This window comes from Akebia trifoliata, chromosome 4, assembly GCF_017979445.1.
Source record: "Akebia trifoliata isolate Shusen 1 chromosome 4, ASM1797944v1, whole genome shotgun sequence".
In the NCBI taxonomy this organism is placed as follows: Eukaryota; Viridiplantae; Streptophyta; class Magnoliopsida; order Ranunculales; family Lardizabalaceae; genus Akebia; species Akebia trifoliata.
In genome coordinates, this window is record NC_141378.1 from 27150245 (window position 1) to 27222333 (window position 72089).

General features: G+C 33.7%; 5 protein-coding genes and 3 long non-coding RNA genes across 9 annotated transcripts; 7 read left to right on the plus strand and 1 right to left on the minus strand.

Annotated features, from left to right (window-relative positions):
* Positions 1-734: 734 nt before the first annotated feature.
* LOC147404631 ((-)-alpha-terpineol synthase-like) lies at positions 735-4176 on the plus strand. Its single transcript, XM_086437872.1, has 3 exons — positions 735-949; positions 2327-2465; positions 3814-4176. Exons 1-3 carry the CDS (start codon positions 786-788, stop codon positions 4174-4176), a joined length of 666 nt encoding a protein of 221 aa, XP_086293998.1. The 5' UTR covers positions 735-785.
* Positions 4177-7981: 3805 nt separating this feature from the next.
* Positions 7982-14983, plus strand: LOC147404632 (uncharacterized). Of its 2 annotated transcripts, XR_015177233.1 has the most exons (4): positions 7982-8275; positions 8531-8620; positions 10957-11016; positions 14866-14983. It is a non-coding gene; the product is annotated as an uncharacterized LOC147404632 (long non-coding RNA). The 2 variants fall into 2 exon arrangements; XR_015177232.1 differs by lacking the exons at positions 10957-11016; positions 14866-14983 and adding an exon at positions 9960-9981.
* LOC147404633 (F-box protein CPR1-like) lies at positions 11346-13686 on the minus strand. Its single transcript, XM_086437525.1, has 3 exons — positions 13664-13686; positions 11603-12167; positions 11346-11558 (listed from the first exon to the last, which is right to left on the minus strand). Exons 1-3 carry the CDS (start codon positions 13684-13686, stop codon positions 11346-11348), a joined length of 801 nt encoding a protein of 266 aa, XP_086293651.1.
* Positions 14984-15972: 989 nt separating the features above from the next.
* LOC147404634 (uncharacterized) lies at positions 15973-18678 on the plus strand. Its single transcript, XM_086437873.1, has 3 exons — positions 15973-16135; positions 16642-16701; positions 16817-18678. The coding sequence occupies exons 1-3, from the start codon at positions 15973-15975 to the stop codon at positions 18676-18678; spliced, it is 2085 nt and encodes a 694-aa protein (XP_086293999.1).
* A 12528-nt stretch (positions 18679-31206) lies between these two features.
* LOC147404635 (uncharacterized) lies at positions 31207-32514 on the plus strand. Its single transcript, XR_015177842.1, has 3 exons — positions 31207-31287; positions 31377-31743; positions 31822-32514. It is a non-coding gene; the product is annotated as an uncharacterized LOC147404635 (long non-coding RNA).
* On the plus strand, positions 32515-36552 carry LOC147404636 (uncharacterized). The gene is made up of 6 exons (XR_015177841.1): positions 32515-32779; positions 32881-33141; positions 33438-33510; positions 34646-34684; positions 36209-36321; positions 36454-36552. It is a non-coding gene; the product is annotated as an uncharacterized LOC147404636 (long non-coding RNA).
* Positions 36553-36558: 6 nt separating this feature from the next.
* LOC147404637 (polyribonucleotide nucleotidyltransferase 2, mitochondrial-like) lies at positions 36559-37997 on the plus strand. Its single transcript, XM_086440662.1, has 2 exons — positions 36559-37221; positions 37437-37997. Exons 1-2 carry the CDS (start codon positions 36730-36732, stop codon positions 37539-37541), a joined length of 597 nt encoding a protein of 198 aa, XP_086296788.1. The 5' UTR covers positions 36559-36729; the 3' UTR covers positions 37542-37997.
* A 12055-nt stretch (positions 37998-50052) lies between these two features.
* On the plus strand, positions 50053-57377 carry LOC147404638 (terpene synthase 10-like). The gene is made up of 7 exons (XM_086440663.1): positions 50053-50279; positions 50358-50619; positions 51514-51889; positions 53434-53652; positions 54823-54961; positions 56316-56564; positions 57033-57377. Exons 1-7 carry the CDS (start codon positions 50064-50066, stop codon positions 57333-57335), a joined length of 1764 nt encoding a protein of 587 aa, XP_086296789.1. The 5' UTR covers positions 50053-50063; the 3' UTR covers positions 57336-57377.
* Positions 57378-72089: the final 14712 nt, after the last annotated feature.

Genomic DNA, 72089 nt, shown 5'->3' on the forward strand with positions numbered 1-72089 from the left:
AGAATCGTAGACCGTCTATTTTTTGTAAACCATTTTTGATGTGGTTAGAAGTTTCAGAATGGACTGATTTTTGGTGAGGATGATCTCCTCACTAGAGAGATCATCCTCACAAGAAATCAATCCATTCTAAAACTTCTAACCCATGTAGGACAAAACATAGCGTAAATAGTAGTGTGCCGAACATATATATTTATATAGATATATATGTACGTATGGGTCAGGATCCGTGTACACATATATCTACTCATATATCTACAACATACTTTGTCCTATGTGGGCTAAAAATTTTGGATTGAGGTGATTTTTGGTGAGGATGATCTTTATGACGAGGAGATCATCCTCATCAAATATCAGTTCAATCTGAAACTTTTAACCTCGTCAAGAGTGGTTTACAAAAAATGGGCAGTCCATGATTCTTCAACTCATAAATTTAGAAGTTTTAGAATTAGCTGATCTAATAGATTTAGGTTCAGTTAAAGGAATTATGTTCTTCTATTATGTAAAGCATCTTGATAGCTAGGCGCCAATTTTATTAATGAATACGTATTCATGGTTTAAAGTTCCATACAATTTGGAAATGTTTCATTTGAGACATTCTAGTTTTAGACATGACTAGAAAGAAACATTAAATGTTTCAGATTGTATTGGAATATTTTGATGATTAAGATTCTCCCTATTTTTCTTCTGCTTAAAATAATGAGATCTTTTGTTCTTCTTCTTTGGAGTTTAGGTGGTGGAGGAACTTGGGCCTTGGAGAGAGATTGAGCTTTGCTAGGGATAGGTTAATGGAGAGTTTCTTCTGGTCTGTCGGTGCAATGTTTGAGCCCCAGTATGGATACAACCGACAAGAAATTACAAAACTCTTTGCTTTTATAACAATAATTGATGATGTTTATGATGTCTATGGATTTTTGGATGAACTTCAACAATTTACTGATGCAGTTGAGAGGTGGGAATTTAAAACCTAGAACTTGACTGACTTTTTTTTTTTACTGATGTAGAAATAGGTAGTACAGTCCATGGATTGGTTCAGATCCGAAATTCCATATGTTTCGGTTTAATAACTTCAGGTCTGGATCGATGTTTTGGATTCCAATAAGAATCCTATCCGATGAGGTTTTGATCCAATATATTACAGGATTGGATCTGGATCAACCATTTCTCGATCCAATTAGGACCTAATCGGATAATATGTTAGAAAGTATATAAATTATATTGTATATTTATTTTAGATGTACGAGATTTATTTAGATTTGTATATGAAATTAGGTTTGACCCGTTGCAATTGTTAATGGATCAGATCTGATCTTAATATTGAGTTCTGATAAAATCCGATCAGATAAGGGCCGGGTCTGATCCAATACTTACCGAACAAATCCCGGATCCGATTGATACAAGCATTCCCTCTTTTGCCTATTTTGACTTAATGAACAAGAAATTGGTTCACTTGGAAGGAAACCGTATCCTCCTAATTTCAAGAGGAATTTTATCAGTTAATAATCTGGTAATTTCATTAAGACATCTATTTAAATACAAACATTTCACATCCAAGGAGAGGGTACAAACCCATATCCCATTACTATACATCTCAAGTTAACTTACTTAAGTTACTCCTAGGTATTTGGCACACAACACATGACACATGTATCACCGATTCATCCTTAATGGATCGGTACCAAATCAACCTGATCTGATCCATTGACAACCCTACAAATAGGATCTCTCAACCTTCACATGCCCAAAATTTCCTTCATTTCCTTCATTTTTATAAGCAAATTTTTTTTTTTGTTTTGTTGGGTCATAGACGTTTCCTCAGTCGCAGATATCACTTGAGCCGCGTGTATTGAATGACATCCCTAATTTACAAAACTACCCTTGTGAGGCATGACGAGAGTACAAGACACACAATGGAGAGTATGTGAGCACTCTTAACTGAAAATTTTGTAAGCAAACAATTACCGTTCTCTGCCACGACAATCCTCTCCCATGATTCGTGCCTTGTGCGCCCATGATTTGAGGTCTCAATTTAGTTATGGAATGATATATATAGTCAAATGAGGAAAGGACTCGTTAAGCGAGTCAACTCATGTGGGAGTTGTGGGTTAACACAACTCACCTTCTGAGCGGGTACCTCACATATGCCAAATAGGCGGCGTACATGAGAAGAGCTTCAGAGAAAATCACGACTTATTATATAAAATAGATTTTGAAATTTATCTAAAAATTTAAGAATTAGGTTTGAATAAAATTAACTTACCTGACCCACTTTTCTAAATTTAATAATAGTGAATTGAAATAGTTGGAATTTGACGATTTTTTTTTGCAGATGGGACATTAATGCAGTGGAAGAGCTTCCAGATTACATGAAACTATGTTTTGTAGCTATCTATAACACTGGGAATGAAATGGCTTATGAAGTTCTTAAAGATCAATCTTGCAACATCGTACCATACATAAGGAAAACGGTATTACATATTTCTCCTGTTAATTTCATTGCTGCATGTTATTTTGTTCTATCCATTTTCTTTTGTTAACTTTTATTTTTGTTTTCTGTAATTAATATTGGGGCCAAGGTATATATCATCATCATTGTCATATGTATGATGATGATGATGATCAAATATGTACACAGCTATTTACATTCATATGGTTTAAACTTACTCCCTATTTGAACCCACGCTTGTGAGGTCCAATATGAATATATTTCGGCCAAATGAGTCCAGTCTAAAATTTTACACAAAGTTGACTAAAGTAATATTTGAATCACTATGTTGGACTATAAAAATGAATGCTATGATGTACACCAAATCAGATATGTAGAAGTTGGAGATTGGGATATTGATTGTGATTAGGATTAGAATAGATTTATATTACTTTGTTTGTCTGTTCGCTCAATTCGAATTCAGGTGTTTGCCATCCTAGAAAGAGCCCAATTCGAAGGGGTAGGTAGAGGTAATTCTTTTCTTGATTCACTTTGGTTCCCTAGATCGGTTTGCTAGCTTGATTCGTTCCCGCACATAAAGGGGTATATATATAATGAGTGCTGATAGTATAATGCCCTTTGGGCCATACCCATGATGGCCTATTCTCTCTCCTACCATAGTGAGAAAAAGAGACCTTCTGACCTGATCATCTTGTGACCTTCGAAAGCATGGTCGGATGAATGGGGTTTTGATGATAAAATTATATGAACTTATAAAATAGTTTTTTTTTTTTTTTTTAATTTATTTTTAAATTTGGATGCTTGATAGCCATCCATTTTCAACACCTTGGATCAAACTCGAAAAACAGTTTTTTGTGATATATATATTTTCATGAAATCTAGAAGACAATTTTTGGATTGTCAATGTGATAATTAATGTGGGCCCAACGACTCATTTTAAGATTTTAAAATGACAGTTAGCCGTAATCAAAATTTGTAAAATTAGGCTCACGAAATTGTAATTTACCCTATTTATAAAGTTATCGAGAAAATGACAAAATACCTTTATGAATGAAGTATTGGAATCTCTGATGATGCCTCCACTCCCCAACTTTTCATGAGGTTAATAAAGTCAAAATGGATTACAATTTTGTGAGCATGGTCTTCAAGTTACAAACATCCACTCGAAGGATGGATCATATACTATGATATTTATACTAGCCCCGACATGTAAAATAAGTAAGAACAAGAATTATAAACTAAATCATGTTAATTTATACAATGTATTCCTCTCATTCTCCGATATTGATATTATATTTATATTTTATTTTATAAAATCAAAGAAACCTGATTTAATAGTGGCTTTTTTTTGTTGTAATTTATCATTTTAGTGGGCAGGTTTATGCAAAGCATACATGCAAGAGGCAAAATGGTACTACAGTGGATATAGACCAACGCTTGAGGAGTATCTGAACAATGCATTGATTTCAATAGCAATGCCCGTCCTTCTAGCTCCAGCTTATTTTTCGGTTGGGCAAAAGATAACAAAGGAGGCTATGGATTTCTTAGAGAACTTTAGAGGTCTTATATATTCATCATCCATAAATTTTCGATTAGCTGATGACATGGGAACTTCAACGGTATGTGTTCTATTTTACATTAATGGCTTTTCCCGACCTAAGTTTTTAGCAAACATCCAATGTACGGCTACGATGGATGGGAAGAAAAACATAGGTTACTCAGCTGTGGAGTAATACATTCTAATCTTAGCAGTACGTTGGAAGTTGTGCCTCAAAGTGTTTTTTTGAGACTATAATTTCACGTATATTAAGACATGACTCATCGCTATGCTACTATAACAAGGGATATGCTAACAAAAGAGAGTTCAATGGGTCATTAGCAACCATCACATACAATTAATTATATTTTATTTTCATGAATGTCCTTAAAAGATAATCATATTATTTTTTAGTGCAAAAAAGTAAGGATTTTATCGATATCATGTAATGTCATTTTTATGATAATATTTTTAAGATTTTATTATATTTTATATAAAAATTCCATTGTTTATACTTCAACAACCATAGGCCGAGCTCGCAAGAGGTGATGTTCCAAAATCGATCCAGTGCTATATGCACGATGCTAGCATTCTGAGGAAGTTGCTCGTGAACACATACAACACATAATAGGTGAAACATGAAAAAGATGAACAATGATGGTGTTGCTTCTTCTTCCCCTTTCATCAGCCATTTATAAATGCTGTAGTCAATACTGTGAGGACGTCACAATGCATGTACCAGTATGGAGATGGTCATGGTGTTCCAGATCGAGAAACCAAGGATCGAGTCAGGTTGTTGTTGATTGAACCCATTCCACTTACGGAGGGATGAACCATTTAGGCCAATGAGTCATGTTTAATGTTATAATCTATTTATAAATCATGTTTAGATGTTTATGGACGGATATAGTAGACTTAATTTTGTTTCTTGTAATTGATCAATTAAAGTCTTATTTTAGTGTGTGATGATTTACTTATCCTGCATTTGATTTAACCGTTGACTCAAAGCATAGCAAAATCGAGTTGAGTTGACTCAACTTGACATGTTTTAAAACATAAAGGTAATGAAAAGCTTGTAATAGAGGGGTGTTTTTGGAATGGCAGTTATGGACAAGGTCAGATGGCCACTCTAGAAAGAGAAAAAAACCAAAAAAAAACTAGTGCCATAGAATGATATGATCCTCCTTAATTATCATGTAGCCCTCTGTAGAATGGTTTTTAAACTCGGTATTGCGTCTCGTCTCGTTCAGCTCCGATATTGAGTCATCTCGGAGGAGTTTTCCGATACGTTTGAGACGTCTCGTGAGATAACTCAAAAAATTGAACATGAGACGTAAAATTCGATCAAAAAATAACTGTGAGTTGGTCTCGTTCAGCTCTGATACCGAGTTAACTCGGGTGATACATCTCGGTCTCGGACAAGTTTAAAAACCATGCTCTGTAGCGTTGTACAGGATCCGTTTAGTTCTCAACCGGCGTAAGAGTTTTATAGAGAGATTTTCTTCAACAGATCTCGCCATATGATAGGTCCTTGTCAAATGCAAGATGGCTGTGAAACTACTCGTGGGACTACTAACTCAACCTTTGGGGATTGTGCCAATGTTTCATTAAAAGTATCATTTGAGTTGGATTAATAATGTCTCAATGTATTTAATGGGATTATGAAATATCATTATTTGAGGGTAAGTTAGTTAAGTAATGTTTGTTTTGAGACCTCCTTTTTGTTAAGTATTTCAAAATATCACATAAAATTTATGAATTTGATTGAGAGAAGAGCTCAGATCTCTTTAAATTTCTTGTCTTATTATGCAAGAAATGCTTATACGATGAATGTAGCCTCGAGCTGATGTTGAGCTAATGCACAACTAGATTGCCCTAGAGCCTCACTTTTCTCAAACTGGATTAAGATTCAAGCCTTAATCATTGTATTCATTTTTTTCTTATTTATTTATTCTGAAATCTGGTTAATTTAGCTCTTGAAACTCTGCAGGGCTGAGGAGTTATTTGGCCAACATTGCAGTTCATGTGGGCCCCATGACCCTTAATAAGATTTGAAATCTTACTATGATAGTAACGGTAGCCTCACTCATCTATTACCTACTATTAAAGAGGATTGCTTTTGGTACGACTTTTTAATTGTGACAATAATACCCTTCATTTTTTATTTGTCTAATCTATCAATATCCAGAGGAATGAGGGAACTATTTAGGTCCATGGGCCTAACTCATCCTCCAAGCCATGGTCAACAGAAAAGGAAACCGAATCAGACTGAGTCAAATGGCTTAACCAGCCCAAACAGACAACGAACGGCCCAAGACCCATAGGCAGAAATTCACCTATAAATCAATATCTATCTATTTAGGTCCATGGGCCTAACTCATCCTCCAAGTCATGGTCAACAGAAAAGGAAACCGAAGCAGACTTAGTCAAATGGCTTAACCAGCCCAAACAGACAACGAGCGGCCCAAGACCCATAGGCAGAAATTCACCTATAAATCAATGTCATAAGGTAAGTGCCTTCTCGTTTTAAGCCTCACGGATTGGGCTCCCACAGGCGATGTGGGAATATTGTTCTAACAAGAACAAACATACAGTTAAGGTGAAAGGAAAAAAATACAGATTTCTTAGGTATTGTCATAATACCCTTTATTTTATTTTATTATGACAATAATATCCTTTATTTTATAATCTTCTACACTAATAACCTTTACTCATTTAAATTCCTTCTCATCTGTTTCTTCATCGAAACGTTTCGATTACTCTGTTTCTTGTTGAAGAGAGATTTCAAAGACGCCTCTTTTAAGAGCTTACTTCTTTTTTCCCGGGAAATCGCACACTGATCGATAGATATCCAAATGAAAGAGATATTCTATTATCACACCAACTTTCACTTTCAACACACAAACCCTTTGGTATATAGACGGTTTGTTATAAGTAAAAGTTAGTGCGCTAATAGAAGCTCTCAATTAAATGATAAGGATCACCAATCATACATTTCAAACTTAACGGACAGGATGGTCATGGCGTAATAAATTTTCCACGTGGCATTTTCACTAAGTGGGATTACCTTTATTCAGTAACTCTGGTTTTCATGAAAACATTATCCCTTAACGTGATTCCAATGAAAAACATGGACTTTTTCATAATTTCAACTGAACCAGCTTCTTCTTCTCTTACAAACAAAACAAGAAAAAAATAATAATAATTAAACAGGATGGCTGGGAGAAGTAGCGATGGTGTTCAAACTGCTACTCCAAGTGAAGAAAGCTCAATCTCCTCCATTGAAATCTCTGATCTCTTACCTTTCGAACTCATCAAATCTGATACGATCCCTCCATCTCCAAATCGGTCTGAATCTACAATCGATTGGTTGCCAGACTTCGCAAGCTTCTCATGGATCGTGTACGGAGCTTCGTCTCTTCTCGTGATCTCTCACTTTCCTTCTCCTCTCTCTCAGGAAGAAACTCTAATTGGTCCCATTTTCCGCTAATCCATACAACTTTCGGTTTCGATTACAACCGTTTTTTTTTCCAAACGTTTTGCATCTTTTCGACTGCAACCGTTTGGAGAGCACGTTGTTTCGAATCTATATACTCAAACAACCGTATCTCCTCATCAACAAACAACAATCAAATCTTCTCTCTTACCCAATCTCCTCATCAACAATCAACAAGTATTCGATCTCTAGGGCTCGAGTCTATTACGATTACTTCATAACGCTTCTACTTATTGGAGAAATCAGGTAAGATTTAAAATCTCAATCTTTCAGTTCTTCAATTTAGTTTCTGTTTGAACCTAATTTCTAGGGTTTGGATTTGGATTTCTGTGATCTCTATGTTTCTCTTTGTCATAGTAGTTTTTTTTCTTGATTGGATACTAATCTGGATTTCACTCAAATGGGACCTAAATTGCAAAATGTTTCTGCAAGTGTAAAAACTTCTTGAAAAATTTTTGGAATTTTCTGTTTTGGATTTTTTTTTATGTGATTAGGTAGAGAAAAATGTTGATATGTTGGTTTGTGGATTTTTGTTCTTCAGATGTTACATAGAGAGTTGAAGTAGAACAATGTTGAGATGTTAGTTTTTGAATTCTGGTTCTTCTGATGATACATACAGAGTTAAAATCACAGATTTTAGGATCTCTATAGATTTTATTTGGGGGTTTTTCTGATTTATTTTGTTTTCCTTATTTTAAAAAATTCATCTTCTCACCCAATCTACTCATCTTCTCTCTTTCTCACCCAATATTCTCATCAACATCAATCAACATCGACCTCCCATCCCACCAATTTTTTGGTAAGAGATTTAAACACAAGTTCTAATTTTTTTATTTTTTGTTTTTCTTTTCTTTTAGTTTCTCTTTTATTGATCTCTTTACAATATATGCATTTTGAATATTTAATTCTTTCATACTTAAGTATATGTATGCCAACCATTTGATAAAATGTCTGACATATGTTTCTTTTCATTAATATTTTTCCTTTATAATTTTTGTTTCTGATTTGCATATGTTGAGAACTCAAAATTCTTTCCCTATTTTTTTTTTTTCAGATCTCCTCACCCAATCTTCTCATCTTCTCTCTCATCCAATATTCTCATCAACATCAATCAACTTCGACCTCCCATCCCACCAATTTTTTGGTAAGAGATTTAAACACAAGTTCTAATTTTTTTATTTTTTGTTTTTCCTTTCTTTTAGTTTCTCTTTTATTGATCTCTTTACAATATATGCATTTTGAATATTAATTCTTTCATACTTAAGTATTAAGTATATATATGCATGCCAACCGTTTGATAAAATGTCTGACATATGTTTCTTTTCATTAATATTTTTCCTTTATATTTTTTTTTTTTCTAATTTGCATATGTTGAGAACTCAAAATTGTTTCCCTATTTTTTTTTTTTTACATAGGATTTCTAGCATATGTGATAAGGTTTTTCTTATGTATCCTAATTTATTATTTGCCGGTCATTTTTTTAGTTTAATAACTAAATATTCGAAAAATGTCTGAGATATGTTTTTTTCAATAATTTTTTCTTTTTATAATTTATGATTTCTGATTTGCATATGTCGACCCACATCATTACTTGAGAATGAGTTTAATTCCTAAATCAGTTTTTTTGTAAAGTTATACACCCATAAACTTCTAACTCCATAAATTGCAAGTAGAAATAACATAGAAACATAAATACACACTCAAAAAATTGAAACAAATAAATAAATTCTATTGAACTTGAACCAAAACACGCCTTAGGATGTTCCCTTAACATATTTTTTTTTCCATCGTTTGGATGTCACACTAACTTTTGCAAGTATGGGACTCTACCAAACTGCCTTGCTGATTCTCTTAATTTATTCAATCTTTCAATCAAACACTTTTTACCTATATATATATTATATTTGTTGCTCACTTCTCTTTACTCATTATATATATATCTTCTTCGACCTGCAGAGAATGCATACAACAAAAAGTAGAACCAATTACCAATTAATAGTTCAATTCCAATTACCAACTACTGACAAAAGTGATGATGCTGCCCAAAAAATGAACCTGATTAATTAATTTACAGCAATAGAGTTGTGAAAATTGCAACTCATACTTCCATATTCCATATTAAAAATTAAAAATTAAAAATTCATTTATTTATTGGAATTAAATAGTACAATAGATCGAATGGTGACGACATTCCCATCGTCTATGAATTCTTACGTGGCGATCAATAAGGGTGTCATTGATGATTATAAAAATAGATATATGTGAAAACATTTACGTTCATGTGAAACTTAATTTTGAGTTTCACTAATACAACTTTTTATTCATGGAACTCACGTGGTTCTGATTTCATCAATTCTGTTGTCTTCATCTGCTTTACAGTTTTAATCTCAACCACGTATCTCTATCTCTCTCTCTCTCTCACGTGGTTCCGATTTCCGATTCTTTAGTTTACTTTCCATTTTGTATGGTTTATTTTCTCTCAGATTATATTTGGGCGTAGAGATCGAAAATAGCATTTGGTTTTATATCAGATCATTTGCTGGGCAAATAATTTTCCTGGAAAATGATTTCCCATTAATCAAACACACCCTTACACCTCCACTCTATTTTATATTGTCATGTTGTTGCCACGCACAACATGTTGCCAACACAACACCACCTAATTCTTTTTTTTTTTAATACGTATGTTGCTGCCAGCAACACAAATCTCAAAATAATTTTTTTTTTCATCGTTTGGATGTCAAACTCAAAAACTTGAAACAAATAAACAAACTCTATTGAACTTCAACCAAAACACGCCTTAGGATGTTCCCCTATATGATTATATCTATATTTATAGGGCTGGTAAAAACAAGCTTGCCATATCTATTCAAACCTTAAGCAATGATCACTCTCGATCTTTTATGGAGTCATTTTTACGGTCATTGATGATAATTCTCCACCTTTGATATCATTTACATTGTACCCATGTTTGGATACAGCTTTCAACTTTATTTCAAGTTATTTTTCTTCTTCTTATTCTTCTTGGATGAGGCTAACATTTTTTTTTCCGCATTGGATACTAAAGAAACACATGGCTTGTTTGAACCCTATGTGTGTGGCAAGTGATCTTTTTAGTGTCTTGAGATTTTTTGAAACTTTTCTCTAGAGCCATCTCCATGGTTTTATTTCCATACTTTTCATGAAAATATTCTAAATCTATTACAACCAACCAACCATAAATGGATGAATCCATCACTTTAAGAATTTCCAAAATTTTTTTACTTTTTTGTTTTGTTTGAGGGAATTAAATCGTTTTGTTGAATTATGATTTGGATTTGTGGATAGTGAGGTTTGAGAATGATTCCATCAATTCTTTTGTCTTCATCTGCTTTACGGTTTTCATATCAACCATGTATTTCTCTCTCTCTCTCTCTCACGTGGTTCCGATTTCTGATTCTTTAGTTTAATTTCCATTTTGTATGGTTTATTTTGTCTCAGATTATATTTGGGCGTAGAGATCAAAAATAACATTTTGTTTCACGAATAATTTCATCTATGGTAATGATTTCTATTTGCATTTAATTATTATTTATTTATTTATTTATTTATTTCTTGTTCGTGTCTTTGATTGTACTTTTTGAAATTTAAGCATTTTAGATTGTCAAGAGACAACTTTTTGTTTTGATTTGAAGATGACCTCCCCCCCCTCCCTCAGATTTAGAGATATTTATGTTTTATGAGGAAATTTTGTGATCCAATCTATATATGTTTGTGAATATTTTTGTTCTCCAGATTTGGAGTTTTTTTTATATTAGATTTATGTACTTTTGTTCATGTCTTTGGATGAAATTTAGTGATCCAATCTATAGATGTTTGCTACTTTTTGGTTAATTCTCAACATTGATTTTATATTTGTCCCCACAAGTTTGTTCTCGCCCCACATAAGTACCCGATTTGAGTGAAACAAGACTCTCCACATATGTCTCTCCTTCAAACCAATTTGGAATACCATCAATCTTCATATTCCTAGCCCTTCCACATTGTGGATCATACAAAACAAGAACTTTATTATCCCTTTCCAGAATAATTTCACCCTTTTTGGAAAAGAAACAAGACTCTCCACATATGTCTCTCCTTCAAATCAATCTGGAATACCATCAATCTTCAGATTCCTAGCCCTTCCACGTTGTGGATCATACAAAATAAGACCTTTATTATCCTTTTCCAGAATAATTTCACCCTTTTTGGAAAAGCATAATGGTTTCAAGTACTCAAAAGACTTAATAACTGTTAGTTGTGCAATGGTGAATAATCTTGCCCAAGATTCCTTCACACCATAGTCCTTCATCACCCATACATCAACACAGATCTTATAGAAATTACTAAGAATGCACAGGCATCCTCTCAATACCTCGACATTCATGTGAAACTCATCAGTCAAATTGTTGGGCTGTGACACCACTCGATACTCTTCATCCCCAATATCAAAAGCAACAATTAATTTGTATAAATTTGAATCAGGATGACGATTTGCAACCCAATGAAGAGACCCATTCACAAGTATCCCTGATACTCTTTTATAACAAGTGTAATAAGGAATATCTTGGATCTTTCTCCATGAATTTGTTCCAAATGTATAGATTTGGACTTCAGAATCATCAACTTCATAATCAAAGTAGACAATTCTTACCACCTTATAATCATCAATACTGGGTTCGTAACCAAAATCATATATAATGCTAGAGCAGCCACACAAACTCTATTTTTGTGAAAAATTGATTGATAGGTGCCAAAGGTCAACAAATTCCTCTTATCAAAGAAAGGTAAATATTGCAAGATATTGGTTCTCCCTCTTGTGTGTGTGTGTGTGGGTGTTTGTCTGGGTGTGTGTTTAATCTAATTATTATTTTTATCAAACTTGCTTCCTTCTTGAAGTTCGTTTTTGGGCTGTATTTCTTAAGAAACTTGCTTCCCTCTTATTTAAAAACAAAACCCCTCATATTATTCAATTAATATAATTCATTAGTTCATCTCCTTTTCTGCTGCAACTTCTCAATTAAACCAAAAAACATTATTCAATAGGTGAGAGCATACTAAATGTGCCCTTAAGGCCTACGAGTTGTTTTGGGATCTTATTTGATTCAAGCTTTCCTATTACTAGGAAAATCTGTGTTCCCTCAAAAGCTAATTATTGTTTCCAAATTTGAAAAACATGGTATTGTTACATAAATCTGGGATGCCCTCCTTTGCACAACTTTCTCAATTCTCAACTTACCAAGTATGGTTTCCTATCAACCTAGAATTCAATGAGATGCAATAAATTGATTTGAAATACAAATAGTTATAACTTTTTCACATTATTTCCTTTTTAATTTGTGGTACTTATATTAATTTTTACTTGGTTTCAAAAATAATTTTTGATACTCTATTTGCTTCCCAATAAACTTATTTTCAGGTTTATTGTGTCCATAAGAACTGATTTTGATATAGGTAGTTGGGTACCAACATTAGACAACGTAAATGCCCTCTAATAAGTAGGCTTTGGTTAGAAAACACATTTTCTTCATAGACATATTCAATCCCTCTATTTTACAGCTCTATATTCTTATTGTTTAATATGAAATTTGAAAAAATATTTTTTAATGTAATAATTAAATAGTTTTTTTTTTATTGGATAGTAATATGGATTTCACTAAAATGGGACCTAAATTGCAAAATTTCTCTGAAAGTGTAAAAACTTCTTGGGTAATTTTAGGAATTTTTTATTTTGGATTTTTTTTTTGGATGTGATTAGGTAGAGAAAAATGTTGAGATGTTGGTTTGTGGATTCTTTTCTTTTGATGTTACATAAAGAGTTGAAGTAGAAAATTGTTGAGATGTTGGTTTTTGATTCTGTTTCTTTTGATGATACATAAAGAGTTAAAATCACAGATTCTGGGATCTCTATGGATTTTATTTGGGGGTTCTTCTGATTTGTTTTGTTTTCCTTTCTGATCTTTCCATGGGAATGAAAAAATAAATTAACTAGATAGAAGTTTTTCTTCTTTTTCTTTTTTAATTTTAAATTAAATAAAACATGGGATTTAAAAAAAAACATGCTTTGAAACCTATCACAACATTTAGTTTTATGAACATACAAAATTAGAGAGCCGATTCATTGATTTTTTTAAAAATAATTTGTTTTCATCAATTAGGGTCTGCAAACCTTATCAATCGTGGGGATTCCATTATGCGAAATCCGAGAATCCAACCGATGACACCCCATACCTTGATAGTCAATTAAAGAAACTAAGATCAAGAAATTTTTCATGTTACATTCTTCAAATGTAATTTTTGCATGTTAACTCAAACTTCTGATAGATTTGAATAACATTTTTTGGTAGGACATAAAAATTAAGATCCATCTTAGGTGGTATATAATTCTTACCAAATTATGTCGTTACTATCTCATAACATCATTTTCAAATGTAGGACATGGCCATCTTCAAGACAACAGCTCGTAAAAGAGTAGCGCACTCTCGATATCGATATTTGGAACCTATGTCTAGCACAAATCAACCTATTTCTATTAAAGAATCTTATCTAAGCAATATGTCCAATTCAATGATTCAAATCTCCAAACCAATCAGAACAAGGAAAAAGATGAAGAAAAGTATTCTAACTATGATGTGTCATTGGTCCACCACCCGAACGTGTTGCAGACAACTTTAAGTTGTTAGAGTCACATAGCGTCGCAAATCTCCAAACCAGTCAGAATCAGAATAAGAAAAAAGATGAAGAAAAGTATTCTAACTATGATGTTGTCGTTGGTGCACCACTCGAACATTTTGCAGACAACTTTAAGTTGTTAGAGTCACATAACGTCATGTAAAGAATATGCAATAGTATTATAACAAAAATTTGTAATGTAATTGTTATTATGTATATGTATGAAAGATGAAATAGAAATTGTAGTGAATACTAACAGAAATATCCATAATACTTTTAATGACAATCTACAATCTATTTCATTAAGCCACTAAAATGATGCCTATTGTTTACTCATTTGGTTCTTGTCTACATCAATCTTCGTCTATAATTCGTATTCTATTTTTATGTTCATGCTAAAAATTTATTTGTTTTTATATAATTGTATCATTTTCTATCCCAATATAGTCTTTGTTGTATGTGTTCTGCTCAATGTTCCATTTCAATTATCACATTCTTATCTAATCATTTATATTTCTCTATATTTCTCTATATTTCTAATAATTCTAGATTCTCTTTATTTTAATTGTTCTTGTTGTTTATATAATTGGGCTATTTAAAAATAAAAAAAATAAAATAAATATATTATATATTATATATATTAAAAATAAATATAATAAAATATTAAAATAATAATATATTAATTTCATTTTCTTGCAGGAACTCTTTATCTTTGTCATCTACAATACGATCATAATGGCTGAAAGTTCTCATCATGCAAGCATATTTAATTCCAAGGAGAATCATGGGAATGTTACAAACAATGAAAAAAAAGGTTATTATTTATTTTTCTTTATTTATTAATTTAAAATTAAAATTAAAATGGTAAATGATAAATGATATATGATTGTGGTGGAAATTAGTTCCGTTCAATCAAAATAGTTAATTGCATGTTCAAACTTAATTACAAATCATTAATTCTTGTTGAATTAATGGGGATAATAATGAAATCATCTTATTGATACATATTACATTTGTATGTCAACATTTACCATTTATTTATTATTTATGTTATATGTTATTATATGTTGTAACACAATTATATTAATTATTTCTTAGTCATTGATTTTACGTTTGTTAATAAATAATATTGCAAAATTTCAACTGAGCAACATAAGCAATAAATTTTTATTAGATTCTTCTGCTGTTAATCAATAATTTTTATTAGATTCTTTTGCTATTAATCATACTTCAATTACATTAATTCTAAACTATATACTCTTAATTCGCATATATAAAAAGAGTTACGACGTATTCAAGCTCGTCAGCGAAATGCTAGGATGGACGATCATAGCAGAGCTGAACTACTGAAGAAAAGGATGATGAATTATTATAGCACCAGTGAAAGAATTCAGAATATTGATCACAATAACGACGATATATTAAATATTAATAGACAAAGCATCATCTTGTCCAACTCTTCTCTGATGACACCCTTCCAAGGTGTAGTCTCATACTATTCTAAGTATAATAATATCCATGTTCCCAATAAATCTTAAAGCTTGACAAATGATAAACAAAAGATAAATTAATCAGTTTTTCTCGATGTATATAGGTGGTACAACAAAAAATAAAAATATTGTTACACATTCTTCAGAAGGTGGTACCAAACACATGAAAAAGAGAATGATACCGGAGTTTAAAGAGGTGCATGTAGTTAAGACAAGTGGATATTGTAAATATTGTTGTGCTATAAAGTTGAAATTTGAACCTCCATCATTTTGTTGTTGCAATGGCGAAGTTGTATTGAATATCAATCCCATACCTATGGAATTGTTCGACTTGTTTACTTCTCAAACAGACGAATCTAAGGAATTTCAAGAATTTGTCCGTGCTTATAATAGTGCTTTCGCTTTCACATCAATGGGTGCTAAGGTAGACAAAGAACTGGCCAACAAGAAGGGTGGTGTATATACTTTCAAAGTTCAGGGTCAGGTTTATCATTATGTACCCAGTTTGATACCAACTGATGGACATGCTAAGTTTCTTCAATTATATTTCTATGATACTGAAAATGAGGTTATGAATAGAACGTACCATCTTCCAATTTTGAAAGCTCAAATCATATAAAAATTAATATCAATCCTTGATATGGATCCGTATTCTATGTTCTTAAGGAGTTTAAGGAGTCTATCATCGTTAGAAGATCATACAATCATAATCAAAAGAGATTGTGGTTTAGATCAACGTGTTTACAATACTCCATCTGTTTTACAAGTTGTTGCGGTATGGGTTGAGGGAAATAATTTGGAGGGAAGATATGAAAGGGACATAATGGTGCATGGTCATGGAGGAAGTTCATATAAAGTACAACCATATTATGGTTGCTACGACCCATTACAATATCCTTTACTGTTTCCTCTTGGCGAAAATGGTGGCACCAAAGAATAAGCAAGTCTAAGGGAAATAAGAATAATGCATGTTCTGAGTCCTCAGTATCACATATTACACAACCAATATCTGAAGATTTTGATGAACTCTTACGTAAAGAACAAGGTACCTATTTAAAAATTTTCATTTATAAATTTTTAATTTTAACATAAATATAAATTTTTTTATTTTTTTTTGCAAAATTTGTATCTAAATAAATTAATACAAGTCTCTGTTATAGATACTGTCAAAGAAGCTGTCAGATGCGTCTCTTGTAGAGAATACTATTGCTACCTATTTCAAATAAGAGATCATCTTAGAACAGTATTATTATACAGTGGACGTCTATTTCAACAATTTGTGGTTGATATGTATATCAAGATCGAAACAACAAGACTTGATTTCTACTACAAATATCAAGATAAAATTCGTTCTGAATTATATCAAGGTATAGTGGATAGTGTGAATCTTGGTGAAGTTAGGGGTGATAAAGTGGGAAAAAAAGTTGTGTTCCCGGCTTCTTTTGTTGGTGGTCCTCGTGATATGCGTCAGCGATATTTAAATGCAATGGCCTTGGTACATCGTTTTGGCAAGCCTGACATTTTTCTCACAATCACATGTAATCCAGAATGGGAAGATATAACTTCAAGATTAAGACCTTTGGAAAAACCTTTTAACAGACCAGATCTGACAACTCGTGTATTTAGATCAAAGATCGAAGACTTGAAGAAAATATTATTCAAGGATCAGATATTTGGACAAGTTGCTGCTCATGTTCATGTTATTGAATTTCAAAAAAGAGGTCTACCGCATGCTCATTTCTTGATTATTTTAGAAAATATAGATAAGGTATTGACTCCAGCAGATTATGATGAAATTGTTACGGCAGAAATACCAAATCAAGATATGGACCCCGTACTTTATGCGAGAGTCGTAAAGCATATGATGCATGGTCCATGCGGCAATTTGAGAAAGAGTTCCCCTTGCATGATAGAAGGAAAATGTAAATTTCATTATCCAAGATCATTCTCTGAAAGAACAACTAAAGCAAAGGATTCTTATCCGATTTATCGAAGAAGAAATAATGGATGTCAAGTAGAAGTTCGGAGAGCGTATCTCGATAATAGATGGGTTGTGCCTTACAATCCATACCTTCTGAAAAGGTACAATTGTCACATAAACGTTGAAGTTTGCTCAAGCATATCTGCTGTTAAGTACTTATATAAGTACATTTACAAGGGGCATGATCGTATAGCCGTACATATAGATTCAGATGGTTCTAAGGCAAGGGTTGATGAAATTCGAAATTATCAAGATGCTCGTTGGGTTTCTCCACCAGAAGCAATGTGGAGAATATATGAGTTCCATTTAAATGAAGTTTACCTGTCCATTACAGTTCTGCAATTACACCTACCAAATCAGAATTTTGTCACATATTGGAAAAATAAAGACTTGACACGGTTACTTTGCGAAGACCTTCCAGCACGAACAATGTTAACAGAATTCTTCAATATGAATGTCAGTGATCAAGATGCTCGAAAATATCTTTACAGAGAATTTCCTGAATATTACGTCTGGAATAAAACCTCAAAAAGTTGGACTATGAGAAAATCAAAACGTGCGATTGGTCGAGTTAGTGCAGCAAATCCATCTGAAGGAGAAAGGTATTATTTGAGAATGCTTTTAAACCATGTGCGGGGTCCGATATCATATGATTATTTGTTAACTGTCGATGGAATTCATTATAATACTTTTCGAGAAGCTGCTCAAATACATGGTATTTTGGAGAATGATAATGGTCCTTTTCGTTGTTTGGAAGAAGCAGTATTATATCAGATGCCATTTGCACTTCGAAGACTATTTGCTACAATATTAGCGTATTGTGAACCAAATAACGTCAAGTTGTTATGGGAAACCTTTTTTCAATCTATGTCTGAAGATTATTGTAAGTCTGCTACTCTACCAGCTGAATATCTAAGTCGAGAAGTATTGAAGGATATAAATAATTTTCTTGAAAGTATGGGAAAAAAAGTTAAAGATTATGATTTGTCAATACTCAACTTGCCAAGTAATGATGGAATCAGTCGATTAAAAGATATATAAGATGAAATGGCAGTATTCACACCACCAGATGATCTTCTTGCATGTGACCTTCTTAATTCAGAACAATTGGACGCTTTTACTACTATCATTGATAGAATTAATCGTAACAAAATCGGTGTCTTCTTTGTTGATGGACCGGGTGGAACCGGGAAAACTTTCTTATATCGTTCATTACTTGCTCATTTGAGATCAACTAATAGCATTGCTCTAGCTATAGCAACATCGGGTGTAGCTGCAGGAATTATGCTTGGGGGTCGAACAGCACATTCAAGATTTAAAATACCTTTGATTGTTAATCATTCGAGTATGTGTGGCATTCCCAAACAAAGCAGTCTCGCTGAATTATTAAGAGTGACAAAATTAATTATTTGGGATGAAGCTCCTATGTCGAAGAAACTAGCAATTGAAGCTCTCGATCGTACTTTACAAGATATTATGGATTCACAGTTACCTTTTGGAGGTAAGGTACTTGTTTTTAGTGGGGATTTCAGGCAAGTTCTTCCTGTTGTACGTCGAGCTACAAGAACACAAGCGATAGATTCCAGTTTAGTAAAATCATACTTATGGCCAAATATGGAAAAAATTCAATTGAAGAAAAATATGCGTGTTAAAAGTGATGTAGATTTTTTGTAATTTACTATTACGTATTGGCGACGGCATTGAGGAAACAATTTATGAAGATGTTATAAAAATTCCAAATGACATGTTGATTAAATATGAAGATGAGAAATCAAAGCATCAACTTATTGATATAGTTTTTCCTTCCATATATGAAAAGGGTCATTGTTCAAAATATATAACAGAACGGGCATTGTTGGCTACGAAGAATAAGTATGTTGATGATCTGAACAGTTTGGTCATTAAAAGTTTTTTCGGCAATGAAGTTATTTACTATAGTTTTGATAGTGCTGTAGATGAGACTAATAACAAATATCAGTTAGAGATTTTGAATGGGCAGACACCTAATGGACTCCCGCCGCACAAATTAGTCTTGAAACTCAATTGTCCAATTATGTTATTGAGAAATTTAGATCCATCAAACGGACTTTACAATGGGACACGCCTGATTTGTCGTGGTTTCGAGAAAAATGTTATACATGCAGAGATTGTTGTTGGACAGTACATCGGAAGAGAAGTCTTTCTACCTAGAATTCCATTATATCCAGCGGAGAATGAGGAATATCCTTTTACATTCAAGCGAAAACAATTTCCAATCTGATTGGCATTTGTTATGACTGTAAACAAATCACAAGGGCAAACTATACCACATATTGGTATATATTTGCCAGAGCCAGTCTTCTCACATGGACAACTATATGTGGCAATGTCAAGGGGTGTCTCCAGATCAACAACAAGATTTCTTATAAAGCCGTTATTTGCCAATGATGATGAAGTGGGATATATAAAAAACATTGTATATGCTGAGATATATAAGTAAGTTCTACATTTTTTTTAATTGATTACAACCAACGTTATTAATTTATTAAAAAAAATCACATCAAAATATTATATAGAATGTTAAGAAGCATGCTCATGGCAAACTACTATTACAAGAAATATTTTTTTAAATGTTATCTTAAATTTTTAAAAATGATGCTTGTTTTATTTAATTATTAATTATAATTATATTCGTTATTTGCAGGTGATGATGTGTCTAATAATAACAAATCAACTGAGCCAAAGTATCACATGATTACTTCTTTGAGCCAAAATGCAGAAAAATAATAACAAATCAACTGAGCCAAAATATCAAATGATTACTTCTTTGAGCCAAAATGCAACAAATTGGAATTTAAAGTGTCGTCTTGCACAAGTAGGAGATCCACAACATTATAATAACAAAATAAATCTGGATCAGTGTAACACCCCGAATTTTTAATTCGTATCTCGAGGAAAAAAATAAATAGTGGAATTGTAAGAAAATCTTGAAAGTGGGACTTAGGGTAAAACTGTAGGACCTTGTTCTGATCATTTTTAATGGAATCTAACCTCACCATTAGATTCAAAATGATCGGAAAACATAGTTTAGCGTGTAAGCACGCTCAAATGCGAGTCCGAATATAAAAGTTGCAAAATCCTCGATTGCCGGATCGGACCAGGCTAAAATAGTGACTTTTTGTGAGAGAAAGAATTAGTAAGATTCGATTATACCATTGGGTTCGTAACAAAAAAATTATTGAATATGAATTATTTATTTGTCATTTTTGGAGATCAGGGAGTCGAATTATCGTCAAAAACGAAAACGACATCAAGTTTAGGGGTCACCTCAGGCCAAAAATGTAAATTTTTGATAGAGATATACTTTTTAGAAATTGACTACACCATTAGATCCGGAACGAAAAATTAGGCGAAATAGAGTATTCATTCTTAGTTTTTTCGAGTCCGAATGACAAAGTTATCGTCGATCAAAACAATAGGCGAAATACAAAATTCGTCCCAAATTTCATATAAATAATATTTTAATTTTTTTTTTATAAACTCATCTTCCCCAATGCGTCCATACGGCCGAAAGATATAAAAACGAATTTTTTTTTTCTCTTTTTTCTTCCACCTCAGATCTCTCACAAATGACTCGCCGTCGACGATCGACGCAGAAGGGAGAAATGTCCGCAGCTACGTTCTCTACAAAACCCACCCAACCTTTCTTCGTTTCACTTTCTATTTCACCCGATATCGTCAAAAATCAGCCGTATTTGGATACGGAAATTTCGAAACTTTGACCTCGAATTTCGTCCGTTTCGGGGTCAAATTGTCTTCCGATGCAGAATGGAGAAACGTCCGCAGCCTCATTCTCTACATAACCCAATCAAATTCCTTCCGTTTTCTCGTCTTTTTCAACCCGTATCGTCAAAAATCAGCCGTACGTATATACGTGGATTTCCAAAACTTCAACCTCGAATTTCATCGATTTCGGGGTCAAACCGTCTTTCGCCGTAGAAGGGAGAAGAGACGAGCACATCGAGATCTTTGAAACCACCGGGCCGGTTTCGAAAATCAACTGCTTCGAAGTTCGATCCATCTCGATTTCCGCGTCGATCGCCTCGATTTTCGAGCACACGCTTTGATCTTTTCGCCTAGACATTGTAAGGAACTCTCAATTTCTATTAGTAATCGTAGATTGTGAAAATTGCATTTACGATTTTATTAAAAATTTGTGGTGAGTTTCCAAAAATATAGAATTCTTATGTTATTTAAAAATTCACGCCAGAAATTGCATGTTTGATATGTTTAATTGTATTTTTAACAAATTATATGTGGGTAGGATATTTTATCGGGTTATTTCTGCCAGTTGGGTCCTGTACACCGCTCGGACCCTGTTTTAATATAAGTTTTGTATTTTTTTCGAGATTTTTGATAGAAATGAATTTCATAGTTAGAAAAACGATTTACTATTCAATTAACTCATGTTGAGTTGATGAATATCAGAAAATAGATGTTTTATTGAAGAGATTGAAAATTGTAAAAATCGGAAAAAGGGAAAAAGGGTATGAAACGGTAAAATGTCAGAGTCACACCCGAGGGGTGATGTCTGCATTTTACGTTGTTGTGTTGTGTGTAGGTTGGTGAACAGATATCCAGGGATAATATTATTGGTTGCATGTTTATTTCCTTTCTGTTAGCGCGAGGCGCTGTTTACGTTTCTGTTATGCTATTTATTTTAGGCCGGGTGGCCACACTTGCATGGTAGGAAACTGGATATCTATTCTCAACCTTATATTGTTAATTTCTCTTTTGTTTTTCAAATGAAAATAATATATATAATATGTAACTATTTTGTGAGCTATTAAAGAGTTTGTGAATGCCTGAAGGGATAGTGCGTCATACCATCCGGAGTGGTGTACTATCCTGGGATGTACGGTAGGGACCACCAAGCTCATACGTGGAATGGGACGCGTATGAGAATGGAGTCATAACTGGAATCTGGGATATTCCTCTCTATCTTTATCAGTGAACTTGTAATGTAAAGGTAGTCGTATACGAATGGTTTGTATATTTGGGAATCACATGTACGCCTGATAGGCATAGATGAAGAAGATTGGTCAGTAATCACTAACAATCTATAGTAGTCGAACGTTCTGACACATCGAAAAGAGATCCATTGCTTACGGTCACGTCAAACGGCCAGCCTGAGCCGGATAAATGGTCAACCAAGCGTGGTAAACAGCGACCAGCCACAAAATCAGGAACTAAAAGCCAGAAAGGAATTGTAACATCATGTCCCGACTGGGAGCGATCCAGTCGTGAATCCCAACTCTCTAATTCCAATACTCCACCATTGTGTATTATGTATCTGTTGCTTATTTTGATATATAAAATGAAATGCATGTTTAATATTTTCATTGGATCAATTAAATTTGTATAAAAAGAGAATGCTATAGTGAGTAATGATGATCGATGTAATGTGAGTTTTAAAATGTTTAGTTGTTCATCCCTAGCTATATGTACCAGTTAATCGTAATTTTCTTCTGTAAAAACTTTGTTTATTTTAAAATGATTTAGTATGTTTATTCGTTCATGTTAGGAGAGGTTATTGGCAGAAATTGTTGCTTCCTTACTGGGTAACCATTGTTACTCACCCTTTCCTTCTCCATTTTTTAGTTTCAGATCCGAAGCTTAGCGAGGCAGGAGTAGAACATGAGTGAGAATCATCTGGTGGGTCAGATAGATAGCCAGAGTCTGTCACTTGGTGAGTATTGGGGTTATACCCCTAGTGGTATCGATTCGTCAAAGAGTTATATAGATTTTTGTTTTGAGTATTAGGAATTTTGTTAGAGTGAGGAACCTCTGTAAAATCCTGTATATAAATTTTCTTCTTCCGCACTCTGATAATTCGTACGTTATTAGACTTATATAGGCTTCCGCTAGTATTATATTTTGTATATATATGCAGGATTGTATGTCGTTTATCAGGTGCAGGTTGAACACCTTGGAATGCTAACATAAACAGAGGAGACTATGCCGAAATTTCGAGGTGCCACCTAGTACTTCGAGGTCTGACATAGGGATTTGTGTTAGTGTTCGGCGGGGCGCCACAGATGGTATCAGAGCATAGTATTAGATCCGTATGGGATACAGATCTGTTATATTTTGGAGAATTTACTGATACCACAGATATTTGATCGATAATCATAGAGTGTCACTAGGAATTCGGTATCCGAGCTCATCAGTAGTTCCATATTGGAATTACGAGTTCTTCCGTGTCTAGAAGTCTATAGAGCTTAGTAAGCCTCGGATAGGATTCTAGGTCTGTTCTTTTAGTAATGGAAATGGAGTCCATTACTAAGTTCCAATCTATGATAGTAATTCATAGTTACATAAGAGTAGCTTTGGCCTTATTATGATAAGTGCCTTGTTACGGATAAACACAAGCGAGAGGAATGGACGAGGCAGAGACTGAAACGCAATGTAGACGAGACATATTCTAGACCCGACTACTAACCTAATAGCACAGTTAATGTCGTTCATATGACAGATGGTTGTGTCTCATATCAAGTCTAAGGGGAAAGTATGAATAATACAACCACCACCTTGAAGCCAAATGGAAGGAAGACAATTAGTATCTAATAAGAGACAAATAATTACGAAACTAGCAAATTCATAGGAAAAATAATCATACGTGAGGAGCGAGATGATAGACATATCCACTCAATGGATAAAAGACTTTTATAAGAAACAACAACATATACTACTAAATCAATCGAAAGAAAGAGTTATGATATATTATGAATGTGGTAAATTGGGATATAAAGGAGAACAATGTTCGGGTCGATATCAATCGATTAAGGATGCATGCCTCAAAAAGATGCTAGACAAACCAATTGAAGGAATAATAAGGCCACCAGATTTAAATAAAGTTGATAACGTATTCGTGCCATCTCGAACAGACAAGACTAGCGATCGAAAGTGAGAGAGGGTACAAGACTTACCACGATTGCAAGGCACACCACTAAATCCAAGAAATGAGGAAGCGCTGGACTTCTTTGCAAAAGGGAAATACTACTCTACCTCAAGGACCACTACCACAGGTCGTGCCTTTGAAGAATGAGAAAATTCTCCAGCCCAAAGGACATGTAAATCCAGGGATGTGATTATAGAATTTTCAACGATTACACCTACCAAGATTTAAGGGTTTTTTCGATCTGATTAAAGTCAATGAATGAGTTTTGAAGACCTGAAAGATTTTGAATGTCATGTAATGCCGGAGAGATCAGTAGGTGACGGTGACTATATTCTAATTGGACGGGGATGCTAGTCATCACGTTTTAAAATGAATGTATTGGGAGATGGATTGTTTGAGTGGGTAGACTTCGAGAAGATAGATTTATATTCGAGACTACTCAAGAAATCAAGCACCAAGAGTTTTTGAGATTAGTGCAAGGTCATCTATCGATTATAGACTATAAGATGATATTCACTAAGTTGTCACGATATGCGCCCGAGCTTCTCTTTACAGATCTACAGAAGGCTGTAGATTCTTTAGTGGACTCTAATCCTACCTAAGGGCCAAGAAGTCAATGATTGAGATTACCAATTATAGAGATACGGTAAATCGAGCTTAAAGGATAGAATGAGAGAGATAGAGTTTCAGACCTCCAAGGGACAAATGAGTTGACCTTAGATTTCTTTTCTTCCCAGATCAGATCCGACCAAGAGGCCGATGTATTTGAGGTTACTCTTCCCTGGATCAATCTATCCACAATATAGAACTCCTCCACTACTGAGTTGTAGAGTTTCCCATCACTGAGTTAGAGAGTACTTGAAGCTCCAATGATGCCAACAAGGTCAAAGGAATCAACAAGGCAGGTTCAGAGTTTACAAACCCCAGTCTACCAACTATTTACTCCACAGAGATCTACGAAGGTAAAATCATTGACATTGTTACGCGTGTGGTCAGGTGGAATATATTAGGAAATAATGCCCTCTATCACAGTCACAAGCAAGGATTGTGACCCAGGAGAAAGTACCTGTCTCCAACGAAGTTTTAGAAGGTACAGTTTCTAATTATAATGTTAGAACACAGAGTTTTACTCAATATTGGTTCCTCTAGATTATATAATTCTGTGAAGAGTTTGTACACTTGCTAGAGCTAGAAACCACTGACACAGGTCAAGTAATGAAATTATTTATACCATTGGGAGGCCTTGCGAAAAAAGAATACGATTTTTGGAAAATCATTTAAGAACTTGCAAAATAGGTATTAGAATAATTGTAAAGTGTGAAAAGACAAGTGATGTTCAATTGGTACACTAGTCTTTATATCAATAGTCTAATAAATTACTCGTATATTATGCTAGTAGATAAGCAAATGCTTCTTGTATATCCTTCATGTCGAGAGCTATTTCCTCGAATATCAACACAGGAAGTTGCGTATCTTTCTTTTTGATTGAAGATGACTTAACTTTAGGAGGCCTAACGACTGAACTATTAGATAAAGCAGCTCTTGCTTTACGACTTCTTGAATCGATTCTCCTCCTTTAAAAAGATAAATCATCTTTTTCCTTTTATCTTTCTATCCTCGGTGTCGGTTCTAACTCTTCTTTTGCCTTCTCCTTTCACGATCGCCTTCCAGTAGAAGAATTCGTTATTATCGTTCTCGTTATGTGATCGATGCCTTATACAGACAAGCACTCACTTCAAGAATTTGATCGTGGTTCCTTTTCACTCCTCGAAACGAAAGCGTTATAAGTAAAGATTATGATTCCGTAGAAGCAGCGGCTACCACCTACCTGTGCCCATATCCATCCTAAAGAGATTTAGTAGAGTATAAGTTAAGAGGTGGGTCGATGTAAAATGTGAGAAAGAATAATCTTGTGACAATGTTGCATTAATGGTGACTTAATGGAATTGTGAGAAAATAAATGTAGGATTTATCCCCTCGAATAAGATTTTAAATTATAAAGGTTATGACAGAGGTTTTGAGGAAATATCGCAATAAGTAAAAATGTAATATCGAATCGAATATAAGGATAGTGGTGTGTTGCGGTAAGACTATGTTTGGGGAGTAATATTCATAATAATTATGAGTAAAACATAATATATGATGTAATTTATGAGAGAAGTAAGGATGAAGAATAAAGAATATGTGAAAGGATTGTTGTTGATAGACATTGATGGGAAAGTGATACAAGGTGAATTGATTGTTATCTTAAGATTATACAAATAATGGATTAGTTGGAGTATGAGTTGGAATAGCGTGATTAATTAATGAATGAGTTGAGTTGATGGAATATGGGAGATATAAGTCTACGAGTTATAAAATCAGATTGGTTTGGAACTAACAATAGATGGTAATCAAAAATAAGTGTTGTTTATTATACATGTCGTGTTAGTGGAATCGCGACAAAGTTTGATAGGTATGATTTCAATTTCGAGGACGAAATTTTTATTAAGGGGGGGAGAATGTAACACCCCAAATATTTAATTCGTATCTCGAGGAAAAATAAATAGTGGAATTGTAAGAAAATCTTGAAAGTGGGACTTAGGGTAAAACTGTAGGACCTTGTTCTGATCATTTTTAATGGAATCTAACCTCACCATTAGATTCAAAATGATCGAAAAACATAGTTTAGCCTGTAAGCACGCTCAAATGCGAGTCCAAATATAAAAGTTGCAAAATCCTCGATTACCGGATCGGACTAGACTAAAATAGTGACTTTTTGTTAGAGAAATAATTAGTAAGATTCGATTATACCATTGGGTTCGTAACGAAAAAATTATTGAATATGGATTATTTATTTGTCATTTTTGGAGATCAGGAAGTCGAATTATTGTCAAAAACGAAAACGACATCAAGTTTAGGGGTCACCTCAGGCCAAAAATGTAAATTTTTGATGGAGACATAATTTTTAGAAATTGACTACACCATTAGATCCGGAACGAAAAATTAAGCGAAATAAAGTATTCATTCGTCAGTTTTCGAGTCCGAATGACAAAGTTATCGTCGATCAAAACAATAGGCGAAATACAAAATTCGTCCCACAATTTCATATAAATAATATTTTAATTTTTTTTTATAAACTCATCTTCCCCAATGCGTCCATACGGCCGAAAGATATAAAAACGAATTTTTTTTTTCTCTTTGATCTTCCACCTCAGATCTCTCACAAACGGCTCGCCGTCGACGATCGACGTAGAAGGGAGAAATGTCCGCAGCTACGTTCTCTACAAAACCCACCCAACCTTTCTTCGTTTCACTTTCTATTTCACCCGATATCATAAAAAATCAGTCGTATTTGGATACGAAAATTTCGAAACTTTGAACTCGAATTTCGTCCGTTTCGGGGTCAAATTGTCTTCCGATGCAGAAGGGAGAAACGTCCGCAGCCTCATTCTCTACATAACCCAATCAAATTCCTTCCGTTTTCTCGTCTTTTTCAACCCGTATCGTCAAAAATCAGCCGTACGTATATACGTGGATTTCAAAAACTTAGACCTCGAATTTCATCGATTTCGGGGTCAAACCGTCTTTCACCGTAGAAGGGAGAAGAGACGAGCACATCGAGATCTTTGAAACCACCGGGCCGGTTTCGAAAATCAACTGCTTCGAAGTTCGATCTATCTCGATTTCCGCGTCGATCGCCTCGATTTCCGCGCACATGCTTTGATCTTTTCGCCTAGACATTGTAAGGAACTCTCAATTTCTATTAGTAATCGTAGATTGTGAAAATTGCATTTACGATTTTATTAAAATTGTGGTGAGTTTCCAAAAATAAGAATTCTTATGTTATTTAAAAATTCACGCCAGAAATTGCATGTTTGATATGTTTAATTGTATTTTTAACAAATTATACGTGGGTAGGATATTTTATCGGGTTATTTCTGCCAGTTGGGTCCTGTATACCGCTCGGACCCTGTTTTAATATAAAGTTTGTATTTTTTTCGAGTTTTTGATAGAAATAAATTCATAGTTAGAAAAACGATTTACTATTCAATTAACTCATGTTGAGTTGATGAATATCAGAAAATGGATGTTTTATTGAAGAGATTGAAAATTGTAAAAATCAAAAAAGGGAAAAAGGGTATGAAACGGTAAAATGTCAGAGTCACACCCGAGGGGTGATGTCTGCATTTTACGTTGTTGTGCTGTGTGTAGGTTGGTGAACAGATATCCAGGGATAATATTATTGGTTGCATGTTTATTTCTTTCTGTTAGCGCGAGACGCTGTTTACGTTTCCGTTATGTTATTTATTTTAGGCTGGGTGGCCACACTTGCATGGTAGGAAACTGGATATCTATTCTCAACCTTGTATTGTTAATTCTCTTTGTTTTTCAAAGAAAATAATATATATATGTAACTATTTTGTGAGCTATTAAAGAGTTTGTAAATGCCTGAAGGGATAGTGCGTCATATCATCCGGAGTGGTGTACTATCCTGGGATGTACGGTAGGGACCACCAAGCTCATACGTGGTATGGGACGCGTATGAGAATGAAGTCACAACTGGAATCCGGATATTCCTTTCTATCTTTACCAATGAACTTGTAATGTAAAGGTGGTCGTATACGAATGGTTTGTATATTTGGGAATCACATGTACGCCTGATAGGCATAGATGAAGATGATTGGTCAGTGATCACTAACAATCTATAGTAGTCGAACGTTCTGACACATCGAAAAGAGATCCATTGCTTACGGTCACGTCAAACGGCCAGCCTGAGCCGGATAAATGGTCAACCAAGCGTGGTAAACAGCGACCAGCCACAAAATCAGGAACTAAAAGCCGAAAAGAAATTGTAACATCATGTCCCGACTGGGAGCGATCCAGTCGTGAATCCCAACTCTCTAATTCCAATACTCCACCATTGCGTATTATGTATCTGTTGCTTATTTTGATATATAAAATGAAATGCATGTTTAATATTTCAATTGGATCAATTAAATTTTGTATAAAAAAGAGAATGCTATATAGTGAGTAATGATGATCGATGTAATGTGAGTTTTAAAATATTTAGTTGTTCATCCCTGGCTATATGTACCAATTAATTGTAATTTTCTTCTGTAAAAACTTTGTTTATTTTTAAAATGATTTAATATGTTTATTCGTTCATGTTAGGAGAGGTTATTGGCAGAAATTGTTGCTTCCTTACGGTAACCATTGTTATTCACCCTTTCCTTCTCCATTTTTTAGTTTCATATCCGAAGCTTAGCGAGCAGGAGTAGAATGAGTGAGAATCATCTGGTGGGTCAGATAGACAGCCGAGTCTGTCACTTGTGAGTATTGGGGTTATACCCCTAGTGGTATTGATTCGTCAAAGAGTTATATAGATTTTTGTTTGAGTATTAGGAATTTTGTTAGAGTGTGGACCTCTGTGTAAATTCTGTATATAAATTTTCTTCTTCCGCACTCTGATAATTCGTACGTTATTAGACGTATATAGGCTTCCGCTAGTATTATATTTTAATATATATGCAGGATTGTATGTCTTTTATCAGGTGCAGGTTTGAACGCCTTGGAATGCTAACATAAACAGAGGAGATATGCCGAAATTCGAGGTGCCACTAGTACTTCGAGATCTGACATAGGGATTTGTGTTAGTGTTCGGCGGGGCTCCACATCAGTCATGACAGTTATCTTTGTTGATGAAATGTTAGTATTATTTTTCTTTTAAATAAAAATATTATATATAATATAAAATAATAATTGTATAATTTCTGAATGAACAGGATGATAGGATACAAGCGATAATGTTCAATGATACAATAGAACATTTTAAATCAAATTTAAAATGTGACAATATCTATTCCATTTCACATGGAACCATCAAAGTAGCAAACCCACATTACAACGTTGGGAGTACAAAATTTGAGCTCATTGTCGATAGAAATAGTAAACTGGAAGAAATCGATGATGTGGCATCAGATATTTATATGATCAAATGCAATTTTATAAAGCTTTCTTTACTGTCAGAGCATAAAACATTTGATCAATTGATAGGTAAAAAATTCATACGATCAATTATATATGATATTTATTCAATTATCTTGATTGATTAATATATAAATTTAACTTTATATGAATTCCTACAAATAAAATATCTCTAATTATGTTTTCATATTATAGATGTTGTAGGAGTCGTAACTGGCCTTGGTGAATCAATTACTATCAGAAGAAAGCTTGATGGATTAGAAATTCTTCGATGAGAAATCACATTATTGGATTCATCGTAAGATTTTATCAATTATCAAAATTTATACGATTTATATTATATTACCATTGAACATATTTTACAAGTACTTAAACTAATATTTCTTTCTTTTTTCTTTGAAGTTCACCATCTCCCGTAATTTTAACATTATGGGGTAGTTTGGTAAAACTTTACAGTGAAAAACTTAATGAAATGATCAGTGAAAATCCTGTAATTGCTGCAACATCGTTGAAAGTTCAGAATTTTCGAGGAGGTTTGTCATAAATTACTATATTTCACTAAATTGTTAATGTTAAGTATATATGATTGAATTTCTTATTATATAATTCTAAACATTATCATGTATCATATGTAATTATTATTGATATCTTCTAAAATATACAGGAATCACTCTATCATCCACAAAAAATACAATTGTGGAGATCAATTCTTCAAGAGCAGAAATTGTTGAACTGAGGAACTGGTATCTAATTTTTTAAATTTACATATTACATATTTTTTAAATTCTATACTATCTTAATATTGAAATAAAAAAATAATACATAATTATAGGTTTAAAATAAGATTATCTGGAAAAGAAAAGTATTCTGCTGATTTGCACGTTGCCCATCGACCTACCATCAAGGTTGACCAAGTAACTCTACAAGATCTACTCACTCTTAATCCAGAAGACACTGATCATGTATGTATAAATTACACAAATAAATTTTTTCTAATTGTTACTATTTACTAAATTATAATAATAATTGTATGTTGTATTTCAGCCTTTATTTCAGGTCAATATAAAAATAATAGAGCTAAATAAAGAACAAGACCCATGGTATATTGCATGTAAAACATGTAATAAAAAGGTACAACAAATAATGAGAATTTTTGAATGTCCAAAATGTACCAAAACAGGAATCGACGTCGTTTATAGGTAATTTATAGGATGTTAAAAGTACTTTATGTCAAAGAAATATTATGTAACTATTTTTTACAATAAATACATTTACAGATATATGTTGCGTCTAAAAATTACTGATGAGACTGCTTCGACCTGGGTGACATTATTCAACAATGAGGCTGCAAAAATTTTGGAACAAAGTGTCGATGATATCCGGAAGATGAAGGTAAAAAATTAATATTAATTTAGAAAATACATAATTTCAAATATTATTTTAATTTCTTTAAAAATAATCTTATAAGATTCAATGTACTTATTTTTCAATTTTGATTTTATTTACAGGAGAATGACTTCCCTAATTACATGAGTATTCTGGAAAGTTGCTTGGAAAGATCATATATTTTCGACATTCAGACAAAACAATTCAGAAATGGATTTCGAAACACATTGAGTTTCACATGTGTGGGGATTGCTAATATTGATGAATAATAGATATAAATTACTGATTACTGATTTAAAAAAAGATAGTTAAATACTTTCTTCATTAAATTTATTTTGGATTGTTGAATGTTATATAAATTTATGGATTAAGGATATTATGATTATTTAATGTTAGGGATATTATCAAAATACAGTCTTCTAATATAAATTGTCTTTTTTAGTTTTTATTTATTCATGTATGTTTCTGAATGAAATTTTGGTGCAAAACTTCATACTCATACCATGTATTATAGATATTCTAACAAGTAGATAGTATCTACATAAATTTTTCTGATTGGCTTGAATGATTTTATTTTTATATAGTATATATATATATATATTCTCTGCCAATTTGATGGATTTTTGTGTCAATATCGATTACTGCTCTTGTTTGTGGTTATTTAAACAATTTGAACGAATCTAAAGTAGATAGAGATCATCAAGGAGGGACTTTTAGGGATCTTGATGTTTACGTGCACGTTGGGATTTTTGTTTCACCTGTGTTTGGTATTAGAGGAAATGGTTTGAATTTAGCTGTCGTGGGTCGTGGAAGGGACGTTGCGAGGGCGAAATTCTCAGAGTGGGTAAGGTGAGATTTGAGTGGTCTCTTGTTAGAATTTTTTTTTTTGAATTGTTTTAAGGCTTTCTTGAGTGAATTTAGTTGTGAAATTGGTGGATTTTTGCTTGTAGGAAGGCTTAGGAAGAAATTGGAGAGACTAAGTCTTGCTGAGGACCAGATCTCCACATTAGAAAACCTAATGACCATATTGAGTTTGAAAACTTTCGTGTTTTCTCTCTCTTATTCAATCATCACGATTTGTATTGGATTCTCTATTGCTCAACATGGGAACGATGAGTTGGTGAAGCTCTTCCATGCTAGGACTCATAAAAGATTCCAGCACCGTATTAAGAGGAAACCCATGACTCTCATCAAGAAGCTTTGCAATTACCGTAAGTCTCCTTCCTCAATTCCATGTCTCTCTTTTTTTTAATTAAAAAAATTCATTTTATGTTAATTTGTTTCTCTGTTTGAAGGAGGGGTTGCAGAGGACAAATCTCGAGTCGGAGTCCATTAGACAAATCTCTGTTTGTAGGCAAAAGTTGAGCTTTAGCTTCAACTTTTAGAACTTATTATTATTATAACTTAAATTTGTTAATTTCAAAATCTCTTTGATTTTGGTTTGTTAGTTTCTAATTTGTTTAATTTTTCTTATTCTGCTTTGTTCTTTTTTCTTTTGGTGGTACAGGCAGCATCAGAGTTGATAAGAAGGTTCGTCAATTTATCTTCTCTCAAATTTTCAAAGTTCTGTCATTTTACAGGTTATTTGTTTCCTGATTCTTTAGTGGCTATTTTAGGTTTTGTATTTAAAATTTTAAACGTAGTAAATAAAGAAAATCTATAAGTGGTACTCAGATTATTTGATCTTTTTGTAAATATTTTGTTCTTCTTTTTCAATGGGTTGCTTTGAAATCCATGTAACATAATTTGCATCTTTAATAAAATTGGATTTCTTATTTTTGGTGATGACAACGAAGTTTATTTGGCAACGTTCAGAGTTTAACCCTTTTCATCAAATATTAAAACAATGTCTTTATCATGAAAGTGGTTGGTTGGCAACATTTTTTAGTGGGAATAACATAATTTAATATCCTTCCTTTAATAGTTTGCCTAATTAAAAGGTTTACCAAATGTTAAGCAATTCTACCACTGTTAATGGTGTTTGCATTCTTGAATAGTTTTATTGTCATTAAGTGTTTCTCTGAGTTTCATTCCAAGGTATTGTTGCCCCATATGCTCCAAATCATTGTTTGAGATGTCTAGAGCTTGGAAGAGAATAGACAAGGAGGTATGAGGGTTTTCTTTCTACTATCTTTCTTCTTGGCATGTTTGTCATTTTTGTCATAGGAAATACTACCTACAAATTAAGTGAAATTGATATTATATCTAGAGATCAATGTTAACATCTTATTGAGGGCTTTTCCATCCTCCCTCTATCATTTTTCTTGAAGTAGATTTTTTAAGAAATTTTTTTATGAAATTATTATTTTTTTACTAATTATAATTTTTTTTAGAGCTAGAAGATGAATTCAAGAATGAAGACAACCCGCCTAGATTACAACTTTAACTTAACAAATATTCCTACTTAAACACAAACTCCTCCAAAAGTATACCTCTAATCCATGAACTGTAGGCCTCACGTTCCAAAGTGTTTGGACAGAGCTATCTTCATGATATAATGAGTTATCTATTATTGAGTATGTCGGACAATGAATTGATGTGTAGACAATGTTCTTTCTAACTGTATATTGTGTAATCGCATTCTCTGATAATTACCTTTTATTTATGGGATTTTTTATAACACTGATTTCTCTTTTAATATCATTTTTTTGTTGGACAGCCTTGTACAATTTCAATTCTACACTAAACTATCAACTTTTGTTATCTCACGTTCAGGTACTAATAAACAATGAATTGGCTGCTGAGAGAGATGAGGTTATTACTCTTTTGTTTGTTTATATTTCCCTTTTGTTTATTTATATTTCCTTATATTTTGATTGTAACTTCTATCACAAACACCATGTAATTCATGGTAAGTTTTGTTATTTTTCCTTGCTTTATACCCTTGATTCTGAAAACATGTTTGACTATTTCGGAAAAGGAAACCACCTCATCAATTTTAATAAAGCTATGGGCTTAATCCATTATCTTCTTCAATTTTATTATTTTCACTGAACTTAGTTCTATAACTTTTGTAATAAGATATGAATTTGAGCATTTGTTCTCATTTTAAGTTCTAATATTAGTCTATAGGTTATGTAACTCATGTAAATTGATTCTTGAAAAAACATATGATCCTGAATCCTGCTACTACATATCTTAAAGATACTTATTGTGAGAGAAAAACTTGATTGTTGATTTTTGTGTTTATGGAGTCAGGATCATATGTTTTTACACGAGTAATTTTCCATGAATCACTAGAACCCAAACTTTCAATTTACAATTCACATTTCTTAAGTTGTAATTGTAATTGTAAATTGTAAAATAGCTCCAAACCATAGGCTTGCCCCTTGGTTCTTCAAAACAATATATTTTAAAAAACTATTTCTTTTTTTTGTTAGAAGTATTACCAATGGAAATTTTCTCCAAGAAGTGTCCTTTTTTATTTTGTTTTTGTATCAAAATTATTAGGAATTTTCATCTTTGGATTTATAAATTGCATTGAATTTTCAAAAATGAATACAATCAATTTAGATTTTATATTCTTTGTATGATCAGGCAAGTTGAAGTGCCTCTTTTGAGTAGCATTTTCCTTTTGAAGTATGTTTTAGATTACAAAATGACCTATTTGTACTTTTCTCTTACAATGCTTGGATGCCTCCGTATGACCAGTGTACCTGTATCAACATGATTTCATACCACTAACTGTAGCTGGACTTGTTAAGATGTTTTGAGGCCCAAAATGATTGAATCTTGAAAAAATTTAGTGATAGTTGTCTAGGTCTTGGAAAGAGCGTCCAACTATCACATGATGGCCATTACTATTGATCTGGTACCTCATCTTCCACTAAGAACACGAAATAAACTTTTAATATTTTCAGAAGCCCAATGTGGTGGCATGTGAGCCATCGTATCCCTTGTTCCACCGTTCCCCTCCAACATTCTATAGCGTTTAAATGTTAAAAAAGCAGCTTGGATTGCAAAATTGTTCTATTAACATGTGAATTTACTTGAAGCAGTGCAAAAGTTATTTTATCTTTCTTCATATTTAAAACCTTCTTAACACTTGACGTAATTGAATCCCTTGAAGTTGGCAGAACCTTAAAATGTTCTGTTATTGTCTCAAAGAACTCCATTTCAAGCACATTAGATCTCCAATTAGTACAATCAATTTTTAGCTTCAGAACACACATATTTGGTTATTTCATTATCATTTCTTAAACATGTCTTTAGATTCAGATGTACTGAAGCAATCAGGGATGTTAAATCAATGTTATATTTTTATTATATCTTTTGCAGAAGATGCACAGCTCACCCCTCTTTTACGCCTTGGTGCTGGAGCATGTGCTGGGATCATTGCCATGTCAGCAACATACCCCATGGATATGGTGCGAGGAAGGTTTACTGTCTAGGTATTTTTTCAGTCTTTTTTACAAAATTCATTTATGCTTTTGTATTGGATTTGCTAGGTGCAGTCTGCTTGGCATTTTTAGTGTCTTAGCATTATAATCATTTTATCTTCCTTCCCTTTCTTGTTTATGCAGACAGATAAATCCCCTTACCAGTACAGAGGAATGTTCCATGCATTGTCAATGTCCTTCGGGAAGAAGGTGCTCGTGCTTTGTACAGAGGATGGCTCCCTTAATATGTTTTATTTGTACCTCATGATTTCATTATTTTTCACTCATAGTTTTTTGACTTCGTCATGGAATACTTACATTGCTGACATCATGATGCACAATTAACAAATCTTTACATCATTCTTTGTTCAGGTCTCTCGAGTCTCGGATATAGTATCTATAGGCCAACAGCTTTCACTAATGTGCATTGGACAGGATGTCCGGAGTAACATTAAACTCTCTCTGAAAGCAACATTACCCCAACCTGAAATGAAGAATGTGGTTCATGGAGGTTTTGTATCACCTGCGAAACAAAAAGTAAATATCGGGGGTTTAGGCGGGGACATGTCTAACTGTGAAGAAATCAAGGATTCTACTTCGGATGAATCACTGGTAGGCAATTCTTCCTTTATCTTGCCATCATCAATTGTAATTCAGAATGACGTAGAGTGCGATGAAGAGGTAAGTTCTGCTACTATTACTCAAAAAATCACTCAGAAAAATGAGAAGAGTTCTCAGACTTCTTCAAGAGCCCCAAAGGTGAATGACAAGGTGAAAGCTGTAGATGGAACTGGCGTAAGTGCCAAGTCATTGAGACTCGGGGACAAGCTTAGCGCAAAGGTTTATCAGATACGGGCACATGGGTTAGTCCTTGATCTGGGTGGTGAAATTCGTGGAATGTATCGATTTGAAGTGCGTTTTTTTGTTTTTGGAATCTGTTTTTTTTTCCTCAAATATTTTATTCTTGATTGTTTTGGTTATCTGTTATTATCGACATGCAAGACCACAAAATTCATAACTTCCCTTTGATAAAATCACTGTTATCACTTTGAAATTGATAATTATAATTATAGATGGCATGTATTTATTTGCAAAAATATATCATTCTTAATACTTGTGCTTTGCAGGTAAATGGTAAAAGAGACTTTGAGGTCGGCGAAGATTTGCAAGTCAAGTGTTTGAATTTCTCTACCAAGGGGATTCCAGTAATGTCTTTGTTAGAAGATGAGTAATGGGTCATCGGCATTCCATCTTGAAGAGTAAAATATCTCACGGGTAACAACTGAGAAGATGAGCGCAAAATAAAATCATCAATTAGCATAGATGAGGTGCCAAATATTGGGATTTGATTTTGCAGGAAGAGCGGGTGGTTTTGAAGCTTGTACGATGATCGAGTTTCTATTAGAATGCGGGGCATTGCTTGGGGAGCTACATGGTTAACCCTTACCATTAGGGGCTAGCTGAGATGGTAAGGGTGGTTTGTACGTGCAGCCTGTCATAGCCAAAAAAAGAAAGTGTTAGCTAACCGTTTATCATCATTACACTCAAACATAGGAAAAAATGTGGTTATTTGTTAGAAGTTCATATTTTTTTTCCCGTGATTACCTTAGTTTGTATTTTTTAGCTCTACGAGACATTTGTCCATTGGTTTTGGATTTTTATTGAAAACCCAATGTCAATGGCCTATATCTCACTTTGATCAATCCTTCTTTCAATTTCTGCATATAACAATAGTTTTGTGAGAAACTCATGAATCAATTTGCTTTATTTAGAATTACATTAGAAATAAAGCAATAAATGGTTGATCTTATATGTACCAATAATTAGGTTTGAGCTTCTCGGAATGTCGCTGTTAACATCAAGAGTACTTCTGTCTTTTAAGTTGAATGAACTCTCTCACAATTTTTTTTTTCCTTCTAATTCTTCTTTAAAAAATATCTGAGGTATTTTGTCTCTCTTGTTAAATTTTGCGGGTTTTGATTTGTCTCTAAATATAGGTTTCATTTTCTAATGTAGAGGGATAGGGAAAGGAATCCTAATGAGGTCTTTGTCTCCTTTGAGTAGGTGCTCTCTTTCTCAAATCTATAATACTCTTTTTTATTTATATTTCATTGATAAAAAAATTGAATTTGGAAATGACCTCTTTATTTATTTGCATTCATGTTCTGTTTTAGTCTTTGTTCAAAATACGGACCATAAAAGGTGAGATTTTTTTGTCCCTTCGGTATGATGACTTCCACACCCTTGTTTGTCTAACTATTTTTTGGATATTTTGTTTGAAAAATTTGTTCTTCTAACTTGATTTTAAATCCCAATCTAATCAGGTATCTATAACCAACACAATTTAGAAGGAAAAAAAGATATTTTGGAGAAGAGTGGGATTACATTAGTCATGATTCCACAAGCTAATTAATCCACCAAATCCTATTGCAAGAGAATCCTTCTCCCAAATCATAAATTTAGTTAGTGATCCAAAGGATAATTCTAATCCAAAGAATAATTCTATGAAGATACGAAATTTATAGAATACATGGCATCAGATATATTGGAGTTGCTATGATAATCTCAATCAAATATGAATTATCACTCAAAAGAAAGATTCAACTAATTTGTCAAATGTGAAACAATGGCACAAACACACTTATAAGAGTGTGTGTTATTTATTGAAAAGAGAGATTAGATTAATTCCAAATAAAAAGAATATCATGAACCTTTGTAATGCATATCACAAAGTCTCATGTAGTTGGTAAAACGTTGAAAACCTCTCTAAAAGAAATAAAAATAAAAATAAAAATTTAAAACTTTTTTTGGATAGACTAAATTAGGAACAAATAATTTTAAAATTTTATAATATATAATTTCATGTTAATTAAACATGTATTTCACGTGCAACGCACGTGCACTTTACTAGTATCAATAAAGATGAAGGTCTGCTGTCCCGGTAAAAGACTTCCGGAAGTTGATATTCCACAAGACTTGCAATTGCAAGTTTGCAACTTGAAAGACTTCGAAGTTGAAACTTTAATTTTTCTTTCTCCAGAGGGTATTTTTGGAATTGCAATAATAGACAAAGTCAGATGGACACGATAAAAAGAAACTTGTTTGATAATATTTGGTGGGGACTTAATTTTTCGGGTGATTTAAATATGTCCCTCTGTATGTTAGTAAATATTTGAGAAACCCATAAGTTTTTTAACTCATGACATATCCCTTTGATCATCGTGTTCTGTAGAAAGTAAATGAAAATTACCAAAATAACCTCATCCTCAATCTCATAGCAAAGATCCTTGATTTTTTCACCAAACAAGTCATCTTTTTCAACCTTATTGATTTTTATTATAGCAAGTTTTACTTATTTCAGTATTTTTAATTTATTTATTTTTCTCCAAAGAAATGATTTTTTTTACAAAAAAAATACTTTCCACAATCCTTGATTTATTTGTGGAAATCATCTAAGATTTCTTTGTTTACTTCCAATTGATTTAGAAGATGAAACAATAGGAAAAAATAAATAACTTATCAAATTGTATGGTGAAAAGTGGTCTTCTTGTTGCCAAAATCCAATTTTGAAGAAGTTTTTACAAGAAAAAATAAAAAATGAAGGGTATTTGGTCAGTGGTTGAGGATAAGGTTATTCCAGTCATTTTCAAATAGTCACTTACAGAAGACAATGTTGAAACTTCACGGGGTGTGCCATAAGATTAGAAAATACAGAGAGTATCTCAAATATTAACCAAAACGTGGACTTTGCAAAAGTCTTCTTTTGGATAGAATAAATTTTCAAAGAATATATGAAATAACATCTTGATTTAGACAGACCAATTACAAACAGATTTAAGATTTTTTTATATATTTATTCATTTGATGAGATATTTGGCCTTTTAGCATAGTTTTGTAACTTGACTTGGATTGGATGGATATCCAACAAACAAGTCGAGACAATTCAATGACTCACGAAATGGCAAGAAAAAAAAATTATTTTTAGCAATATAAAATAAGGTGTGAGAGCGCCCTTGGTAATAATTGGAGTGCCTTTAACCCTACCTTTATATTTTAAACATGCAAGCTTCCAGGAAGGTTGAACAGTTCATTTGACTTCTCTTCATAGAGATAGAGACATAGGATTTGATTTTTACAAAAGTCAGCTCCAGCTCCAGAAGCTAGCTTTTGGAAGAAGCAGAAGCTTGTTCATTACAGAAACACAAAAGCAAGAAATTAATGTTCGTTTGACAGTTTTTTATTGCTAGATTCTGGTAAAATGACTAGAATACTCTTAATGTTGATAATGCACAAAAAATGAGCAGAATATTTTAATAAATATATAATTACACTAAATATATATATATATAATAATAATAAATTTATATTAAAAATTATAAAAATAATTAATTTCAATTTAATAAATTTATAAATTTCATAATTTTATCAAAATTTTGGTAGCATCTCCTCTTAGAAATGAACATATGATAAAGAAAATACCTGCATAATACACAATCCAATATCCACATAAAGATGAAGGGTGTTTTAGTAATAAAATAGTGATGATGAATTGCTTTTAGTCTTGGTAGTAAAGATGAAGGGTATTTTTGATAATTTCATTTTATTTTTAAGGTTAAGTTTGATTGAAAATTTGATTAAAGATGAAGGATATTTTGATAATTCCCTTTTATTTTTTAAGATTAAATTTGGTTGAAAATTTGATTAAAGATGAAGGGTGTTTTGGAAGATGAAGGGTATTTTGATAATTGGTAAATATGAAGGGTATTTTAGTAATTCCCTTTTTATTTTTAAGGTTAAGTTTGATTGAAAATTTGATTAAAGATGAAAGGTATTTTAGTAATTGGTAAAGATGAAGGGTATTTTGGTAAAAATGAAGAGTATTTTGGAAGATGAAGGGTATTTTGATAATTTCTTTTTATTTTTAAGGTTAAGTTAAGTTAAAATTTTGATTTTGATAAAAAGTATTTAAGTAAAGATGAAGGGTATTTTGGTAAAAATGAAGGATATTTTGGAACGTGAAGGGTATTTTAGTAATTTTATTTCATTTTTTAAGGTTAAGTTTGGTTGGAAATTTGATTAAAGATGAAGGGTATTTTGATAACTATACTTGAACCGTTTTACGTTTTTGGCTTCCCACAAAAGTCATTTGAAGAAGCCCCTCTTGGACGACTTCTTTTAGGAGCTATTTTTGGGTTTCAGTTGAAATTCATTGAAGTCAAAAAAATCCAAACGAACATCATTTATCTGATTTTTTTGGCTTAAAAGCAAAAAAAAACTTACTCCTGAAATTGAAAAGAACAGGGCTATAGTCATATTCTCATGGACTGCTTAAGACATCAAAAACACTGTAGATTGGCTTTTGTTCTTTTGAACTCTCTTCTAAGCTCTCTCTCCTCTTAATTAAGAAGAAATTTCCCAAATTAAGAACCAGCTTCCATGGCTCTTATTTATATATTTCTTAGTCTCCTCTTCACATTTTCTACTATAACAGCGCAACAAAGATACTCCAACATAAGCTTAGGCTTTTCCCTCTCCCCCCACCAACCTTACCTCATGGCTTTCACCTTCTGGTCGATTCACCTTCGGATTCTACCTAATAGGTCAAGGTAGCTTCACCATAGCAATCTGGTTTGCTCAAAGTCCTGAAAAGACTATTATATCCTCAAGTTCCTAATAATGTTATATAGCAATTGACTAATAATGGTGGGCTCATTTTAAGATCCTCACAAGACGGTGACAAATCCATCACCGTTACTTCAAAATCTGTTTCCTCGGCTTCCATGCTAGATTCTGGGAATTTTGTTATCTATAATTCGGATTCGAAGATCATATGGCAGAGTTTTGATTATCCAACCAACATGATTGTACAAGGCCAGCGTCTCATGGCTGCAAGGGGAGAATTGTTCTCTAACGTCTCGCAAACTGACCCTCGAAAGTGAAGGTTTAAACTCAATATGCAGAGAGATGTAATCTAGTGCAATACCCATCAGAACCACCTCAGGCAGCCTCAACCTCATATTGGAATTCAGGTAATATGATAGAATAATGTGCACGTTGATATCTTCATGAAGATTGGGTTTGCTTAGCAAATAAAAAATGAAGATTTGGGTCAGCTTTGATACTTGATGCTCATTGTATGAAATTATGGAAAAAGATTTTGTAGAGAAAAAGATATTTGCACATGGACATTTTCATGTAAAAATTATTTTCTTGAGAAAATGATCTTCCCATCTTCTGGAAAGTATTTTCCAATCTGGCTTACTAGCTAGGACTTAGATTGTCTAGGTTGGGATCAAGAGCAACCTTTGTTGACAACCATTGTGCTATAGGGGTTATAGGTTTCGGAATGGACTGAATTTTTATGATGGTTTCAGCCCGTTGAAAAAAATATATATTCGACAATGAAAAATTTTGACGTCTTGGTCCGTCAAATTTTATGAAATTTGATGGCCTTGGGCCATCAAATATGGCCTTTTTCCATGTTGTGTAGCCATTGAAAAACACTTGTAAATTGAAAGAGATGGGAAATGATACTTTGGATACTTTAAAATTTGTTTTAAAGTATCCGCATTTATGATTATTTTTTTGAGTCATGCTTGAGTGACCTCAAGATTTTTTGTTTATTTTTGATAGGTAAGGTACCCCCCCCCCCCCCCCTCCTTATATATTAATAGCTACTAATGCCGAAAATAACAGACATTGAAATTCTCCAAGAAGATATTATACAGATCCCCAAGAAGATTAGAAAAAATTTAAATACAAAGATTTTCCTTTAAAACTCATCTTCTTGCTAACCAATCTGCTACTTTATTTGCTTTTCACCAAGTGAACTATAGCATAATCGAGTTAAAACATTGCATAGCATTTTTAATATCTTTGACGAGGCTTATAAATCTCCATGGCGTGTTCCATTATTCCTTAATACCTTTGACAACCATTAATGAATCTGAATTTACAATAATATCCGAGAACCCACTACGTCATATTTCAACAAAAATGATGGACAAAAGTCGTCATTTTTAGATAAAAACGATGGCCGTCACCGTCGCAAGGGTAGTTGTAAAAAATGATGTCTTTTTTTCAAAACAATGGATATCATCTGTCAACAAAACGTTGTTAAAAACGATGGTTTTTATCTGTAATAAAAAGCAACGGGGGAAGACAGTTGTTCATTATGTCAATAAACGACGGGTTTAGCCCGTCATTTTTTGTGTCAATTTTAAATTTAACCAATAGCTTATAAACAACGGTCATTATCTGTATTTTTTGCGACTTTTTTAACGACAGCTAAAAACAGACAAAGTCCATTCCGAAACAGGCATTTTTTGCAATGCCTACAACAGACAAAGTCAGAAGGCCACTATAGAAAGAGCAAAAAAAAAAAAAAAAAAACCAAAACAAAACTTGTGGGATAGTATTTGGTTGGTGTATGAGGCCAGGCACTTCATTTTTTAGAGTGATTTACACATGACCCCTCCTTATATATTTAAGATATCCGTTTGTTTCAAATTGATGACACTTCCGTTTGACCTTTAATAGGCTAACAAAAAATCATTGAAATACCCTCATCCTCAATTTTACAGCAAAACCCCTTGCTTTTGTTTCTTCAAACAAGTCATCTTCTTTATCCTCTTTGATTTTTATTATAAAAACTTTGATTTATTTAACAATTATTAATTTTTCTCCAAAGAAATGAATTCCGCCACCCTTCCCACCCATTCAATAATAATAATAAAATCATCCTTCTTAATCCTTGACTTGTTAACCAAAACGTGGATTTTATTTGTAAAACTCTGATGTAGGGAGATTATCCACAACATTTGCAAATCTTTTTTTGAATAAAATAATAATAATATAATTTCAGGAGGAAGATTTCGGATAAGCTATTGATTTAGTCCAAGGACTCGAGTCACTTCAATGACTCACAAGTCGACTCGGGGCATTTTAAATAATAAATTATGTAAAATTCACAATCTACCATACATTTCTTGGAAGGAATAAAAAAAATACATGGAGCTCCATTCTATAAAATAAATAAGTCTGGCTAGAGAGACCTCAATGGAGACACTTTGACATGGTGGCACACCTTTGTCCATAGATGCATTTTACTCGTATCTCGCAGAAAAAACATCTATAGGCATGTACACACCACCACGTCAAGATATCAACCCCCCCCCCCCCCCTCCCCTCCCCTCCCCTCCCCTCAATTGAGGTCACTCCAACATTAATCAATAAATAATTACAAGCTAGGTCTTCCTTTTATTACCAAAGTGTTAGTAATTTTATCTTATTCCCTATTTGCTTAAAAAAAATATGTATACATTTTAGACGAAATTACACTTAAAAATAGGAGAACCTTTATTAACACTTCAACTTTTACTTATAACACAACAATCTATATGTAGTGTTTACTTAGAAAAAAAAATGTATTGTTCAATTCAATAAGTATTGGTGTGCTGCAAGTAAAATTTGGTGTGCCAATAAAATCTCTTTAATAGAGAGCTTTCATTCATAATTTAAAATTTAACCGAATCTACACCTATGTCACCTGATTCGTGGGTTCGCTTGGTTCGAATTCGGGTTTGCAATTCATTAATCAAGAGTGAACCCAGATCGTAAGGGTAGACAAAGATGGGGGTCTTTTTAAAGGTTGAAATAAGGAATAGGGTAAAAATGATGTTGAAGATGATAGATCTTAGAAAGAAAAAGAATCTGAATATTTTATTTATAACCTGAAGAAGAGGGTATTTAGTCAATTTTCATCAGTTTATTAGTATAGACTAATGTCAAAGGGTTTGCTATCTGTTGGAAATTTTAGGGGGGGTGCCTCAAATATTATTAACATGTGGAGGGGGTCAAAACTCAGATAAAATTTGATCGATCCACCGCTTTTAAAGAACAGAACCACGAACTGGTTTGGTTTGAGCCAGTTTGTGATTCGATTCTTCAATAGCGAATCTGGTAACACCCTGATCTACACGTTGTTCGTGGCTGCTAGACTATTCCTAGTTTGAAATAATTTTAAAAATCCAAAAGAGGGTTCAAAGGAGGTCAAAACAAATCATTAAAATAATAGAAAACTATAAATGAAAAAATACAACATATAGCTGTAAATATCTAATTCTAATATACTTTCACTTGCGTTTCGATGAACATACATAAGTGGTAAGCTTTATTAACCATTGTGGTTACCAATTTGATATGTTTGATTTGCCCTATAAAGTTCACAATCTACTACTGTACATTTCTATGAAGGAAGATTTTTTTATTTCTTAGTAGAGTGAAGTTGAGTAAAGAGTAGTGTAGAGTACAAGTGGAACTATGACTTGTTTTGCATCCTTTTTAGTCTTCATATGCACAGTAGTTGCAAACCTTATGGGTGAATTGAGATGGGAGGGGAAAAAATAGGTTAACTAGGATCCATTTTTCTTTGGAATCCCCGAAATGTTTAAAGTAATTGAGTTTAATCTTGGCGCATTCTTATTTCAATCAGAGATTGCTTATCCATCTCATGAGCCTAGTAGGTCAAAAATTGAAGCTTAGCTCAAAGAAAATGGGCTTTAGACTTTAATATGCAGTGGGTGTTTTCCGTGCCGTAAGAGGTGAGAGGAAAAACAATAAATTTGGAAGGGTATAATAGTAAAAAGGGAGAAGAGGAAACACATGTAGAAAGTTGTAGAGGGATTTTTGAAAAGGGGTAGAATAGAAAAATATGATAAATTAAGTTAGAGATATTGTTGGGAAGGGAGAGGACAAAAAAAGACGACCAACCATCCTCGAGATACATTATTTATGGAGTATAAATCTTGAGACAAAGGAGTGAAGCTCACCGTTGTGTTTTATTTTATAGATGTGTCAACAATTAGTTCATGATCCCATATGTAAAATATAGTACGAACTTCGAATTCTAACACAAAAAAGTGGGTTAAAATTTCCAAGGAAAAAAATCATTAAAATCCAAAACTTAAAAACTTTTAAATTATGACAATAATTTTTTAATTCTAAATATTTTTACTTTGTACCACTTACTATACAATGAACATGCATAAGTTGTAAGTTTTACAAACCACGGCATTGTGGTAAAGTCTTTAGGTGATGATATCAAAGACCTGCGTTCAAATCCCGCTATTACTAAATTATTGAACTCATTAAAAAAAAAAGTGTGGGTACCAACTAGTTAGATATGTTGATTCTCTATGAATTACACATTTTAATGTATCTCATTAAGAAAGAACGCATAGAAGCATTGATTACTTTCTTAGTGGAGTCACCAATTGAAAATTTTCATACAAACTTTTCTTAGCAAATTTATTTTCTTGGGATTTTTCAAGAGAGAAAATTTATTTTCTTGAAAAAATATCCACTTAAAAACCCTCAAACCCTAATATATTTCTCATTCTCTTCTTTTCCAACCCAACTCTCAACAAAATTAGTCTATAAGCGCAACTAGGATTTGCAAACTAGTCAACATTTGTTGATTGAGCAGTAGAAATAAATGTTGGCTTATATTGAGGAGAAAAAGGCACGTGTGAGTGCTTGGGCCGCTGAAATGAGTTTAATTCTTAGATTATGATGTTTTTAATTTCTTAGTTAGGTTGTTTTTCAATTCTTAGGTAGGATTTAATTTTGCAAAACTATTTCGAAATTATCATTGTTATTACTTTCAATCTTTTCAGATCAGTTGTAACAAGACTTTGCACATTAATGCCCAATCCGTTTCAGATGTGATCTAACATTTTTTTTCTCTCTTTCCTTACTAGTTACATATTGATGACAATATTTCATTTAGGTTTGGAGGTATTAGGTTAGCTCACGATTGTATTATTAATTTATTTGCAAGTTTTAAAAAAAGAATATGAAAAAAATAGATAATATTTTTAAAATATTTTCTTCAAACTCTTTGTATGTATTGCTTACATATGAATTTCAAACCTCGCTCATATCATAAGTTTTGATCATAAGTTCTTTTTGGTCAGTCTTCATTAAGAAAATAAAAAGATTACTTTGAAAAATTCACAACACTTCTAATTGAATATTAGAAAAATAAGATTTTATGGAACAAGAGTTGACTATCTTTCTTGTCTAAAGTATTAGGGGAAACCGAGTATAGTAAATAATGACTTCCTTATCCTTTGATTAACTGGTTAGAAGAAAAATAGAACTGGGGTTAATATGACTTGGACAATAACCATAGGATTAAATTGGCTACCTTGAAAATGGCTACCTGCGCTTTGAAAAAGAATACCATAAAAATGGTGATATGTGAAAAGATTGAAAAATAAAAAGTAGAAAGATGTGAAAAATGTTAAAGTATAGCAAAAATATTAGAATTGAAAAAGTACAAAAATAAAATAGTCCAATGAGACCAAATAAATTTGTTTCAGTGGTGTGAAAGTCGTCAATGGTAAAAACATAAGTAAGTTGGAATATCACAGATAAAGTCCCTTAGATGTATTAAAATGAATATCCATATCTCTCACAATCCTATATAAGATCCTTAGTTTTGAGTTAAAACTTAGGTAGAATCAATAATTCTTAGCAGTTAGGTGGTGTCATCTTGTTCTTAAAAAAGATGTTTTTTTTAAACAACATAAAAAAAATACACAAGCACTCAAGTTATCTTTGAAATTTTCTAAAGTGAGGAATGAAAACTAGAATTTCGCTCAAACGTAAGGACCTGTGATTGATTTGTTAAATGTCGTTATGTTTGTTTTAAATACTTTGATTTTGAGTTTAATATTTTCAAAGTGTTGGAATTTTATAGGTATATTCACTACAAACCCTCACGAGTCAAACTCGTCCACTAGGGGTAGCTCAATGGTTTAAGGACTTGTTACATTCGCTAAATGCAATCATGTAACCTATGAAAGTGGTTTGTAACTTAGTTCTTACTTTACTTTTACTCATGACTAGCAAGATTTAGGTTTGGAGGTGTGATTAGAGTCTATAAAGTGATTTCTAAAACTCTTATTGCATGAAGTTTACGGATAAACTATATACAAAATCCCCTTATTAGATATAATTCCTTGTTTATCCATAATAATTGTTGTTTTTCATAAAATGATTATTGTTATTTTTGTGTAGCAAGAAAAAGTCATAAATGTTCGAAAACAAATCCAAAAATTTGAAGAAGTTACTACAATAAAAGATCGGGAAGAAGTCAATTGACCAAACCTAGGTCAATTGGGCCCACATGGACTACGACGCCTTGGTCAATGTGGGCAACGCGATGATGTCGACGAAATAAACCTCGAGATTTGTACAAAAGTTTTGCGGCTGAAGATATTTCGTACTGAATTAGGGTTTGAAATTTTTTGTGTTTACAAAAGGGTTCAGAACCCTAAAAACCCTAATCTAATATCTCTAAATAGGAAACCAAACTAGGGCTTAAGGGAGATATGAAAATGTATATCTAGAATTTTAGGAATTTTACCTCTTATTTTTCTTTTAGTCTTTGTTTAAAGTAGAAGTTTTGTAATCAAAGAAACTGTCGGTTTCAGAATCTAGAACAATAAAGAAGACTTTTTATTCTCTTCCTTTTTTTTATATTTATTTTGTTTACTATTCTTGAAATGACTATTGGCTAAACTCTTTGTTAGATCGGTCGAAAAAACCTGAGCAAGTTTCTGTTAACCTCTTTATACTGTTCCTATAACTATGCCTTATTTTTTTATTGTGAAAACTCTTAAGTAAAAATTATTGAAAAGAATATTGATTGTTCTACCGTTTTGATGGTTTCTACTTTGATCAGTTAAAGATAAATCATACTTTACAAATAACATTTAATATTTATCTCATAATTTCGACTTAATAAGTTGATCACATATTTTGAAATCCCTTTTTAATAAAACTGATTAATATTCTGATCCACAAACATTAATTTTGTTTAATAGATCAAGATAAATAAAAGACAGTAAAAATATTAGAAAAACTTATAAGGGTGGATCAGACAGATTTAAATTCTTACTTAGTGATTCAAGTATTTTATTTTATTTCCTTTTTAGATAGTTTATTTTCAAAAATTATATTTTTAATTGGTTACGTAAATCTAAATCGGGTGTTTGAAGTAAAAAGAATATCGGATCAACGTTGTCTTTGTGAATCAATCCTTGTTTGTTAAGATTTATATTTTGTTATTTATTTTATTGATAATCTAAAAAAAACAATATTTATGAATAAGTTTAACTATTTAAGAAAAATGACTAATATTTATTATTCTATTCCCATCAAAATATTTAAATATACCAGCAAAATCATTGGATAAGCCCCTTTGATAAATTGATTTGACGAAGTCACCTCAAAAAACAAGCGAGTCAAAATGATTTGGATAAGTTTGGAGTACGTGGATTCAAATTTTGAAACTATGATAAACTCTTTTCATGCCATGATATTTAGAGTAATGATTAAATGATTCCCTCACTAGCATACTCAATCGACTCCACTTCTTGGCATGACACGTGCCAAAATCGTAGATCCTCGAGATACGCGATTGAAAATATCCATAAATATATGCAGTTATGTATCTCTAGGAGTACAAATCTATGATTCTGACACATATCACGTCAAAGGAGTCGATTTTGTATGCCACTTAGGAAGTCATCTTTTCATGACTCAAATATTTAGCATGCTTGCTTCGTCACACCTGCGTGACTTTGACTTGTGTGATTTGATTTCTGAGGTTAAACAGAGAAGTTCGACCTTTAAATGGACCAGCCCATGTTATTGTGACCTTCACAACACCATTGAAAGTTGAAATGGATCTTCATCTTCTCTTCCAATCTCCTTTCAAACACTTGCATCCTACCACACACATCCCTCCCATAACTGAACCCACTAAACGTCGGATTAGCCATGTTCGATTCTTAGTTAGCTCTCAAATCAGTGATCCAACGATACAAAGGAGATCGGCAAACTATAAGCCAAGCATTTGGGATCATGACTTTATACAATCTATAAAGAGTGATTATAAGGTAATCATGATACAATACATGTCATATATTATAGTTGCATGGATCTCACTAATAATGTAAAAAATTTGTACTGTCTAGGGGGAGATCTACACTAAAAGAGCTGAGGATCTCATGAAAGATGTGAGGCGCATGTTTGATGAAGCTGTGGAACCATTGTCTCGACTCAAGCTGATTGATACCGTCCAAAGATTGGGAGTGGGGTACCATTTTGAAAATGAGATCAGGAAGGCCCTTGATACTATACTGTGCATCAAGGACGACGATGTTTTTATAGAGGATCTATGTGCCACAGCCTTACGCTTTAGGCTCCTTAGACAACATGGGTATAAAGTATCTCAAGGTGTAATACCATTACAACTATTCGTACTATTGCTATTAAATTTGTACGTAGTGACCGGATTCTAAGAATGTGTGTTTGCAGAATTTTCAAAATGACGACCTCACTGGTATAAAGTAGTGAGATTGCTACGAACTTGCAAGATCGTTACACTTTTATAACCATAGAGATTGTCACTTTGAAAAAAAATTCAACGATCTTATTTCTTTAAACCAACAAGAAGCAAGATCATCACTTTGAAAAACCTATGACCTCACTCTTCATATTTTGGGAATTAAAATGAACAATTAGCTAAAATAGGAATTTTGTCAAAAGTTGATCATGTTTTGAGAAATTTCTCTCCCATCATTATATCAAGATAAAATATGTATCCCAAAGATATGTCACATATCTCCAACATACATCTTGACATATAGATTTCATATTTTAATGATTGAGATTTTGAGTTTTTTCATGAATCAATGTATCACAATCCAATGCATGACATATAATCAGGATACATGTTTTATATTGACCATTAAAGCATGAAATCCAATTATTGGAATTCATCCTAGGGATGCATATATGGCATACCCCGAAGATGTGTTTATCCATTTTTTTTATGATGGGGTGTTCGGACCTGCAGGTAGACCTGACTAGCAGGGAGAGGTAACTGACCTCTTAGAACATAATATCTCACCTAAATTCATCGGGTCATGAAATATCCCCAGAACCCACACATACCAGATAAGCCGGGATAAATTCCTTTGGGTGGACAACGAGGGGGCTTGAACTTCAAGCTCAACACTTTTGATATTTATCCTAGAGTAGCTTAAATGTTTCATCATGACCATGAAAACAAAAATCCAACTCTTATCTATCTATTAACTAGGGAATGTTTTTTTTTGTGAAAACTAGATGTATTTAATAGCTTCAAAGACAAAATGGGAGGTGATTTTAAGACAAGCATTGGCAAAGATGTTGAAGGAATGTTGAGTTTGTATGAAGCTTCATTCTATGCTTTCGAAGGAGAAGATATATTGGAGGAGGCCCAAGATTTCACAAGAAGACAACTCCAGGTGGTCAAAGGGAACAGTGGTACATATGTTGCCAAACAAGTGAGCCATGCCTTGGAGCTCCCCTACCATTGGAGGATGCCAAGACTGGAATCTAGGTGGTTCATAGATGCCTATGATATGAGGGATGACAGGGACCCATTGTTACTTGAGTTTGCCAAGTTGGACTTCAACATGGTTCAAAATACGCACCAAGAGGACCTAAAATCTCTCTCAAGGTAAATTATTATTATTTTGTTAGGCAAGCTAGGGATTACTGGTCAGTGCGTGCATGCGCGCACACACACACACACCAATTTACAAGTCGTACAACTGTGTATCGCCCATTTTTTGTAAATCCCTTTTGATGGGGTTTGAAATATAGAATTCGTTGATTGTTGGTAAGGATGTTCTCCTCACCATAGAGATCATCCTCACAAAAAATAAACCCATTCCGAAACTTCTAACTCATATAGGACAAAACACGTCAGCCAATATACATATATATATATTGACAAAATCCAAGACAACATGTTAGACAAAGCATTTTGTCTTATATGGGCTAAAAGTTTTGAAATGGGCTGATTTTTTTGTGAGGATGATCTCTATGGTAAGAAAATCATCATTACAAAAAATCAGCAAATTCTAAAGTTTCTAACCCTAGTTTATAAGTTGAAGAATCAGGACCATCAATTTTTTACCGTTCGTTTGTCATCACTTTTCACAGGGTTAGAAGTTTCATTAGCTGATTTTTTTGTGACGATGAATAGAGATCATCCTCACAAAAAATTAGTCCATTCCAAAAAAAATTTATCATATAAAGCAAAATTTTGTCTAGGATTTGTCAAAATAACATGATCCTATATATATAGAAAATGTTCGGCACATTACTATTTGCCTGACGTTTTGCCCTATGTGTTTTGTCTTACATGAGTTAGAAGTTTTGAAATGGGCTGATTTTTGGTGAGATTGATCTTTATGGTGAGGAGATCATCCTCACCAAAAATCAGCCCATTCTGAAATTTCTAGCGCCATGTTTACAAGTTGAAGAATCGTAGACCGTCCATTTTTTGTAAATCATATTTGATAGGGTTAGATGTTTCAGAATGTGCTGATTTTTGGTGAGGATGATCTCCTCACCAGAAATATTATCCTCACAAAAAATCAGCCCATTCTAAAACTTCTAACCCATGTAGGACAAAACACGTAGGGCAAAACATAGGGTAAATAGTAGGGTGCCGAACATATATATAGATATATATGGGTTAGGATCCTTGTACACATATATCTATAACATGTTTTGTCTCATATGGGCTAAAAGTTTTGAATTGAGCTGTTTTTTTCTTTTTTTTTTTTTGGCGAGGATGATCTTTATGATGAGGAGATCATCCTCACCAAAAAACAGCTCAATCCGAAACTTTTAACCTTGTCAAAAGTGATTTACAAAAAATGGACGGTCCAAGATTCTTCAACTCATAAATATAGGGTTAGAAGTTTTAGAATTAGCTGATCTAAAAGATTTAGGTTCAGCTAAAGGAAATATGTTCTTCTACTATGTAAAGCATCTTGGCAGGCACTGATTTTATTAATGAATATGTATTCATGGCTTAAAGTTCCATACCATTTGGAAATGTTTCATTTGAGACATTCTAGGTTTAGACATGACTAGAAAGAAACATTAAATGTTTCAGATTATATTGGAATATTTTGATGATTGAGATTCTCCCTATTTTTCTTCTGCTTAAAATAATGAGATCTTTTGTTCTTCTTCTTTGGAGTTTAGGTGGTGGAGGAACTTGGGCCTTGGAGAGAGATTGAGCTTCGCTAGGGATAGGTTAATGGAGAGTTTCTTCTGGTCTATCGGTGCAATGTTTGAGCCCCAGTATGGATACAACCGGCGAGAAATTACAAAACTCTTAACGTTTATAACTATAATTGATGATGTTTATGATGTCTATGGATTTTTGGATGAACTTCAACTATTTACTGATGCAGTTGAGAGGTGGGAATTTAAAATCTAAAACTTGACTGACTTTTTTTTACTGATGAAGAAATAGGTAGTACAGTCAATGGATCGGTTCAGATCCGAAATTACATATGTTCCGGTTCAATAACTTTGGGTTTGGATCGATGTTTTGGATTCCAATAAGAATCCTATCCGATGAGGTTATATTATTGGATTGGATCTGGATCAACTATATCTCGATCCGATTAGGACTTAATCCGATAATATGTTAGAAAGTATATAAATTTTATTTTTAATATTTATTTGAGATGTACGATGTTTATTTATAATTTTATATAAAATTAGGTTAGGTTTGTCGAACCAATCCCGGATCCGATTGATACAAGCACTCCCTCTTTTGCCTATTTTGATTTAATAAACAAGAAATTGGTTCACTTGGAAGGGAACTACATATCCTCCTAATTTCAAGAGAAATTTTAGGTAAGTTAATAATCTGGTAATTTCATTAATAGAAAGACATCTATTTAAATACAAACACTTCACATCCACCATTATATCTCATTACAAAGTAATTAATGATCTTATACATCTCAAGTTAACTTACTCCTTAGTATTTGGCACACAACACATGTATCACTGATTTATCCTTATTGGATCGCTACCAAATCACCTAATCTGATCCATTGACAACCCTACAGATAGGATCTCTCAACCTTCACATGCCCAAAATTCCCTTCTCCAATGATTCCTATACTATTTATTTATAGGTTTCCTTCATTTTTTTTTTTTTTTCGTCACGACGAGAGTTCGAGATACACAATGGAGAGTATGTAATTGAAAATTTTGTAAGCAAACAATTACTCTTCCATTACCGTTCTCTGCCACGACAATCCTCTCCCATGATTCGTGCCTTGTGAGATATGGAATGATTTGAGGTCCCCATTTAATTATATGGAATGATAGTCAAATGAGGAAAGGACTCCTTAAGCAAGTCAGCTCATGTGGGAGGTTAACACAACTCACCTTCTGAACGGGTACCTCCCATTGAGCCAAATAGGCAGCGTGCGTCAGAAGGGCTTCATAAAATTACATAAAATAGATTTTGAAATTTATCTAAAATTTTAAGAATTAGGTTGGAATAAAATTAACTTACCCGACCCACTTTTCTAAATTTAATAATAGTGAAATAGTTGAATTTTTTTGCAGATGGGACATTAATGCAGTGGAAGAGCTTCCAGATTACATGAAACTATGTTTTGTAGCTATCTATAACACTGGGAATGAAATGGCTTATGAAGTTCTTAAAGATCAATCTTGCAACATCGTACCATACATAAGGAAAACGGTATTACATGTTTCTCCTGTTAAATTTCATTGCTGCATGTTATTTTGTTCTATCCATTTTCTTTTGTTAACTTTTATTTTTGTTTTCTGTAATTAATATTTGGGCCAAGGTATATATCATCATCATCGTCATATGTATGATGATGATGATGATCAAATATATGTACACAGCTATTTACATTCATATGGTTTAAACTTACTCCCTATTTGAACCCACGCTTGTGAGGTCCAATATGAATATATTTCGGCCAAATGAGTCCAGTCTAAAATTTTACACAAAGTTGACTAAAGTAATATTTTGAATCACTATGTTGGACTATAAAAATGAATGCTATGATGTACACCAAATCAGATATGTAGAAGTTGGAGATTGGGATATTGATTGTGATTAGGATTAGAATAGATTTATATTACTTTGTTTGTCTGTTCGCTCAATTCGAATTCAGGTGTTTGCCATCCTAGAAAGAGCCCAATTCGAAGGGGTAGGTAGAGGTAATTCTTTTCTTGATTCACTTTGGTTCCCTAGATCGGTTTGCTAGCTTGATTCGTTCCCGCACATAAAGGGGTATATATATAATGAGTGCTGATAGTATAATGCCCTTTGGGCCATACCCATGATGGCCTATTCTCTCTCCTACCATAGTGAGAAAAAGAGACCTTCTGACCTGATCATCTTGTGACCTTCGAAAGCATGGTCGGATGAAATGGGGTTGTTGATGATAAAATTATATGAACTTATAAAATAGTTTTTTTTTTTTTTTTAAATTTATTTTTAAATTTGGATGCTTGATAGCCATCCATTTTCAACACCTTGGATCAAACTCGAAAAACAGTTTTTTGTGATATATATATTTTCATGAATCTAGAAGACAATTTTTGGATTGTCAATGTGATAATTAATGTGGGCCCAACGACTCATTTTAAGATTTTAAAATGACAGTTAGCCGTAATCTAAAATTTGTAAAATTAGGCTCACGAAATTGTAATTTACCCTATTTATAAAGTTATCGAGAAAATGACAAAATACCTTTATGAATGAAGTATTGGAATCTCTGATGATGCCTCCACTCCCCAACTTTTCATGAGGTTAATAAAGTCAAAATGGATTACAATTTTGTGAGCATGGTCTTCAAGTTACAAACATCCACTCGAAGGATGGATCATATACTATGATATTTATACTAGCCCCGACATGTAAAATAAGTAAGAACAAGAATTATAAACTAAATCATGTTAATTATACAATGTATTCCTCTCATTCTCCGATATTGATATTTATATTTATATTTTATTTTATAAAATCAAAGAAACCTGATTTAATAGTGTTTTTTTTTTTTTTTTATTTATCATTTTAGTGGGCAGGTTTATGCAAAGCATACATGCAAGAGGCAAAATGGTACTACAGTGGATATAGACCGACGCTTGAGGAGTATCTGAGCAATGCATTGATTTCAATATCAATGCCCGTCCTTCTAGCTCCTGCTTATTTCTCGGTTGGGCAAAAGATAACAAAGGAGGCTATGGAGTTCTTAGAGAACTTTAGAGGTCTTATGTATTCATCATCCATAAATTTTCGATTAGCTGATGATATGGGAACTTCAACGGTATGTGTTCTATTTTACATTAATGGTTTTTCCCAACCTAAGGTTTTAGCGAACATCCAATGTACGGCTACGATGGATGGGAGGAAAAAGATAGGTTTCTCAGATATCCAATTTTCTTTGGACTCCCGTGGAGTACTACATTCTAATCTTAGCAGTACGTTGGAAGTTGTGCCTCAAAGTGTTTTTTTGAGATTATAATTTCACGTATATTTAGGACATGGCTCATCGCTATGCCAGTATAGCAAGGGATATGCTAACAAAAGAGAGTTCAATGGGTCATTAGCGACCTCCACATACAATTAATTATATTTTATTTTCATGAATGTCCTTAAAAGATAATCATATTGTTTTTTAATGCAAAAAAGTAAGGATTTTATCGATATCATGTAATGTCATTTTTATGAATAATATTTTTAAGATTTTGTTATATTTATATAAAAATTCCATTGTTTAATACTTCAACCATAGGCCGAGCTCGCAAGAGGTGATGTTCCAAAATCGATCCAGTGTTATATGCATGATGCTAGCGTTTCTGAGGAAGTTGCTCGTGAACACATACAACACATAATAGGTGAAACATGGAAAAAGATGAACAAAGATGGTGTTGCTTCTTCACCCTTTCATCAGCCATTTATAAATGCTGTAGTCAATACTGTGAGGACATCACAATGCATGTACCAGTATGGAGATGGTCATGGTGTTCCAGATCGAGAAACCAAGGATCGAGTCAGGTTGTTGTTGATTGAACCCATTCCACTTACGGAGGGCTGAACCATTTAGGCCAATGAGTCATGTTCATAGTTATAATCTATTTATAAATCATGTTTAGATGTTTATGGACGGATAAACTATTGTCTCTTATAATTGATCAATTAAAGTGTTATTTTAGTGTGATGATTTACTTATCCTGCATTTGACTTAACCATTGACTCAAAACATAGCAAAATCGAGTTGAGTTGACTCAACTTGACATGTTTAAAAACATAAAGGTAATGAAAAGCTTGTACAAGAGGGGTATTTTTGGAATGGCAGCACTAGACAAGGTCAGATGGCCACTTTAGAAAGGGAAAAAAAAAAAAACTTGTGCGATAGAATTATAAGACCCTCCGCAATTATCATGTAGCCCTCTGTAGCGTTGTACAGGATCCGTGTGGTTCTCACTAGCCATAAGGGTTTTATAGAGAGATTTCCTTCCACAGATCTCGCCATATGATAGGTCCATGTCAACTGCAAGATGGCTGGCTGTAAAACTGCTCGAGCGGCTACTAACACTACCTTTGGGGATTGTGCCAATGCCTTATTGATAGTATCACTTGAGTTGGATTACTAATGTCTCAATATATTTATTTGGGAGAGGGGGAGGGGGGTTCTGAAATATCATTATTTGAGGTGGATTACTAATGTCTCAATATATTTATTTAGAGAGGGGAGGGGAGGGGGGGGGGGGTTCTGAAATATCATTATTTGAGGTGGATTACTAATGTCTCAATATATTTTTAGAGAGGGGAGGGGAGGGGGGGGGGGGGGGGGGGGGGTTTGTTCTGAAATATCATTATTTGAGGGTAAGTTACTTAGGTAACATTTTTTTTTGAGACCTCCTTTTTTGTTAAGTATTTCAAGATATCATATAAAATTTATGAATTTGATTGAGAGAAGAGCACGGATCTCTTTAAATTTCTTGTCTTATTATGCCAGAAATGCTTATACCGAGATGGATATTGACTCGAGCTGATGTTGGGCTAATGCACAACTAGATTGCCCTGTAGCCTCACTTTTATCAAACTGGATTAAGATTCGAGCCTTAATCATTGTATTCATTTTTTTTTCTTATTTATTTATTCTGAAATCTGGTTAATTTAGCTCTTGAAACTCTGCAGGGCTGAGGAGATATTTAGCCAACATTGTAGTTCATGTGGGCCTCGTGACCCTCAATAAGATTTGAAATCTTATCATGGTAGCAACGGTAGCCTCACTCATATCAATAAAGATGAAGGTCTGTTGTCTCGGTAAAAGACTTCCGGACGTTGATATTCCACAAGACTTGCAATTGCAAGTTTTCAACTTGAAAGACTTCGAAGCCATCATTTAAAGTGTGAAACTTTAATTTTTCTTTCTCCAGAGGGTATTTTTGGAATTGCAATAATAGACAAAGTCAGATGGCCACGATAAAAAGAAACTTGTTAGATAATATTTGGTGGGTAAAGTGTTGTGACTTCATTTTTTGGGTGATTTAAATATGTCCCTTCGTATGGTAGTAAATATTTGAGAGAAACCCCTAAGTTTTTTAACTCATGACATATCCCTTTGATCATCGTGTTCTGTAGAAAGTAAATGAAAATTACCAAAATAACTTCATCCTCAATCTCATAGCAAAGATCCTTGATTTTTTCACCAAACAAGTCATCTTCTTCAACCTTATTGATTTTTATTATAGCAAGTTCTATTTATTTCAGTATTTTTAATTTTTTTTTTCTCCAAAGAAATGATTTTTTTTTCAAAAAAAAAAAAAATACTCTCCTCAATCCTTGATTTATTTGTGGAAATCATCTAAGATTTCTTTGTTTACTTCCAACAGATTTAGAAGATGAAACAATAGGAAAAAATAAACAACTCATCAAATTGTATGGTGAAAAGTGGTCTTCTTGTTGCCAAATTCTAATTTCGAAGAAGTTTTTACAAGAAACAATAAAAAATGAAGGGTCTTTGGTCAGTGGTTGAGGATAAGGTTATTTCAATCCTTTTCAAATAGTAGCTTACAGAAGACAATGTTGAAACTTCAAGGGGTGTGCCATAAGATAAGAAAATACTAGGAGTATCTCAAATATTAACCAAAACTTGGACTTTGCAAAAGTCTTTTTTTGGATAGAATAAATTTCCAAAGAATATATCAAATAACATCTTGATTTAGACAGACCAACTACAAATAGATTTAAGATTTATTTATTTATTTATTCATTTGATGAGATATTAGCATAGTTTTATAACTTGACATGGATTGGATGGATATCCAACAAACAAGTCGAGACAATTCAATGACTCACGAAAACTTTGATTTGTCATATAAACAAATAACCTATGGAATATGGCAAGAAAAAAAATTATTTTTAGCAATATAAAATAAGGTGTGGGAGCGCCCTTGGTAATAATTGGAGTGCCTTTTACCCTACCCTTATATTTTAAACATACAAGTTTCCAGGAAGGTTGAATAGTTCTTTTGACTTCTCTTCATAGAGATACAAACATAGGGTTTGTTCTTTACAGAAGTCAACTCCAGCTCTAGAAGTTGGCTTTTGAAAGAAACAGAAGCTCAGAGCCTAAAAAGCCACATCCAGCAATAGCTTGTTCATTACAGAAACACAAAAGTTAGAAATTGATGTTCGTTTGACAGCTTTTTATTGCTGGATTCTGGTAAAATTACTAGAATACCCTTAATTGTTGATAATGAACAAAAAATGAGCAGAATACCATAATAAATATATAATTACACTATATATATATATAGGGAGCGATTCGGCGGCCCTAAACTTTAACAAGTTCTTTGCCAAGTTTTTCGGATCGTTAGATCTCTACGCATTCGACGGTTCGGATATAAAAACACGATTTTGATTTTCAAAATCACATTTTTAACTGCTGCCACCTCAAATATCTTTATATTCTAATAGAGGCCCTCTCCCTTAACAGGAACCTCTCTTCTTACAAGAAACTTCTTTCTTCGTTCAGAAACGAAATCCTTGCAAAACCTCTTTTCCCTCTCGTTACAAATCGAAACCCCCCTCTCATCTCTCCCTCTCCCTCTCTCTCTCTTCTCTCTCTCTCTCTAGTTTCAGATCGAAACCCTCTCTTTTGTATTCACATACTATCGCTGGCGTCGTCGTACTCTCACCGTCCTCTCTCTCTCTCTCTCTCTCTCTCTCTCTCTAGTTTCAGATCGAAACCCTCTCTTTTGTATTCACATACTATCGCTGGCGTCGTCGTACTCTCACCGCGTCTCTCTCTCTCTCTCTCATGTTACTGGCATTGGAGGTTCTCAGAGCCATCGTCATCTCTCCCTCTCAACCCTCGCTCGTCGTCGCCGTTTACCTCTCTCAGGTTCGAAACCCCCTTCTTTTTTTTTCTTTTATATCAAGGAAAGATAAGATATTGGTTTTTCATTTTTTTTTTATCAAATCATATTATTTGGTTCTTCTTGTTGTTGTTCTGATTATTTTTTGGAACCTATACAATGTATATGATTGGAATAACAAATGACACCACCCTTCGATTCATTGTTCATGTCTCAATAAATAATATGCTTAGTTTAAAGAAGATCTTCTTATTCTTTTTTCGAATTTATGCACTTTTATTATAAGTTAGCAAAAATATGGATCTCTCTCCCCTCCCAACGGGGTGCTCTGTTTACTAATGTACAGCAGTTCATATTTGTTTTTTTTTTTCTTTTTCTTTTAAACGATTTGAAAGAAGTTAGTTTTTTTTTTTTTTTGGCTTGTATTTGTTACCCTTGTAATTTTTGTTGTTATTATGATTTGAAGAAGAGGGTTCTTCTCGCTTTTTTTTTTTTTCTTTACCCTTGTAATTTTTGCAATTGGTGCCTTGACATATGTGTTTAAAAGGTCCAAGAACCGAATTAAACTAAATCAAACTGAACTATAATTGTATTTTTTTTCATTGTCCAATTAGCTTATCTGGTAAGAATGTAATCATGAAATGGTCTGGCAAGAATCGAAACCCTTGAGGTTATTTCTATAGTTTCTATTCATAAACATTTCAATGTAATAAAATCGAAAATAGAAGTCATAGGTGAAGAAACAAATGAATTCCGCTCTCTTGATTTTTTCTCGATTCTTAGGAAAATAATTGGATCTAAAGGTATTCATTTGTTTGACTTAACTTGAAAGATAATGTTAAGCGTTCTTGATTTTTTCTCAATTCTTAGGAAAATAATTGGATGTTAGATATATTGAGTAAATGAATGTTTGGTAGTGAAATAGGTGCTATTGTTTATGATCTTTGGTTTCTCTAAAGATAGTTTATGTTATGATTAATGGTGAATTGGAAGAATTTGTAGGTAACATATACGACTAACTATTGTTAGAAATAATGAAATGTTAAAATTGAATCATTTGAAGTTTATTGGTCTTTTATCAGTTGTAGCAATCTATCATGGATAAGATTGGTGTTGACAAAGATGAGGGAATGCCTATTGATGATATTATGGGATTGTTGATGGTCGAAGTAGATAATGGTGAATATGCTGATTATCAGAATCCTAACAAAGACATTGAAGATCTAAAAGCACCTTATGTGGGGATGTTGTTTGACTCAAGTGAAGAAGCTCAAAAGTATTATGAGGATTATGGACGTTGACAAGGATTTTGGATTCGAACTCAAACCACTACTAAGTCACGACGGGGTTCAGATGAGCCGACTAACATAACATACGTTTGCTCACATGAAGGTAAATTTCAACCAAAGAAGGTAGAAGAAGAAAATGAAATCGAGAAAAAAAAAGTTGTTCCACTGTTAAATGTGATTGTAACGCAACTATGCGTATTTTAAATGACAGATAGACCACTAGATGGAAAGTATCGATTTTTAAGGATGACCATAATCTAAGGTAATTACACCAGCTAGGAGAATGAAAATGAGGTCAAACCGAACCATGCCAAAAGCAGCTAAGAATTTAGTCGAAACATTCCATAGAGAAAATATGTCAGTTGGGAAAGTGTCATCAATTTTGGGTGGGGACACGATCGATTTCGATAACAGAGATTGTTACAACCATTTGAGAGATGTTAGACACATGAAGCTAGATGGGGGTGATGCACAATCAATATTGAATTATTTCAAGAAGAAACAAGCAGAAAATCCACAATTTTTTTATGCGATACAATGCGATGACAAATGCAGGACAGTTAACTTTTTTTAGGTTGATTCTCGATCACGAATGGCATATGAAATTTTGGGGATGTGGTGTCATTTGACACAACTTATCAGACAAACAAGTATAATATGCCATTCGTCCCATTTACTGGAGTAAATCATCACCTTCAGTCAATAAAATTTGGGGATGCTCTTCTACAAGATGAGACAGAGGTAACCTTCATATGGTTGTTTGAGACCTGGCTAGAAGCAATGGGAGGACGTCATCCAATTTTCATAATCACAGACCAAGATTTGGCAATGCGAAATGCAATTGCCAAGGTGTTTCCCAACACCCGTCATTGTTTTTGTATTTGGCATATCGAGAAGAAGTTCGCTGAGAAATTGACTCATATATACATTCAAGATACTAATTTCAAAGGTAAAATGAGAAATTGTATATGGTCGACATACACGATTGAGGACTTTGAAAAAAAATTGAAGTTAGTGATTGTGAAAAATAGATTGGAACACAATGAATGGCTTCAACAATTATTTGAAATAAGGGAGTCATGAGTGCCAGTCTATAATTGCCAAACGTTTTTTGCTAGTATGAATACCAATGGTCGTAGTAAAAGTATCAATGCTTTTTTCGATGGGTTCATTACTTCAAAGTCAAATCGCAAAGAATTTATTATTAAGCATGAGCAAGCGTTGCAAAGGAATGTAGATGCAGAGAGTAAAAAAGATTTCATTTCAGAGCATAAGTTTCGATGTGTTCATAAGGGTGAGTTACTTTTAAAGCAAGCAGCAAAATTATACACTAAAAATGTGTTTGAGAAATTTAAGCAAGAATGGGTCAAAGTGATTTAATTTAGAATTGAAGAAGAACGGGCAATCGATAATGGATATCAATTGTATGTGGTGAAAAGTAAATATGATGCACCTGAGGAGTTCATGGTGAAGTTTAATTTGAAAACATATGAAGGTACCTATGAATGGAAAAAATTTGAATTTCTTGGAATACTTTGTTGACATTTTCTAAAGGTTTTTGCTCGTCATGACATTAATAGTATACCGTCCCACTATATTCTTGGAAGATGGAGACAAGAAGCCAACCATAAATTCAGAATCACGGGTTCACATACAATGGGCAATGAAAATGAACAGTCGGATGCAATGAGAATTAGCTTCCTATGTCAACAGGCCACTAAATTGGCTTGTATTGCAGGAACTTCAATCGAGGGATACAAAATCTTCTTGGATGACTTAAATGAAACATAAAAAAAATTGGAGAAATGAAACTTACAGTTGACGCATCTGGTAATAGAGATGAGGAAAGCAATAATGACCAAATGGATTTGTTACTTTTGAATCCAAATGTCTCACAAACAAATGGTAGGAAGAAGGATGAGAAGGAAAAAAAGAAGGTTCAGTATGTTAGTAGATTGAAAAGCAGTGTTGAGTTAGCTCAGTAGAAAAAAAAAAGGAAGTGTGCATTATGTCAAAAACTTGGGCATGAAAAGCGGATTTGTCCTGAAAATCCAAACAGAAAGCGGATTGGATGTATCGAAGGTAATTAAATTAATGTCTATAAGATAATACGCATTTATATCTATTGAAATATGACGTAAGGTTTTTTTTTTCTTGTTAGTTATTTTTAGTGAATGAAGAAGTACAAGATTTAGACCAAGAAAATGATTGCAATTACGATGCATTACCTTTGGGGTAGGACATCGTTGTTGCGTGACCATAACAGTGAAGGGGCTGCAGCAGTGCCAATGGATGGTTTTAATCAAATTTCAAATTTTTTATTTTTTTAGTCAATGGATGTATATTACTCAATTTTAAAGTTGTCTTAGGTGATTGATTGTTAAGGCTTTATTGGATGGATGGATGAATGAATTGATGTATTTTGTTTTTTTTTGAGTGAATAGATGCATATTACTCAATTATTTTTTATTTCCTCCTATGTTGCTATAAATGAGAAGAATTGATTTCTAGTTATCATCAAAACTTGCTTTCTAGTTATGGTGCTGCTCAAAGGGATATTGAGACATTCTCTTAAATGCATGATGATGCGGATTGGTTAGCATTAGGACTGAAAGAGGTGACTTATTTATTCAGTATTTGAAACTTCAAAATCCTAAATTTGGACTTGTATAATCTGTTACTAACCATCATGCACAATATCTATTTTGGTTAGGGTCAAAAACTGATGATGATGGGAATAACAGATGAAATTGTTAAAGCCCCAAAGAAGGGCCCTGTTTTTATGGAAGACCTTCCGGAAGAAGAACTAGTTGCTGCTGTGGTGAGTGTTATGACTTGTGAATGTTAGACTCTTACCAATAAAAAAAGTGTTATTACTTTCCATTCTTATTCCCTTTGTATATTTTCTTTCTTCGTTTCACTTCTCTCAAAAAAAAAAAAAAAATCTAGATCTTTACAAATCGAATGTGACGTTCATGTCTATCTGATTTCAAATGAAGCTATCATATTGGGCTTCTGTTTTACATGATTCATGCAACAGTGTTACTCCTATTATTCTGCTGTTTTGCTTGTGTGGCGTTGATGTTGGCATTTTTTTAAAGATCATGAAATAGATGCCTGATTATTGGTTAAATTTTTCTTTTTCCTCATTTTCTTATTGATGGATCTCTTAAGGCACCATGTAGTTCTCAATTCTCTTTTGGTCTTTGTAACACCCCGAATTTTTAATTTGTATCTCGAGGAAAAATAAATAGTGAAATTTTAAGAAAATTTTGAAAATGGGACTTAGGGGTAAAATTTTAGGATGTTTTTGATCATTTTTTATGGAATCTAACCTCACCATTAGATTCAAAATGATCGAAACACATAGTTTAGCCTGTAAGCACGCTCAAATGCGAGTCCGAATATAAAAGTTGCAAAATCCTCGATTACCAGATCGGACCAGGCTAAAATAGTGACTTTTTGTTAGAGAAAGAATTAGTAAGATTCAATTATACCATTGGGTTTATAATAAAAAATTATTGAATATGGAATATTTATATGCCATTTTTGGAGATCAGGAAGTCGAATTATCGTCAAAAATGAAAACGACGTAAAGTTAAGGGGTCACCTCAGGCCAAAAATGTAAATTTTTGTTAGAGACATAATTTGTAGAAATTGACTACACCATTAGATCAGGAACGAAAAATTAGGCGAAATAGAGTATTCATTTGTCAGTTTTGGACTCCGGATGATCAAGTTATCATCGATCAAAACAATAGCCAAAATATCGATTTCGTCCCGAGACCTTATATAAATAAGTTTTTATTTTTTTTCTTACTATTAATCTTCCCCAACGCGTCAAAATCAGCCACGTTTTTTTAAAAAAAAAAAAAATTGTTTTTCTCTCGTTCTTCCAACGTCGATTCGTCGCAAACGGTCCACTTTCAACGATCACCGCAGAAGAGAAAAAGATCCGCAGCTTCGACATCTACCAAACCCACCCAAGATCCATTCATTTCATCTCCTTTTTCACCCGATATCGTCGAAAATCAGCCGTACGTATATACGGAGATTTCTTAACTTCGACCTCGGATTTCATCCGTTTCGGGGTAAAATCGTCCTTCGCCGCAGAAGGGAGAAGGGACGAGTACATCAAGATCTTCAAAACCACCAGGTCGATTTCAAAAATCAGCCGCTTCGAAGTTTGATCCGTCTCGAATTCCGTGCCAATTGCCTCGATTTCCGCGCACACTCTTTGATCCTTTTGCCTGGAGATTGTAAGGAACTCTCAATTTCTATTAGTAATCGTAGATTGTGAAAATTGCATTTAGAATTTTGTTGAAAAACTTTGGATGTATTTCCGAAATGTAGAATTCTTTTGTTATTTCAAAAATTCACGCCAGAAATTGCATGATTGATATGTTTAATTGTATTTTTAAAAATTATACGTGGGTAAGGTATTTTATTGGGTTATTTCTGTAAGTTGGGTCCTGTGCACTGCTCGGAATCCGTTTTAAAATAAGTTTTGTATTTTTTTAAGGTTTTTGATAAAAATAAATTCTTTAGTTGGAAAATGTGATTTAATATTCAATGAACTCATATTGAGTTGATGAATATCAGAAAATGGATGTTTTATTGAAGAGATTGAAAATTGTAAAAATCGAAAAGAGGGAAAAAGGGTATGAAACGGTAAAATGTCAGTCATACCCGAGGGGTGATGTCTGCATTTTACGTTGTTGTGTTGTGTGCAGGTTGGTGAATAGATATCCAGGGATAATATTGTTGGTTGCATGTTTATTTAAATTTCTGTTAGCGCGAGGTGCTCCGTTATGTTATTTATTTTAGGCCGGGTGGCCACATTTGCATGGTAAGAAACTGGATATCTATTCTCAACCTTGTATTGTTAATTTCTCTTTCGTTTTCAAATGAAAATAATATATATATATATGTAACTATTTTGTGAGTTGTTAAAGAGTTTGTGAATGCCTGAAGGGATAGTGCGTCATATCATCCGTAGTGGTGTACTATCCTGGGATGTACGGTAGGGACCACCAAGCTCATACGTGGTATGAGACGCGTATGAGAGTGGAGTCACAACTGGAATCCGGGTTCATTCCTCTCTATCTTTACCAGTGAATTTGTAATGTAAAGGTGGTCGTATACGAATGGTTTGTATATTTGGGAATCACATGTACGCTTGATAGGCATAGACGAAGATGATTAGTCAGTGATCACTAACAATCTATAGTAGTCGAACGTTCTGACACATCGAAAAGAGACCCATTGCTTACGGTCACGTCAAACGGCCAGCCTAAGCCGGATAAATGGTCAACCAAACATGGTAAGTGCAGCGACCGACCACAAAATCAGGAACTAAAAACCCGAGAAGAATTGTAACATCATGTCCCGACTGGGAGCGATCCAGTCGTGAATCCCAACTCTCTAATTCCAATACTCCACCATTGTGTATTATGTATCTGTTGCTTATTTTGATACGTAAAATGAAATCCATGTTTATTGTTTCCGTTTGATCAATTAGATTTGTATAAAAAGAGAATGTTATAGTGAGTACTGATGATCGATGTAATGTGAGTTTTAAAATGTTTAGTTGCTCATCCCTGGCTATATGTACCAGTTAATCGTAGTTTATTCTGTAAAATTTTACATTGTTAAAATGATTTAGTATGCTTATTTGTTCATGCTAGGAGAGGTTATTAGCAGAAATTGTTTGTTTCCTTACTGGGTAACCATTGTTACTCACCCATTCTTTCCTATTTTTTTTAGCTTCAGAGCCTGCAGTTGGCGAGGCGGGCATAGAACCAGCGAGTGAGGACCATCTGGTGGGTCAGATAGACGACCAGAGTTCATTACCTGGTGAGTATTGGGGTTATTACCCCTAGTGGTGTCAGTTCCTCCAGGTAGTTTTGTGGATCCTATTTTGAGCGTTAGGAATTTTGTTAGAGTGAGAAATTCATGTATAATCGTGTATATAAACTTCTTCTTCCGCACTCTAAAATTTTTGTATGTTATTAGATGTATATAGGCTTCCGCTAGTATTATATATTATTTATTTATATGCAGGATTGTATGTCGTTTATCAGGTGCAGGTTAAACGCCTTGAAATGCTAACATAAACAGAGGAGACCATGCCGAAATTTCGAGGTGCCACCTAGTACCTCGAGTTTTGACATGGGATTTTGTGTTAGTGTTCGGCGGGGCGCCACAGTCTTTGTTCAGGATTTCAATCCTAGAGCACCACCTCAAAATGATGATTAAGTTTATACTATAGAACTTCAATGTGGTGGTAATTTTCTGTGGGATCTTAAAATGAAGTACATATTTATGTCAAGTGGTGTGTTTCTTATTGCAACTATAATGACAAATTGTTTGATATAAGGCACTTCTTCATTCATTATAATGTAAGTTTAAACAGCAATCTCAAGGATTTTGATATAAGTATGTGTTCCACTGATAATGACTTGGCTAACTATTAAAGCAATCGTGACTACCATCTTTTTCTTTTATTTATCCATCAAAAAAAGAAGGAAAAACACATATTAAACCAGTGCAAGTTTTATTGAATCTGATTTTTGATTACCAAAACTATTCTAGTCACTAGATATCTATGTTTTTCTAGTAAATATGTTTTACAGTTTCTTTTTTCATTGTCTGGTTTGATACATAGATTTACATGTTATGTTTTGATATCCTCTCCATAGTCAGAAATGATGATTGAAGGGAAACTTTTTGCAAATGGAAATACTTGGGGTACTTTAGACTTTTTTGTATGATATGTTTGGGGTTCTGTCATTGAAATTAAAAAGGATAAACTACAGGGAACTGTTTATATTGATATCTCAATATGGAGTTGCTTAACTCACAAAGTTATAACTATGATGAACCACTGATTTTAATGACAGATTGTGGTAGAAAGACAAAAATTTAAAAATCTAGATGACCACATTCTGTCTTACGTCAAGGTAGCTTGACCTCATCATAGTTATAGAATTGTGTTGTGTTTCTTTGTCAGTTTTCATCATTCTTATCCCTCATTTTGGCAATTGTGCAGAGAGTTCATAAGTTGTGTTCAGAGCAAGATATTGTCATCAGCCGAAGTTCAACAGATGGGTGAAATTACCAGCTTTGACAAGATGGAGACCTAGAGGGGGGGTGAATAGGACTAATATAAAAATCTACTGAATGTGTATGTTTGGGATGTGAATAAATTTTAATCTCAGGGAGCATCCACAAAAACATTCATGTAACAAGATATTCATGCGAGATATGATCAGTCATGATATGCATTCAATATTGGCATAAAGATAAGAGAATCTGAGACACAGTAGAATACACACGATTTATAGTGGTTCGGCACCCGTGCCTACATCCACTCCCAAGAGAACCCAAATTGGTGGTTCTTGGTATCCACTAATACAGAGGTTTATGGTTCACCTTAAACCGCACACAGAATTTTTCCCGGGATGATTCTACAACCCTACAATAGAATGGACCACATCCACTCAAAGTCCTTGAGTTTTTTTCTTAGGAAACTCAGGAACCTTTGTCACTCAACATGAGTCCGCAACTCAATCAAGTGCTTGATTTTGAAGAAGAAATCAAGTGAACTATTACAAGTGTATTTTCAGAATTTAAGATACAAACAATCAAACTCACAGTAATGGCAATGGAAGTGAGTGTGTTGTTCTTTAGTTCTCCATTACTCCCTTCAACAATGGCTTCTTGACTCGCTCATTATTAGACTGCAATTCTCGAAGGGGGATTAGGTAGAGCTTGATCAACTAAGACGTGATAGTTTGTTATGCATGATATTGATTACTCTTCACGACTCTTCTTCCTTTGTTAAGCCTTTTAAAGTATGCTTATTTGCTTGGGCTGAACTTTGGAGTGGTTGATCAAAGCCAAGAAGAGGCCAAGTGCTTTACTTTTATAGGTAGAGCTCTTAACGGCTTTCTGTCGGTGGCACCTGAAATCCAACGGTGGCACCGACCAATCATAACTGTCGAAAATCTTACCGTTTCATATTTTCGGTAGCACTGACGGTGGAACCTCCGAGCTGCATCGGTGGGACCGATGAGGAATTTTACGGTGGGACCGCCAGGAGTATGTTTCTCTGCCACCGAATGAAAACTCCTTCATTAGTTCTGGCGGTGGATGTCGGTGGGACCGACAAAGTGTTACTCGGTGGAACCGATGCCTAAACTATCGGTGGGACCGGCAGGATTGTTTTCTGCCACCGATAGGAGGTATCCCATGTTAATTTGTCGGTGGCTAGCGGTGGAACCGTCAAGTGTTCATCGGTGGAACCGATTAGTATTCTATCGGTGGGACCGACATATTAGAGCTTCTGCCACCGATAGAAGGTGTCTCAAAATATTCGGTCGGTGGCTGGCGGTGGATCCTTTACTCCTGCCGACAGCTTCTGATTTCCTTGAGATATACCTGTTCTGATGCTCCACGGGAGATGATTAGTTTTGATATATTTTGGATTTTGTCGTTTGAATTACGAACGCACACCAATGTTTCTAGTAGTTACATCATGACATCATACGACTACCTTTGTAATTTGACAAAACATGGTACTAACAATCTCCCCCTTTGTCAATTACAAGACAAAACCAATCCTAGAATACCAACTGTGACCCTTTGAAAAAGTAATCACTTACATGAAGAGCCCAAAGGGATTTTACACAAAATATATTACTATGAAGCATACAGGATATACATTATTTCAAAACAAGAGAGCTCTTGGAGATGGCACATCTCCCCCTTACTCCTTGCTGCGATCATATGTTCCTGCATTCTGCATTCAAACAAGTGTTCACAGGTGGGATTCCTTCTCCCCCTTTTTGTCAGTGGTTGACAAAGGAGGGGCAACACTCCAAGGCCAACAGTCAAGGCAACTAACAACAGTGGTAGAGAAGCACAATAGTAAAATGCCAAACAGCAAACATGCATAAGCAGAACCACATATTCATTAGACACCTGAGTAGGTACAAAAAATACAGAAATATATACTAGATGACAGACAGTCTGACCAATGTAACCAAACAACAACAAAGAGAGCAGAGCAAGATGATGAGGAGGATGGCGGAGCAGCGGAGGTTGAAGCACGTTTGCTTCGAACGTTTCGTTGGGCCGGAGGAGGACGCGCTTGGCGACGACGCGCCATGAAGGGAATGAGGAGCCCAACGGAGAGCATGGAAAGCAGAGCGAAAAGAAGCATCATGGTGGCAAGCAACACCCGAGAAAGAAGGAGAGAAAGGAGAAGGCGAAGCAAGAGGGAGAGAGAACAATGAAACAGTGAGAAGTGAAGAGGCGCGAAGAAAGAATAAATAGAAAAAAATTTGAAAGGAAAACGAAGCGTCGCGCTCTGTCGGTCGAACCGACAGAAGTAGCCGGTGCCACCGATATCTGCCGATGAGTAAGGTGGTGGTGGAACCGACAGAATGCGCATTCTGCCACCGACAATTTTTTTTTTTTTTTTTTTTTTTTTTTGTTGTTGTTGCATCCCGAGAAGACATAGACCCTGCTCACAGTGAGCAGACCCCAATAGATTTCCGAAGGTGATCAAATCGGAAGGAATCGAGGGGCTTGGTGAAGATATCAGCAAGTTGATTTTCAGTCGGGATATATTCCAAGTAGATGGTGTGTGCTTCAACAAGTTCACGAATGAAGTGATGCCGAATATCAATATGTTTCGTGCGAGAGTGTTGGACAGGATTCTTCGAGATATTGATGGCACTGGTGTTATCGCATAAGAGGCTCATCGTATCTTGAGATATCCCATAGTCTGCGAGCATCTGCTTCATCCAAAGAAGTTGAGCACAGCAGCTGCCGGCGGCAATGTACTCAGCCTCAGCAGTTGAGAGAGATATGGAACTTTGCTTCTTACTATGCCAGGCAACTAAACAGTTCCCGATGTAGAAACAACCACCACTGGTGGATTTTCGATCATCCATGTTGCCGGCCCAATCAGCATCGGTGTATCCGGCAATGGTGGACGAGGAATCAAATGGATACCAGAGGCCGTTATCCGTGGTACCGGCGATGTATCTGATAATCCTCTTAACAGCTAGGAGATGAGATTCCTTAGGGTTTGCTTGAAAACGGGCACAAGTGCCTACACTGTAAGAGATATCGGGCCTACTGGCTGTAAGATAGAGAAGGCTA

Excerpts from the sequence above, each read along its gene's own strand:
- LOC147404638 (XM_086440663.1), top strand. The coding sequence starts at position 50,064 with ATGGATCTTCATCTTCTCTTCCAATCTCCTTTCAAACACTTGCATCCT. Across the intron at positions 50,620-51,513 it reads TGGGTATAAAGTATCTCAAG|ATGTATTTAATAGCTTCAAA; the intron begins GTGTAATACCAT and ends TGTGAAAACTAG. Across the intron at positions 56,565-57,032 it reads ATGATATGGGAACTTCAACG|GCCGAGCTCGCAAGAGGTGA; the intron begins GTATGTGTTCTA and ends CTTCAACCATAG.
- LOC147404631 (XM_086437872.1), top strand. The coding sequence starts at position 786 with ATGGAGAGTTTCTTCTGGTCTGTCGGTGCAATGTTTGAGCCCCAGTAT. Across the intron at positions 950-2,326 it reads TTTACTGATGCAGTTGAGAG|ATGGGACATTAATGCAGTGG; the intron begins GTGGGAATTTAA and ends TTTTTTTTGCAG. Across the intron at positions 2,466-3,813 it reads TACCATACATAAGGAAAACG|TGGGCAGGTTTATGCAAAGC; the intron begins GTATTACATATT and ends TTATCATTTTAG.
- LOC147404633 (XM_086437525.1), bottom strand. The coding sequence starts at position 13,686 with ATGGAATCCCCACGATTGATAAG. Across the intron at positions 12,168-13,663 it reads GAATCCCCACGATTGATAAG|TATTGATGATTATAAGGTGG; the intron begins GTTTGCAGACCC and ends TTACGAACCCAG. Across the intron at positions 11,559-11,602 it reads AGATTGATGGTATTCCAGAT|AAAAAGGGTGAAATTATTCT; the intron begins TGATTTGAAGGA and ends TGTTTCTTTTCC.
- LOC147404634 (XM_086437873.1), top strand. The coding sequence starts at position 15,973 with ATGGAATTGTTCGACTTGTTTACTTCTCAAACAGACGAATCTAAGGAA. Across the intron at positions 16,136-16,641 it reads ATATACTTTCAAAGTTCAGG|TATCACATATTACACAACCA; the intron begins GTCAGGTTTATC and ends CTGAGTCCTCAG. Across the intron at positions 16,702-16,816 it reads ACTCTTACGTAAAGAACAAG|ATACTGTCAAAGAAGCTGTC; the intron begins GTACCTATTTAA and ends TCTCTGTTATAG.
- LOC147404637 (XM_086440662.1), top strand. The coding sequence starts at position 36,730 with ATGTGCATTGGACAGGATGTCCGGAGTAACATTAAACTCTCTCTGAAA. Across the intron at positions 37,222-37,436 it reads GTGGAATGTATCGATTTGAA|GTAAATGGTAAAAGAGACTT; the intron begins GTGCGTTTTTTT and ends TGTGCTTTGCAG.